Source organism: Pleurodeles waltl, chromosome 4_1 (genome assembly GCF_031143425.1).
Source record: "Pleurodeles waltl isolate 20211129_DDA chromosome 4_1, aPleWal1.hap1.20221129, whole genome shotgun sequence".
NCBI classification, from domain to species: Eukaryota; Metazoa; Chordata; class Amphibia; order Caudata; family Salamandridae; genus Pleurodeles; species Pleurodeles waltl.
Window position 1 is genome coordinate 960,051,832 of NC_090442.1, and position 72,089 is coordinate 960,123,920.

Below are 72,089 nucleotides of genomic sequence, written 5' to 3' on the forward strand. Positions count from 1 at the left end.
GTGAATTGTGAATGGAGCTGGGCATGTCGACATCCTGCTTCAGGGTAGACACATTTAAACATGATGCAATTGCTCTAGTGTACACCATTCTTTCTCCATGCAAATTTACAATCCTAAAGACTTTCCCAAAAAGTATAAGGGCTCTCTTACGGTTGAGGCACACATAATTTTTGTTTCAAGCAGAATTTTCATTTTCACTTATGGAGCAGGTTGGTATTACTGAAGTATATGCAATGAATCAGTATATTTAGGGCCATATTTAAGGTCAAGTAAGCAGTGCAGAGCAGCAAGTCATCTTGTTGCGCTGCCTGAGAGGGAACGGACAGAAATCCACTGTAGTTATCACAATAGGGTGCATTCCTGCCCTTTCTCGTGCTCTGCTTCCCTTATGACTGCCTAGCACCAACACAGACAACCTTGCACCATGGGGTAAGGGTGTCTGTGTTGCACGCAAGATTGTTTTATGAACGAAGGGGCACCTTTCTGCATAAAAACAATCCTGGAAGACATATTCTTCTATTTATGAGTGGTGCAGAATGCAGCACACATAGAAAGAGGAAGAAACGAGGAGAAATAGAGATATTTCTCCTCATTATCCCTCCCCTAGAAAGGTGTACAATTTGGAGCATCCCTGGATATATAAGTTCTTGTAAATCTGAGGGTGCGTCACCACCCATATCCACGCAACACCAATGTAACACTTTCCCATTGTAGAGTAGAGCAACACAGCAATTTGTGCTGCATTGAGTTATTTCAGATTTTTGAAGCCACTCAGAGCCCCAGAAAGTGGCTTTGTACGGCTTTACGAATCTGACGTAGAGGTCGGCATTGTGTATGTACCACATTACATGGTGCAAACATGACACTACTCTCTCTTAATTATGCACCTTAGTCAGTCCTTTATTTGTAAATAAAAACATGCTGGTGCCCAAAGCCCTTCTCTTAAACATGCGGCTGCTGCAATTAAATTTGTGAGAACGGAATACTGAGGCGGCATAATCCTGAAGCCATCTCGGGCCTCTTAAATCCATATAAAGCCACTCCCTACCCCTTCAGCTCATTCAAACAGCTTTCTACTTTCTCCCTTTGTGACGCTTTTTTGTTTTTCCCTTCCTCCGTCTTTCACATATGTGTCTTTTGCTCGCAGCAAATGCCTGAGGCAGAAAAATAAGCCTCGGCTCTAAAAAATAAGTGGCTGTGCTCAGCACCAGAAACAACGAGCACAAATTAAGCACTGCCCTTAGCTTACCAGCATAGTGTTGACATCTTATGTTGATCTTGAAACTCTGGTTCGGTTTTGACCTGTGCTGGACACCCATGTCCTAAATTATGTTATTCCTGTCACTAAGTAGTTCCCTGTCCTAGTGTGATACTGACACTGACACAATAGTCCATTTCATGTTTCCTGCCACAATGGTTCTCTGCCTTAGTGTAAAGCTTGCAACAGCAGAATATTGTTAATTCTTAGCAGTTTTAACATAATTAGAAAAGCGCTCCAGGGTCACAACCTGAACGATTGATGTTATATATCTGCGTCCATGCATGCTTTTGCTCACTCTTACATCTTTCTACCCATCCTGCTGCTCGTTATTCACCCATTCATTTTAGCACTGATCTGCCCATCCCACTACCCTGACACTCACATTCCAATTTAATAGCCATGTAAACCTGAACACTTCCATCTGTCAATTCGTGCACTCATTTATCCGATCGACCATTTACTCATTCTCACGTGCATCAACTCACTGAGCCACACACCCATATACATAAACCCCTTAATCAGTGAGGAAACAATTTATCTTTAAAAACCCATTGGTTTTGCCAGGGGTTGCTCTTCAGCTAAGGTGGAGGAGCGCTGCCGTACTGGATTGTGGGGAAAAGGAGAAGGGGTGGGTCTGGGTTGGAGGGAGGGGGCCGGAGGAGGACTATGTGCACCACAAAGTGCACATGTATGTTTGGCTGGCCATGTTGGGCAGGCCAAACAGACATGCGCACTTTGCATGTTCTCTACCCGGCTGCACTGCACAGCCGAGTGGAGAACATGCACAGGCTCCTACTTCAAGTCTCAGTGGTGAAGCAGGCCGCTCAGACCAATCACAACGCTGCTGTCATGCTGGTGACAGCAGCGTTGTGATTGGCTGAGAGCCTATGTGCAGCTGGGAAGAGGAAGAGGACGGAGGGAAGTCGAACACATCTCCCCCACAGGTAAGTGTATTTTTTATTTCTGTTTTTTTCACCACCACATCCCCTTTCAACCTGCCCCGTCACCCCCATTGAGTGGCAGCCACCACTGGGTTTTGCCTGTGTTTGTGATTGTATCTCTTGGCATAGAAAAAACCCGTCAATAAACTATAATTTCAGTCATTCAACTCTTTGTAATTGTTGCTTTCTAGATGAAGCACATGTAGGGTTACTTATACCTGTTCTAAAGTGCACTCCACGTAAGAGCAGGACTATGTTTTCAACGCATCTGAGTGTAAAATATTTTTTATCACTGAGCCTCAACCGGGTTTTGTGAAGCAGTGCATTTCTGAGACATATCACCAGGTGAAAAAATAGTATTTGTGTTCTTGACATTATTTAAAGCAACGTGCATGAAAGCTAAACAAAATGTGCATAAATCTAAAAAAAGCTATTCTTGTTATATAAACTTTACAAACGAGACAGGCATGTCTGTTACACTAAGTGCTTTCCCTCTGCAAGAAACAGGGCACTTATGAGCATTTTTTTTTTCATAACGTGTGCTTCTCTTCCAGTCAGTATGACAACCTTCAAATTCCCTAGTGCCCCTTCAAGACGAAGATCAGAAGGCAAGAGGCATTGTCAGTCTTCAGAGTTACAAGTTCTGTCAAATGTTTCACAGCGAATGTGAAATAAATAATATCAGGTAGTACCTGTTTGAGCTTCAAAGGCTTTTTTCAACAGCGGGCTGTCTTTAATGTTTCACCCTATATGTGCAAAGCATATATTATTCATTATGGAGTCATCTTTTATATAGGGCTATTACCAAGTGAATTAGCACTGTGATAAGCAAATGAGAATAAACATATAAATAAACTGATAAATACAAAGATCATTAGCTTGATTTCGGGCTGTTAAAGGCACAAGGTTAATCGGTCATAAGTGGTGTTTATTCTAGCTTGGAGATGCAAGGTTGTCGAATGTCACGTCTATCAATTGTAGGATTATTTATTTTAATAAATTAAACCATTTAAGGCGGTTTATAAACTTAGTGAAGTTTTAAAAACACTTGAGTAGTATTGAAAAACTTATACAATCATTTTTTGATTGTTAATACCCCTTTTGCAACATTTATTTTTTTATTTTTTGATGCACAAAACCACATGTAAGTACAATAGACATTTTTTTCAATATACTAAACAAACGATGATATTTCATGTATTGATAAGTGAATTGCGTGAAGTGTATTTCATGGACTCTTATTTAGGACCACACTATCAGGTAAGTGATTAGAAAAGTTTGGGCATGTAGAATTTGCCAGAGCATTGGGGTAGGGGAAAGGCTACAAGGTTTAAGGAAAGATATGTAGGGTACTGTGTCCGAAATCTCATGTAAAGAACTCTGTGTCAAAGGTAGCTTCTTGTAATGATGGAGTTTGTTAGAGTCTATGGCATTGCAACCCAAAGACTATGACCCTGTGGTAAGTATCAACAACTCATGATTCACACATGTGTTGGTCTGGACCGACGACGGCGAAGGGACTTAGGTGAAGACAATGGGGGAGAACCTGTCTAATATTAGCTTGCCTATCAGTTTTGAAAGGACCTCACTTTTCTTTTGTCCCCTTTTCATTTATGCATATCAGCATCCGGTGAGATAAGTCGGCTCTTGGAATGGCCAGTCATTCCTTCTTGTTCTTACAAATGACTCATACATGTCCGCCCCTTGTCACACTATCCATAGAGATGGTTGCCAATGCAACTTGTGCGTTTGCGCTATTTTATATGAGGTGAGTTCTAGAAGTAGAGTAGTTCTTTTTCAATGACAAACCTCTGCTGTGGTTCATTAAGTGGTGTCATGAAAACAGAGAGTTGTGATAGTTGGGGAGCCAAGTAGTAGGATGACATGCATGGTAGTCAGACATTCGTGCTTCCTTTTGCAATAATTAGGCTGCTTAAGCCAGTAATATTGCCTCTTTTTTATCCTTGTTCTCTTACCAAGTCTCGTTATCTTTTCTGTAAAGAAGGTATTGGTGGCCAATTTTGCAGTCTGTAGTTCATTTTAAAAACCTTGAGGATGGGATCCTTTTATACTGTGCACTCAGATCTGCCACTGTTTATTCTGTGGTGGTAAGTTTAACTTGACACTGTTTAGCAATGACCGAGTCTCCCATTGATTGGTCTCTCCGTGTTGCCTTGCCAGTGGCTCATTGTAATTATGTAAATGCTACTGAGCCCTCATTGTATTAGAGGCAAGGGCTAATGTAAGATCTAGGGGGCATATGTATGAGAAATGTGGCGTAGGAAGTGCAGCAATTTACTTTGCTGTGCTACCCTGGGTCACAGGGAAAGGGCAGGAATGTGCAATATTTAAGCAATACAGAACATTCCTGCCCTTTCCACCTGCAATGGCGCAGTTTTGGCAGCCTAGTGCCAAAGCAGACACCCTTGAACCATGGTGCAATGGTGGCTGTGTGGTAGGCAGGATTGCTTTTTGTGCAGGAAGGAGCGTCTCCCTGCACAAGAATAAACCATGAAGGCATTTTCCTCTTTCTATGTGTGCTGCAGAATGCAGGAAAAAACTAGGAAATATAAACATATTTCCCCTCAGTTTGCCTCTCCTGGGGAGGTGTAAGGTTTGGACGCATCCCCAGGTTTACAAGGTCACTGATGCAATAAAAACAACTTGTTCTTCCTTGCCTTATTCCATTTTATGAGGCCATTCAAAACCATGCACAGTGGCTTTGCATGACTCCATGAATATGATTTAATAGTTTGAGCTGCCAATGCGTCACAAAACGTAATGCAATGGCAGGACAACATCCTCATAAATATGGACCTAACAGTCTCCCTGTCCTGTGGCTATAGCTATGCCATGGCTCTCATACACCAAAGCAGGTGAGGATGGAAAACGTGTTCCATGACATGGCCTAGGTGTGTAGGTGAGTGATGTAATGCCACCAGTGAAGGTATGACAATGTATCATGTAACAGGACAGGGGTTGTTCATCAGAAAAAAAGGTGATATGGGAGAAGTACTTTGAGGGCAGGAAATGAAAGTCTAGTCTGTGAGGTGAAATAGCCACAAGTTGTCGCTTATGCCATAGGCTTCTATCAAATCAGTCAACACTACTCTGTCATTTCAACTGTGTTCATAAGGGAGACTGCTTCTGTCTAAGATGGGCTAGGACAAATTCCAGGCATCAATCCCATCAATACAGCGACAATTCAAAATTCTGACTACAAAAGTGATACAGAAAACAGAACAGACAGTTTAGACAAAGCCTAATACCAGTCGTCAGTCTAACACATTCACTTTTACAAAGGGATATCTGCCCTCTCATTCACATAAGGTTTTCAGGTCTTTGCAGAGTAGAGATTTATGTGTGAGTATTGCCACACTGCATTTTGAGTACTGTTACAGGTGTCTAAAGGAATGCCCTGTACTGTTACAGTGGTATTCCACCAAAATATTGACTTTAAAGTATCATAGGACAAGAAGATTGTTGCAATAATATTGTGAGGCCAAACACATCAATAACATTATTAAGATAAGAATATTGCTTTTTAAGTGTTTTTTAAATTGTTGTCGATACTATCTTTGTTTAAAATGTTGTTGTATTTCATAACATTGTTTTATGCCATATATTTTGTCCATATATACATTATATTCGTTTTTCATAAAAATACCTTACATTTTAAGGAGTGGGATTTGTGGTTCATATGTGAACAGGCTGGGGGATTTTCTATATTTATAGTATATGTTTATGATTCATTTTTTAATTTATACTTTACACTTTGTATATGTAATGTGATATTAAAATGTTCACCTATTCATTTTTGGTATATTGTTTTCAATAATTAAAATATTTTAGGAGCAGGATGGAGGGCTTGTGGGCAATGGGGATGGAGGTTTTTAAAATGTGTTTTTTCAATTGTCTTCATTTTTTTAAATGATAACATCCTAAAATATGTGATTTTATTTCAAAATTTATTGTCATTGTTTTAATATAAACAAAAAATTGGTTAAACTTTTATATTTTCTAATTATATTTATGTTTAAATTTCTGTAAAGTATTTGTATTTTTTATCGGCTGATTAGATGTGTTAGATTTGGCATCCTTTTATGGTTTCCCCTAACTGTTTTTGCCCTCTGACCTCCTGTTTTTCTGACTTAATTTTTGCTGGTGTTAGGATTCTGGGAACTTTACCATTCCTGACCAGTGCTAAAGTGCAGGTGCCCTGTACTCTATACAAGTTAACATTAGCCTATCCACAATTTGAATATTTAATTGACTTGTAATTCTCTAGTAAAGTGCACTGTAAATGCCCAGGGCTTGTATATTACAGGCTGCTAGTGGGCCTGCATCACTAATTGTGCCACCAACTACAGTAGCCCCTCAAACATGTCTCATGCCTGCCCCTGCAAAGGCTGTGTGTGAGGTTTTAAACAGCCAGTTTGACCTAGCAAGTGTAACCACTTGCCAGGCTCAAACCTTCCTTTACCTTACATAGAGGTCATCCCTCAGGTAAGCCCTAGTAGGCCCCATGTGGTGTATTTAAAAAGTTGCACTTGTACTTTTAAGTTTAAAATGTCCAAGTAGTGCAGAACTACTAAATACGTTTTTCACTACTGCAAGGCCCATCTCTCCTATAGGTTAACATTGGGGTTACCTTGCCATATCCTTTAAGTGTAACTTTCAATTGGGATAGAAATATGGAGCTCGGTGTCTCTGGACTCACAATTATAATCACAAATTATGGTGAAGTGGGATTTAAAGTGTATTTGTGAAAAATGCTACTTTTAGAACGTTGATATTTTCTTACTTTAACCATTCTGTGCCTCCCCCGTCTCTGAATACATATCTGGGGTGGATGATAGCTGGGTTTTGTGTATTCCCTCTAGATAGTCACACACGAAGGGTGTTTGAGTGTGGCATTTTAATCCTGATGGTCCAATGCCAGGCGGATGGGTCTTCCTGGGCTAGATGGGTGGGAGGAGCTGACACACCTGAATAGGGCTGTGCCTCTCCTCACACAAAGGGCTGCATACCCCCCTGTATTGTGCCGGGAGCCATGGAAGGAAGGGCAGCGACCTTGTGATCTTCAACGGCCTCTTTCAAGTCTACCCATCTTCAAAGACACATCTGGGTATAAGTACTGGACCCCAAACCTCACCAAATCAGAACCCTACTGGAACCAAGGACATTCTGCTTTGAAGAAGGACTGCTGGGCTGCCAGGAGGGACTGCCATTCTGCAACTGCATTGCTGTGTTGGCCTACTGCTTGCTGTGCTGTGTGAAGGACTGCCACTTTGCTACTTGCTTTGCTCTGTTAGCCTGCTGCCTGCTGGTTCTGGCCTGGAGTAAGGGGGACTATACTTGCTCTCTACTTCTTTGAAACTAAGATTCTCCAAGGGCTTGTTAGCTTGGCCCTTGTTCTCAAAGTCTCATGGCCATCAAAGAGTTTTCCTGCAATATTACGAAGGCCTGTTCTGCGAGAATCAGTGACCCACTTTGTGAGGACAAGATCTCCCAGATAGAGAAAGTCGGTGCTGCCCAATCCTCATCTGGGCTCAGCATGCCATGTACATCACATCAGATGGACCCACTCCTCAATTGTGAAGTCTTGAAAGGTTGCCAAACAAGTGAGGCTCAACACAGCCCCAACGAGGTCCAGAGGGAGGGGAGCGTGACAAAGAAGCATAACAAGGGCATCACCAGTGGCAGCTCGTGTTCACCCCACTCTGAGGAATGTAATGTAAAATTAGCGACTGTGCGGTCCTGGCAGCTGTACTGCACTCACTCATAGGCAGCTGAAATTGTTAGGTGAAATGGCCCTGGGGGGCCCTATAAAGGATTTATTCATATTAGCGCCTGCGGGGCCCCGGCTCTCAGACATGACATACCTGCACTGACTAGTGTTTCCCTGCAGGGATCTTACATAGTGAAACCCGGTCCCGGGGGATCGTAATTCATCAAACGCTCCTCTTGTCAAGAATTGTGTATTTTCTGCATATATTTTAATATATACTCATGACTTATGAAATACTCATTGGACCTTTGTAGTTTTAGTCTTCTTTTACTCAGATAAATAGTCACTATTTTTCTAAACTGCTGTGTAGTCCTTTTGTGGTGTCTTTTACTGTGCTACTTTAATTAAGTGGTGCACAAACTCTTTACACATTGCCTCTGAAGTTAATCTTGACTTCCCAGTGCCAAGATAACAATGGGAGAGCAGAGGTTAATTTATAGTATATCTGACTTACCCTGACTACAATTGGGGTCCATACAATTATTTTAATAAAACCTATTTAAATTAATGTATATTTTAATCCGAATATTACTTTATTTTATATATGTTTCTATTCTTAATTTGGTATACTTAAAATATGTATTGTACTTCTTATATAAAACATTTTGTAAAGTTTATATTTTCATTTTTATTTGTGATGTTATATGATTTTCTAATTTGAAGATAATTAATTTTTTAGTTCATTAATGCATTAAAGTCATTGTACATTTGTTTCAACATTTTATTTTGTATGATTAATTTGTGTTTACAAATGTTTCACCTTTTAATTTACATATTTTTGTTTACCTTATCCTATAAATGTTTATTTTTTACTGTGACTCTTTTTTATTGTTTTGGTTGTAGTCTATGAACTATTTTTTATTACTTTTTATGTTTTGTATCAGTAGGGAAATATTTTATTTATATTTTATAAAGCCTAGGTTTTTCACAAATATGCCTTGTATTGCAGTAGGGATAGTAAATCTACCCTAGTAAATTGGAGTCCAGTGCTCTGCACGGTTTCCACAGTGTTGCTTAAATGGGAATGAGAATAGTACATGTAGTCCCCCCTAAAAGTCAACTGACACTGAGAAGGTAACCACAACACAAGAAAAATTCCAAAACTAATTTAGAAACATAGAATACAAATTCATAAATAAAATTACCCCCAAAATTAAGTAAATTCAATCAAGAGGACCGCAGCTATGGTTGTACATTTTTTTTAGTGTAAAAGAGCACCAAAAAATGAAAAAGAGTCAACCACAGGTATCTGGCCAGGCAAGATCAGTTCACAGCAACAATTTAAGGGCAACTGCAAGGGTTTGCAGGTCAGCCTCAGGCACAAGGGTTTCCTAATTCTAAAAGTTTCTGTCATACTTTGAAAAATTCTTGAAGGTTTTGAGAGAAGGTAGAGTGTTTTGCAGAGCAAAACAGCAGGTTCTGACTGAGAGAGGTCATCGAGGAGCTATGGGATGAAGTTGTGGTGAAGATTTCTAACTTCAGACTTATAAGATTTTTAAGAGGTCAGATTTCATCAGTGGGATGAGGTGGCAGGCTGTAGCTGAAGTGGGCCATAAGGCCAGATAGGCAGTTAACTCTTGAAGTGACTTTAGCCGTCCTGGGTTTAAGAGAGAAAGCCCAGCCTTCCTCCCTCAGGCAGCAGGGCCGCAAGGAATCCTTTTAACAGCAGAGCAACAGGGCATTCCTTCTTCTGAGTATTTCAGTGGTACAGAAGTAATCTGATTTGGGATCTGAAAGTGTCACTTTTTATCCCCAATGCCAGTCTGTGGGTGAAGAATGCTCCCTTCGTCTCCTCTTCCTCCTTCCTGAGCCTGGACCCAAACTGTCTAGGGTGACCATAGGAAGGGCAGGCATGGTGTCAGGTTCGTTAGTGTGTGCTGGAGGCATAGCCCTTTGAGGTACAAACAGCCCCTCCCCAGCCATCCTGGTCAGATGGCCCATCCAATCAACACCTAGACTTCATTTGTCCTGCTGTCAACCCACAACTCAAACTGTTACTTTACCATTAAAGAGGGTTTTGAATTTTAATTGAAAAGAAACAAATATGTATTTCATTATCTGCTCCAAATCTCAAGTTAGAACTGAAGCATAAATGTAATAAGGTAACCCTATGTTACCCTATCAGAGAAATAGGCCTTACCACCATGAAAAACAACCTTAGGAGGTTTTCATTTCCTACTTTTTCGCTTTTTAAATACCATGCACCCTGCTTGCCTTAGAAGCTTTCAGGTAACTTATAAGTATTTGATAGGAAGGTTTAGTCCTGGCAAAAATGTTTATTTTGTCTGGGCAAAGTTGCATTTTATTACTGCACTTCAGAGTGCAGTGGCATAACTGAGACATGACATAAATTGCTAATTCAGTGGGTGGCACAATACGTACAGCAGGCTGACTGGTAACATTTAATTTACAGGACATAGGTACATTTACATGTACGAATATTTACTAGGGACTTACAAGTAAATTAAAGATGTCAATTAGGTGTATGCCTATTTCACCCTGTTTTACGGAGAGAGCACATGCACCTAAGCACTAGTTAGCAGTGGGAAAGTGCACAGAGTCTTAAGGCCAACACAAAGAAATGCAAAAATAATGTTTTTGAGGGTTCCTATATAAGTATATTTTACTATGATTTTTCTCAAAAATAATATGTTTTATACATACAATTTATTGTATACATTGTGTTCAGAAACCATTTTATTACAAATTACTGTAAGTTATTATTTGATATGTAGATGCTTTTAATAGATGTTTGCCTTTGTGGTAAATTTACATTTTGTAGCATGTTTTAATTTTCACAATATTTTCATTCAATAAGATATATACAAATAATATTGGTTTGTATTTTGCATTGCTCTCTATGGGGTATGAGTCTTATGTTTATTTAGTGAACGTTTTTTTACTTTATTCATTTTGTAGTCTGTCTTTTTTTATTTTGGGTATTCCTGGTTGCTTTCAGTTGCAGTTCCCCATTCCCCTTTTCCAGGTTTTGTAAGAATATTTGTTTGTACCTTTTGGGGCTTTAGTATTATAAGTGATGTTTAGTTGTTTTTAATTCATTTAGGTTAGTGTTTTTTTAGTATTTTGTTTGGTTACTGTTATAAATGTGTACTTGTAGTGCTCAAATGTGGTAGGCCTTATTATGTTGTATTTATAGGTTTATTGTTTTGGTTAATTATGTACAGATTGCATGTGTTTGTTATTTATATATTGTAGTGTTTGAGGTTTGTGTGTCGTGTGATTGGGTGTTTGCTGTTTATTTTACAGGTTTCCTGGGGTCATCAGAGACATGATTTTTTGTCTGTTTCCTAGGAGATGCATTTATTTCACCCAACCGATATTCAACCAGCTGTATATTTAATTATCTTGTTTGTTTTTGGTTTTACAGAAATTTTCCTGGATTTGTTTTGACCTGGATTGACTCCATGAATTATTAATACCTTTGAATTTTAGTTTTTGTTCTTGATATTATTCCATTGTAATTGTGGCTTATTTATGCACTTAGGTTGTATCAGAGGGTTATTCCTTCAACTAAAAAAATTCAATTCACTATTTTTTTAATTTTGGTAGTGAGGTATATATTATTGTATTGATTTCCATGGTATGTTATTTATTCTCACCAATGTTCTTATGCTCTGTATATTTTTATTGCATTTTGTATTATGTGCTGTGGTATTTTCAGAGTTGATGTTAATTGTATTCTTTATATTTTTTTGTGGATATTTTTTACAACCGAGTTTTAGCAATTATTGACTTATTCTCACTACTTTCCACTTTTTTCCACATTATTTGGTTTGCACTCTTCCTGTTTTCTGCTTGTTTCCACTGCTTTCACCTTGCTTTTCTTGTTGTATGCACTCACTTACACTACTTTCGCCTTGCTTTTTTTCAAATTATATAAGTACCTGCTCTGTTTTCCTCTCATAACATGGAATTGGAACATGTTAATGCATACACTTCCACATCCCGATGCACATGAATGCAGACACTGTCACACCCAGGCATATACTGATGAATGCACTAGCACACATAGGTACACACTGATACACACTGACACAGCCACACACACGCACTGATGTGTGCACTAACACACCCATGTGCACATTGATCATTACACTAATACACCCACACTGACACCCATGCATACCCTTACACAATCAGTCACACACTAATTCATACACTAACATACTGATACATACACTAACACACTTACGCATACACTCATACATACATGCACACACTTATGCATGCACTGCCACATACAGGCATACACTCATGCACAGACTGACATACCCAGGCACATACTATTGCATACGCGCCGGTCTTTTGCTACTCCAGGGGGCAGGACCAGAGGCCCCTTTAAATCTCAATGCGCGCCCGCTTCGCGGGACGTGCCAGACTTTTGCTGCTCCATGGGGCGGGACCAGAGTCCCCTTTAAACCTCAACACGTGCCCGCTTTGCGGGTCGCGCCGTATTCTTGCTGCTCCAGGGGGCGGGACCAAAGGCCCCTTTAAATTTAAACACGCGCCTGCTTCGCGGGTTGCGCCAGACTCTTGCTGCTCCAGGGGGCGGGACCAGAGGCCCCTTTAAATCTCAACACACGCCCGCTTTGCGGGTCGTGCCATATTCTTGCTGCTCCAGGGGGCGGGACCAGAGGCCCCTTTAAATCTCAACGCGCGCCTGCTTTGAGGGTTGCGCCAGATTCTTGCTGCTTCAGGGGGTGGGACCAAAGGCCCCTTTAAATTTCAATGCGTGCCAGCTTCGCGGGTCGCGCCAGAATTTTGCTTCTCCAGGGGGCGGGACCAGAGGCCCCTTTAAATCTCAATGCGCGCCCGCTTCGCAAGTCGCGCCGGATTCTTGCTGCTCCGGGGGCCGCACCAACGGCCCCTTTAAATTTAAACGCACGCCTGCTTCGTGGGTCGCACCAGACTTTTGCTGCTCCAGGGGGTGGGACCAGAGGCCCCTTTAAATCTCAACGCACGCCCGCTTCCAGGGTCGCGCCGGATTCTTGCTGCTCCAGGGGGCGAGACCATAGGCCCCTTTAAATCTCAACGCGCGCCCGATTTGCGGGTCGCGCCTGACTTTTGCTGCTCCAGGGGGCGGGACCAGAGGCCCCTTTAAATCTCAACGGGTGCCCGCTTCCCGGGTCGCGCCGGATTCCTTCTGCTCTAGGGGGCAGGACCAAAGGCTCCTTTGAATCTCAATGCGCACCCGCTTTGCGCCGGACTTTTGCTGCTCTAGGGGGTGGGACCAGAGGCGCCTGTAAAATTTCAACGTGCGCCCGCTTCGCGGGTCACGCCGGATTCTTGCTGCTTAAGGGGGCAAGACCAAAGACCCTTTAAATTTCAACGCCCGCCAGCTTCGCGGGTCGCGCCAGACTTTTGCTGCTCCAGGGGGCGGGACCAGAGGCCCCTTTAAATCTCAACGTGCGCCACTTTGAGGGTCGCGCCAGATTCTTGCTGCTCCAGGGGGCGGGACCAAAGGCCCCTTTAAATCTCAACGCGCCCGCTTTGCGGGTCGCGCTTGACTTTTGCTGCTCCAGGGGGTGGGACCCTTGTTTCGCTTTCTCTTTTATGTGCACACGGGGTCCGGCACTGGGCATGGACAGTATTTGCATATGAGGAGGGTTTGTTCTTGGAAAAAAGGAAACTTGCAGTCAGAGCTCCACTTGAAAATATCCTGTCTACCCAGATTCCACTGGGAAAGGAAGTGGTGTTATTGGGTCTAGTGGTGAGGCCAGCAGGGATAGCTGGAGACCGGGGAAGCATCAGCTGCTGAGTGGTAGTCTGGCAGCCCCTGCCAGATAGAGATGTGGGTGGGCAGAGAAAGTGCCTTAGGACCAAGTGGCAGGTAAGGGTAGGCACTTTGTGAAAATTCCACGCTGTGGTCGTGAGCTGGTTTACAGCTGCTAGTGCTTGAACTGCTGGGCTCTACAGAAAGGGCAGTCTGAGGCTGTGTGTAAGTGCAGAGGAAGCGATTGCAAGGCTGATCCAAGACAGGTGGTGTTAATGGCCTTCCATAGGATCTTTGTGAAGGAGGGCAGTTGGTGAAGGGAAGTGTGCAGGTGTGGTTGAGAGCAACAGGCTCCAGGATGGTGGGATGTGTCAGCACAAGAGGCTTGAAACAGCAATGTTCGCTGCCTACGGCATACCACCCTGGCCTGCCCTGAATGCACCCGATCTCTGAAGAACTAAGCAGGGTCGGGCCTCGTTAGCACTACTAACTAGGCCTGACCCTGATTAGAACTTCCACATTTGGGTACATTCAGGCCAGGGTGACAGTAGTGAAGGTGGCATTCTGCCACATGCAGTACTCCATGGTATTGCACTGAGGGGCATATTTATACTCTGCGCCGAATGAGCGTCAAAATTTTTGACGCACATTCGGCGCAAACCCTGCCCCATATTTATACTTTGACGTCCGATGCAGCGGGCGTCAAAGTTCCACCATGTGCGCCATTTTTTGGAAGGGGGAAACTGCCTTGCGTTAATTATATGCAAGGTAGGCGTTCCCTTCCAAAAAATGACTTTAAGGCCTGTGCCCCATATTTATACTGTGACGTCATTTTGACGCACAGGAGGGGGCAGGCCTTAAAAAACGGCGCCCAGCCTGATGGGTGCCGTTTTTTAACGCCTGGGTCAGGGCAGGCGTTAAGGGACCTGTGGGCTCAGAAGGAGCCCAGAGGTGAACTCCCATGCCCTCAGGGACACCCCCTGCCACCCTTGCCCACCCCAGGAGGACACCCAAGGATGGAGGGACCCATCCCAGGGAAGGAAAGGTAAGTTCAGGTAAGTATTTTTTTCGTATTTTTTTGTGGCATAGGGGGGCCTGATTTTTGCCCCCCTACATGCCACTATGCCCAATGACCATGCCCAGGGGACATAAGTCCCCTGGACATGGCCATTGGGCAAGGGGGCATGACTCCTGTCTTTGCTAAGACAGGAGTCATTTCAATGGAGGTTGGGGGTAAAAAAAAATGGCGTAAATCGGGTTGAGGCCAAAATTTTGCCTCAGCCTGACTTGCCCCATTTTTTGACACCCAAGCTCCATTTTCCCCAATGCCGGCGCTGCCTGGTGTGAGTCATTTTTTTTGACGCACACCAGTTCGCAGCGCCGGCTAACGTCATTCAATAAATAAGGCGCCTGCATGGCGCTTTGGAATGGCGTTAGCCGGCGTTAAAATTTTTGCCGCACAACTGCGTTGGCGCAGTTGTGCGTCAAAAAGTATAAATAAGGGGCAAGAGTTTTTAGCCAACTCCGTGGAATTACGTAGAGTAGAACTCTGTGAGCTCTGTCCTTCTTTAGAATGTACTTGCAAAAACCATATAAATGATGCAGTTAAAGTTAGGAGCACTAACTATAACTTACCACCTCTGCAGTGCACTGCTAATGACTTCATATGTTACATAACTGATGACATGGTCAGTGACATCACTGATGACATAACTGATGACATCTCAAATGACATCACTGATAATGGCATGGCCCTGAGGCCAACCACCTACAAACAGCCAACCTTGCATGACCTTTGCTTGTGCATGTCAGGTGTTGCCCGCAAGGCCAAGCCTGCAGCCAGACCCTGTGGCTAACCCCCTAACCACCCAAACCCACACTGCACATGGCCTTTGACCATGCCTGGTGGGATTTGACCGCAGCCTGTCTCTCTGGGTGTGAGAATAGGTGTAAGAGGGTATATCTTGGGATCTCAGTATCTGTGAGAGTCTCTGTCTGGGTGTGAGAGTGTGTGCATCAGTGTCTTAGTGGGTGAGTCAGTGTCTGTGCAGGTCTGTAAATGGCTGCAAGAGGGTGTCAGTGGGTCTGTGAATGAATGTGTGAGAATCTGAGTGGGTGTTGTGAGTAGATGCGTGAGTGTCTGAGTGGGTTTGTGAGTGGGTACGTGAGGTTTTGAGAGTGGGGCTGTGAGTGGGTGCATGAGGGTTTGAGTGGGTTTGTGAGTGGGTGTGTGAGTTTCTGAGTTAGTCTGTGAGGGACTGCATAAGGGTCTAAGTGAGAGAAAGAGAGGGAGAGATCAATAGTTTTTCAGGCTTTGATGTAGGCTGTACTTAGAATGAGATATTTCTGCTCAATTTGAAAAGAAGATTGTATTTGTCATTTAAAAAATAGTAAGATCACCTTTCAGTATGAGCCTTGAACATTTGCAGGTGAACAAAAATTAAGGGGAGGAAATTACTCCAGATACACGTGGAGTCGAATCTTGACCTGCCAATGTGAGGTCTGTTACCTTCACCATGAGGGTACATTTGTTTTTTTTATTATATTTATTTTGCCTTTACGGGCTATCCGGGACCAAGGGGCCTCAAGGCCTCCTCTGCTGTCCCACCCCATTATTTATTTTAATTTGTAGTGGCTCTTTTATGGCTATCTGGGACTGCATTTTTTTCTTATTAAGTTTGATCCTTTACGGGCTATCTGGGGCTTCGAAGTGAGCTTCAGGGCCTCCCCATGGTCCCATTGCTCCAGCAACCAAGGAGCTGCTTTAGGTAACAGCTCTGTTGTTGCTGGAGCAAAGCTTTCATCTCTGTTCCCTGCACGCAGATATGCATGCAGGGAACAGAGATGAAAACTTAGCTTTGAGACAGTTATTTCAGGTAACTATAACTCACGCCCTAAGGTAATTATAACTTGCGCCCTAGAAGTACACAGTTTTCTTATCAATTCTTTTACTGCAAATGTTGCAGTGATAATATCAAAGACCACCACAGCTGGGCTAGCGGTCCTCAGACTGCCATCCTGATAATGGGGAAATTAGTGTGTAAGATCAAGACAGGGATCCTGGGGTGCAGAGCTAAACTTGCAGAGGGACATAGAAAGCAAGAGAGATAGGTGCCTCTGGGTACTTAGGTGCTCATGTACGACTATGACTTCAACCACAGTATTAATACATACAAGGAGAAGGCCCAGAAGCAGTAGCTGCATAACTGCTCAGATCAGTATCCCCTTAACAAAACTAAATACCAGTATCCATTGTTAAAGGCAGAAACGGGGAATACAAAGGGAGACACTCAGCTGCAGGCAACCTTACATGTCCACTGCTGCCATGGAGCCCATCATGCATGTCCTGCCGCTGTTGATGATCTTCAAAGGTGCACAAAATAAACGCTCCTGTGGGTGCAGCTGACCATTAGTACACACACCTACCTGTGTTATTAACTGCACCTATAGACCATTGAGCTGTTGTCCACATGATATAGGGGTCACACTTCAGGCAACAAGTACACGTCTCATTGTGTCCTGGGTTGGAATTATACCCAAAGAAGGACACATGCACAGTCACACAACACCCTGTTTTGGCAGGTCACTCATAAAACACCACAACACTACAACACACAAAACAACATGTCTGAAAATGTCAGTCACAGGGACAGTGAAGTGTACACAACATTGTCTCACAACACCAACAACACACCAATATCACATCTACAAATACAACTCACACACTAGCATTCCTCACATGTCATGGACTGCCGTCACATTCAAAACACATACATATGGATGTGACATGGAACACAAACACCACTACCAGTAATTAGCCCTACAATGACAGACACATCACACACACATTGAAATACAATGGAAGGACAATTCGATGCACAATAGTTAGAAAGAGAAATATACAGACCTCACCATGCAAACCATACCTGCACAATAGGGATGGGGTCAGCAGAAATACCCAGGGAAGGAGGCTTTACTGGGACACATATCATCGTGCAATTGCCCATAAAATAACTATTGCACAGGAACTGGCCCTTCAGGTATCTCTGAGACATACAATACTAGACCCAAATGACTTGCCTATCTGCATAATGGGGAAGTGCAAGTCAACAATGCACAAACAACTCTAACTACATGGGACATACCTCTACATGAAGTAGCTGAAAGGTATACACAGCTAAATAGACACCTACTCAGGCAAATGCAAACAAATGCAGCACAATTGAGCACATTCAGGGCCTCATTATGAGTTTGGCGGGCGGCGGAGGCCACCTGCCAATCTCTTTGTGTTGGAAAACCACCACTCTGGTTTTCCACCCCCTGGCCCTATTATGAGTTTCCCGCTGGGCAGCGGGTGGAAACTCACCACAACATTGACGCTGGCTCGCAATGTTGCAGTGCATCGAGTGCGACATCACCCGTCGCGCTTTTCATTGCCTGTAAATCAGGCAGTGAAAAGAGTGACATGGCTTGCAGTGCTGCACTGGAGGATTAAGACTTCCGGCACTACCAGGCTGTCGTCCAGCCTATAAGTGGTGGTGCCGACAGTCTGACCATGGTGCTTTTGACATGGTCGTAATGTAGAGGTCGGACCACCACTTTGGCGGCAGTCCGGCTGCCACCACAAGCGTGGCGATGTTAAGACCGCCACATTTGTAGTGAGTGCATCAATGTCTGCACAAGCAAAACTTAAGCTGACAACAAATCAGATGAATACATAATCCACATCAGGGACAAGTCTAACACCATACATGCTGACACTGAAAATCACAACATGAAATACTTACCATAATAAACAGTGCACAGTGCCATGGCACCACCAATGCATTTACACTCACATATCCATACAGTAAACATACCCTTGTCTTGGGGGACACTAACTCTGCCCACAAAGTGAGATACTACAAACAACAGCAAATGGATCAGCAAGCAGGCTGAAACACTCACAACTGTAGGCACATAACACAAGTTACTCAGGAACAACAAAAAGTTAGAAAAGGAATTACAGGAAAAAAGTATACCCACAAAACCCAACTATTTTTTTTTTTTTTTTTTAAACTATAAATGTGAAAAGTCCAAGGCAATTAGCCAGTCCATGCATGTTGGCACAGGCACATCATGATGTCATCACTTGACTCCTAACTGCCAGGAAACCTCAACAGGAAGGGGCATCCTGTTGGCTGGCAGGCACCTCAGGGATCATCCTAGGGGTGTGTCGGATTGGGGAAGAGGGGGTTTAGTCTTGGGTTAGGGAGGGTTAGTCTGCTTTTTGGGAGAAAAGAGATTCTTCTCTGGGGAAAGGTATTGTGCATGCAGGGGGACAGGGTATGCCTTGCAGGTGGAAGAGAGGGGCTGGGAGGTGGGTGGGTGCCTCTTGGGTTTGGCACAGGGGTGAAGAGACAGGGTGAAGGTTAAGGTCAAACAAAAAAAACATTCTTAGGGACACTGTGATAAGCAGGGGATTTGGAGGTCAAGGGAGTGGTTGTCTGCTGTGTTGGTGTGGATGTGGTGGGTGCATGCTTGTGTGAGATATGCTTGTGTTTGATTGATGTCTGTTGGGTAGGTGAGTGAGTATGTTTGTGTGCCCTGTGGGTTTCGGAGGGGGAGGTGATGGGTGATGTAGTGGTGGATGTATGTGTGTCTTTTGGGGTGATGACTGTGGTATACTGGATGTGGTGGATGTCTGTGTGTCTGTCTGGCTGGTGTATGTAGGTATAGTGCTTGTGGTAGATGTCTGGGTGTCTGTTGGTGTTATGTCTGCAGGTATGCTATGTGTGGTGGGTGTGTCACTGAGTGTTGTGGTGGTACCTGTGGTTATGCTAGATGTGTGTGTAATGCTGAGGGTGGTGGAGTTGTCTGGAGAAGTGGTGACTGTTGTGTCTATGGGTGTCTATTGTTTGCTTGCATTCCGGTGTGTTTTGTGGTACTTTTGTGTGTTGAGGTGGATGCGTGCAGATCTGTCAGTGTGCTTTGGGTAGGGAGGGGAAGGGGTTATTTGGATTGGGATGAGTGAGGTGGAGGGGGGATGGAAGGTGGGGGGGTGACTGGCTGCCATCAGTCAGAAGCCCAGAGACTGAAAGGATCTCTGTAGGCAGGCCATTGCACCATGAATGCCTTCTAGGAATGCATTTGTTTGCTGGAATTGGGTTGCCAATCCATGGATGGCATTCACAGTGACTGACCGACCAGCAGGGATACTTCTCAAGAGGTCAAAAGCCTCCTCACTGAGGGCAGCAGGGGTAACAGGGGCTTGGGCAGAGGTGCTGCGGCAAAGGAGATTCCCATCCTCTTGGGGAGCTGGCACAGCCAACTGGGTTGTGAGCAACAGGAAGGGTGTGTTACAATGGGCGATGGCGGACAATTATGGTGCAGGGGATGTCCTGATGGGTCCTCCACCACCAGGGACTGTCCACTGGAGGAAGAATCTGATGATGAAGAGGATGTCACAGTATCCCCAATGGCACTCCCCTAGCCCTCCAGGCCAGAGGGTCCCTCTGTGTCTGTGGGGTGTTGACCTGAGTTCAAGATGCTTTCCCACTCAGCTGTGCCCCATCTCCTTCACTTGTCAGTGCTTATGCTGCAAATACAAAGAGAAATAGGGTCCTCACATGTCCATGATCACACTTGAACAACAGCTCAGATTAGCAAACATCACCATGATATGGAGTAGGCCCCAGTAGCAAACCCCACCTAAGTGTCCCATACATTGCCATACCTTATGCATGCATGCCATCTGAATTGTCAACAGTTGCCCACAGGAAAATTAGGATCTCAGACAACTACAATAGCATTGCTGAAGTTGTGCAATCACAATAGCAATTCAACAAGTAGGAGGCCCCCTTCACCCTCAAAGCTTTTCTCCATGGAGCATATCTCTATTACCTGGTGTCATACAATAGTGGCCAATGCCAAATGCATTCCCACAGATCCCACACAAGGTCATGCACACTTCTGTTTGTCACATACATAAGGATCTCAACAATAAGAAATAATACTCCAAATCCCTGCCATGTTGCTGGCAAATGTACACTAGCCTAGAGAAGATGACATGAGAATACTCATGTCACACTGGAAGCAGTTCCCCTACGCACAATTCACCAAGTGATATTTGTCCCAATAGAGTCATGGAGTTAGTGTTAGTGTTGCTCAGATAGGCTACACATGTGGCATGGAAATGGACGCTTTAGACATCATGTGCAATATGTCAGGCAGAGAGGTTCCCAAAATCTACAACACTATGAATCAGCAAGCCCCAGGCTAATCACCACTAATGTCTGGCATCCCTTACAATGACATACTCTGAGTGCATCAGTAGATGTCAGTAATCCCTTGGATGTTGGCGAGGCCCAGAGATGTGCAAGTGCTCCTAGAAGGCAATCAGCATGTTGCCCAATAGGAAGCTACATCATTGTCTCCGTTGTGGTCATGCAGACCCAGATGTTCTTCTGTGGGTGAATACTCCATGATGCTGGTCAGGTTGCAAACTTTACCCATTGCACATGTGCAGTGCCTTTTTCCACATGATACTACATCAAGAGCATACATTTTCACATTGTGACTCAAAACTCCAGGTCTACCTGTCATGTCCCTCATTGGTGCTGCAGTTGCACATGCCAAATTACATGCTAAGAAGAATGAGGGAATGTGTCAGCCAAAAAACAATGGTGACACACTGCTGTCTGTGGCACAACATGAAATCTACCCCCATTGTAAATGTCTCATTCCACACACTGTTTGCCATGTACATATTTGTGTGGGAATACAGACATCATTCCATCAACATAGGTAGACCATGAATGAAACAGCAGCTTACAAATGTTTCTCAAAAGAGAAAGGGACACATGCTGACACGGAGGCACAAGGAATGTTGGAAACAGTGAAGGCACATACATCATGTCAATGGACATCCCCCACTTACCAAGGGAAAGTATTGATCTAGAGCTGACCCAAGGAACAATGTAAGCTATGTCACATGTATGTTGGCCATCTTCACATTACAGACTGCAAATGAGACTCCGACACCTGTCATACGTCGAAGACAAGTGGCCCCTGGGTGGCAGATGCCTATATACTCATTCACCCAGACACATGGTTGCAGACAGTAATCCATCACTTACCTGCCTTTGGCCTGTAACATTGAGGAGTAGTTGTCTGTTACATAGAAATTATACACACTACAGTAACAAACACTAGTTGATTGATCAATATACCCAACCATATGTTGTCCCTGGAGAGCAAGTGGTTTGTGGAGTCTACCCAGTTGTCTTTTAGGTTCCTAGGCCAAAAGGCAAGGCACAGCAGTATGCACCACATGACATGTCTACACAAACACTCATCTGCTGTGTGACACGTGGCTCATCCCTAGTTGTCGGGGGGAACTGTCAGAACCTAACTCATTCTCTTGGCAAGATGACAGGCAGGGATATGCCCTGTAATCACCCCCTTGTGGCTGCTGTGCTGCTCTCAAATGCCAATCAAGCTCTGGATATGCCACTGCCCAGAAGTGGGCCATTAGAGTGGTCACGGTCTGATGGGCACCCTGCCCACGTTGGGAGGACAACCCCAGCTGAAGCTCAGTGATCTTCCGACCCCAGCATCTCAGGTCCTCCTACCTTTTCCTGCAGTGGGCACTCCAACGGCTGTAGACCCCCAGGGTCTGCACCTTCCGGGTGATGGCTTTCCACAATCCCTTTTTTTGATGTCCCTTGACCTGCATGAATGCAAAAGACAAATCAAGAGATCGTCATCGCAAGTTTTATCACAAATGGTTGAGTCACATACATGTCAGTAATATTAAGCTAGGACTTTCCTATTTTTCAGTACTCCCCAAGTACACAGAAATGACTACAGACATAACTTTTTCCATCTGCAGACTAACCCACTAGCCTTCTACAATGACTAAGCAAGCTTACTGACATCAAGTGGCCCATGCTCTCTCAACCTGTATTGTGCTGTGAGCAACTATGAAACGCATCACACATATGTGGCTTCTGAAGGGTAAACTCCTTAAGCATGAATGGACCAACACTTTCACACTCTGTGAGAATGAATCACAGCATGCAGTCCCTACAGGCAACTGCCAGAGTACAAACTCAAGCATTACACATTAGTAACAATGATGGTACTGGCATGGTGAGTAAAATAAGTGTCTTCCCTGTCCATGTGTGGACATGTGCAATAACAAATGCAGACTCATGCGACTTCAGGGATTTGGGTTCTGTGACATGTACCTGTAGCACAGAAAACACCTTTGGACAAATGTGTCTATCCTAAAGAGATGGCACCCAGCAAAAAAGGCATGTGTTCTACAGTTTCTACTATGTGACCAAGCTACTGAGTCACATATCATGGCCTCCAAGAAAACAACACACTGTCCGCACTGTGGGGCTGTCAATTTTGCAATAGGCCTGTACAGGAAAATTATGCTAAGTGCACATATGGCCTAGATTAATGACTTATCTGTATACCCATTCCTAATCTACTACCGGAATGAGGCATTCTGGGTAAGATTTGCCACCAGAGCCTCATATTTGCCACATGACATGATCTGCTGGGGTACAGGGAATGGGCACAGTGCCACAATTGCATTAGCACAGTGACTCTATCCCAGCATAGACTAGGTCCCATACTGGGAGATACATGTGACAGGCCCTGGTCTCTGCAGGAGCTGACAGAACCTACATGACCCTCCATTTCCACCACTTCCATGCATGACAGTACATCGTGTACCCAAAAGCAATTTGGTGTGTCGTGTTTGTGGCAACCTGAAGGGCAGAATGAGTCATGATATGCCTTCACACAGCAGTTTAGCAAGGGCAAATGTGTTCAGAAATCTGTGGCACCATACACTCTGCTCACATAACTTTCAACTGACGCATATAACATGCATACTCATTTCATGCTGTCATGCACATATATGTTGTCAGAATTGACAACAATCATGAGGAAAGATATATCAGTGGATGGCAGTTATGTCTCCTCACATAGATATGAGCATCCAACACAAGGTGGATATAAGAGCCCAAAAACCTCACTCAAAGCAATGTGACTGAACTGAACATGTGGCACTGATATCCAATACCTGTTTATTGTCCCTCCCATTGATGCAACAACCGGCACATGAGTAGTCAAACTGACACACATGGCCACATTCTAGTCTGTGGGTACAGAAAGGATGGTTAAGAACAGAGACATTTGTGCACATGAGGTACTTAGCTGCTCCTCTGGTGAACCATAGAGTTGTCCATTAAGAAGTAGGGCCATATCAACTATCCTCTCCAGCTCCTCTGGAGAGAAGGCAAGGGCCCTATCACCTGCTGGATGGGGCATGATAGCTCCCAGAGGTGGTACACAGCAGCTCAGGTCGTGGAGGTCTTTCTGTCAGGAGTTAAATGAATCAATCTGCATAACATGGCGGTCACAACTGGCACATTCGCAGTTGTCACTGCCGGCAGACACAGCCATTGGCCAGCAAGCACCACTGGCAACAATGTTAGCCTATGGCTGAGTCCACTACAGTTGCAACTGCCTACCGCCATGATGACTTCCACCAGCAGTTGCAGGCGGTTCCTAATGTCCAGTGGAGTAAGTTAGGCAGCCTCCATTTTGATGGCCTGAAATGCTGTATTGGATTTTATAAACTGTATCACACCATATTACTGAACACACAGACATGGTTCTCCTGTCTTGTCATGTCGGTCCTACTACTCAAACACCATTGCATTATGTTACAAGGCACAAATGACATTAAACACATTTAATAATGGGGCACAGTCCTCCACCGCTGATGGTCATTTTGGCAGTCAAGATATCAAGTCACATTTTGAGGGGAAATTGTGTTGCACATCTTTGAGTTTGCTCCATATACATGTTGTGGGCACGTGTGGAAAACCACGGGGATGACATATGTTATTTACAGTTGTACTGTGCAGTGGTTGCCATGTCTATCCATTCATAAATGCCTTCTAACATGATTTAATTGACATGCATAATGTATGTTGATGTGGACATACTGACAAATGGTAGAAATCATGTCTTGTACATAGGCACCAAGTGAGTGGGAGGATGTGACAACCTCCTGTCTACCGCCGACTGCCAGACCTTCAGATCATGGAAGAATGCCACATTATCCTTCTTTACTGACTTAATAGACAAACAATAGTGGACTCATGTCGTCAGTGGAGGCAAGTGTTATTCCAGTTATTAGTTATCTGAACAGCATACAACCCATTGTACAAGTCATGTCAGCATTGCACTTCCTGGCCACAGGGTCTTTCCAACATACAGTGGCCATATCAGTTGGCATGTCCCAATCTATGTTCAATATAGTGTTGAAGGATTTCCTCTGAGCAATGTTGAAACACCTGGACAACAATATCCAGTTTTCCCAATGTGAGGATTTAGCTAATGTGAAGACTGACATTTACGGTTTTACATGCATTCCACATGTGGTGGGGGCCATTGATGGCACACATGTTGTATTGGCCACATTGCGGGCCAATGAACAAGTATACCTCAACAGAAAGAACTTCCATTCCATCAATCTGCAAGTTGTATGTTTGGCGGATCTCAACATTTCACAGGTCTGTGCCCGTTATCTGGGTTCAGCTCATGATTCCTTAATAATGCAGAACAGAACCACACCCAAGATGATGTCACAACTCTACCCAGAGAGTGCCTGGCTGCTTGGTAAGTTACATCTGTCATGTGTGTGTGTGTGCAAAGTCTGGTGCTACAATCATGAACTAAGTGGCTCATTGTTGCACATATGTCCCATGCCTTAACAGGAGACTCTGGATATCCAAACCATCCTTAGTTGTTGACTCCAATAAGGAATCCAACTACAGCAGGGGAAGTCAGCTTAAATGAGGCCCATGGAAGAACAAGGTGGGTAGCTGAGCAGGATTTAGGGCTCCTGAAGGTCAGATTCCGCTGTCTTGACCGGACTGGAAGAGCCCTCCTCTACTCATCCGGAAACGTGTGTCAGATCACTGTGGAATGCTGCACAACATCACCCTGCACAGGAATATCCAGTACATCCAAGAGGAAAGGCAGCCTGCAGTGCCAGTGGGTGGGAATACTGTAATACCAAGTGAGGATGACAGTAATGAAGAGGAAGGAGCTAACTTGTGGGACGATCTCACCAACAGCTACTTTTCATGAGTGTAAGTAAGTCATGTGATGTCATGACTGTGCAATGTACTGTAGGTCTGAGAATATGTGTAGTTGAGAGTTTTGGCAACAACTAGGGAACTGATACTCTGTAATATTCAACCAAAGGGTGCTTGATGAGTTAGCTTTTGATTTATCCTTACCTTGATGATGCAGCTTTGTTTGTGACAATCTCATTGAAATGTCATTCCATTTCCAGATGCTTGCTATGGGGTTTGTGTAATAGATATGTTTTCAAGACCATACTCCGGATTTTGTCTTTGTATAGGTACCTTCACCATGACATCCTCACAGGGGCATTTCAGAGTTGTGGCCTTGGAAGATATCTGATGCATTCTGACATAGGAAGTGGACATGGATTATCCCAGGTAATGTAGGCCACAGATTTGCGGTGTATGAGACCTGTGCCAGTACATTTTACTTGTTTAGTGTGCTGTGTTGAGCCAATTGCATCATGTGTGTCAACAAATCTGCAGTCCTCAATTGTGAACAATGCATTCACGCTTCACATTGTATAATATGTATGTAGTTGCAGAGTTGTTACATCATTGCAGGCCCCATTGCCTGTGCGACAATTCTGACATATGTTTTTGTCATACCACCAAATGCATGGTCATTGGCTAATGATAAGCCTGTGGTCAGAGAATGATGTACTGCTCTTTGTCTGTACCTTGGTTTATGTGATGGTGTATTACTCTGGTGTGATATGTGATAAGGCTAAAGCTGGTGACACCATTCATTTTTCTGGTTGCTTATTCTACAGGGCAATGTCTGACAGGGCCCTTCCTTCTGTGGTGTGGGGGGCTGTAACTTGGTATGTGTACCTTGAGTCAGTATGAGTCAGCCATTCTTGGCTATGACAGTCCAGACATTTCAACAGCCTGTACAGTGGAATAAAATGTTTGGTGTGACCAGACACTTGTTGCAATGTGTTTGTATGTGTTGGTAGGAATCTTTATCAGGACATTGTACCAATAACATATCCCTTCTTGTATTAGTATCTTGTGTCTTCTTCATTTGCTTCCCATGGTCTTACATCACTACATTGCAAAATGTGGAACAGAAGCAAGCAGACAATGACTTTGTAATAGGTGTATTTATTATACATTTGTGCAGAATATAAATTGAGGCATGTGGGAAAAGTGAAGGAGTCTGTCATGGTGGTTGAAATCATTGAAGTAGATGTCACATCATTGTAAGCCCAAAGTCAGGTGTACTCCTTCAATTGGAAATGGAAAGTGGTTTGAGAACAGTCAACTGAGTAAATATGTGGCACACAAAGGAGGTCATTTTGGAAGAGGTCCCTTGCTGGCAGTGGTAGATGTCTTGCCGCACTAGCTGAATGTCCCTGCATGTGGGGGTCGGGGGGATCTGCTGCTACAGAGATAGGGGTGTCTGGGTGTGTTCTTCCTCTAATAAGGCCTCCCTTCTAGTGCCTGGCACCGTGCCAAAGAAAGGGGTAGAGTGTTGTAGTCAATCCCTGCTCAGGGTGGTGTTAATGTCCATCAGCACTCCTGTTAGGGCGGCCACATTGGTATTGTTAGCCTCCCACTGGTCAAGTATTTCTTGATGGAAGTCCCTATGCAGCTGCTTCATTTCCCAGAGTTCTGAAATTTCCTTGCCCATCACGCCTTGGGACTCCTGATAAACTACCAAGAAGTGGCTGATGGTGTCCTGGCCAAAAGCAGTCCCAGGTGCCTCACCCTGCTGGCCCACAGCATCCCTCCCGAGCACCCTACCCCCACGGTCATGTCCTCTTGCCACAGGGTGCCCTCTCCCACTGGTCCCTGGACCATGACTGTCAAAGTTATTGTGTTGTGACTAAGGATCCTGGAATGAGGGGCACAAGATGGTTGCAACTGTGATAGGGACAAAAGTTGGGGGGTGCATGGTTGCCCGTGAAGTAGAGGCAACCAATTTGGGAGGTGATGATGTGGCCATAGTGAGGCTCACTGCTGGTGTCTGACCAGGTTGCCCAGATGACCCACAACTATCCTCCATGTCCAGATGTCCAGGAGTGTCTTCATCACTGAGGACTTCATCCATGGGGATAGTGGCAGTCTATTCAGTGGCCTCTGAGTCCCCAGAGGCAGCTCGACCTGTTGATGTGAAAGATACAATCTTACTGCTGGCATTGTGACATCTACCTCCAAAACTTTCATTGACATTTCTCAAAGACCATGTACATATTTGATTTGCGGGTAATCCTCTTGTGACACATGGTATTGGTTGTTTTGACATGAGATTTGTGGAGTATGCCAGATATCCCTGCATGAAACAGATGCTGAGATGAGCAACACGTTGTCATTTGGGGAGATAGCCTGAGAATGTCATCTTGCCACCAGTGCAGGGTAAACAGTGGCTAGGAAAGCTAGGTTTTGGCTCATTTAGAGACCTAGTCAAACGTGATGCATGCAGACATGTGGTTACTGCAGTCCTAATGTGTCTGCTGCCAATATAAATCTGGTGATACATCTTGAGGCCTTTGGGATCATTGTTTTGCACATTGGGTAAGGTGTCCTTCCTGTACCCGATAGATGCATCTTGGGTTACAAAGTCCAAATGGAGCTAGGTAGACAGAGACATCCCATAGTTGGACATGATCTGTATCCTGGTCACTCCCAGATGAGCAAACCTCAAATCGGACTTAGCAGGCAAAGATGTTTGATCAAGTGACCACTGGTGTGGTGTTTTGAGCTAGGGAAACAGTGCCTCCTGGAAGTTACAGTCATGTCCCTGTTTCTACTGCATACACTTGACAATTTTCATCCTCCCAGGTTTGTGGAGTTCATGTGGGAGTTCTCTACTAGATGGATTTGGGCAAGTGAAGCAGGTTTTGTTGTTGGAGTTAGGTAAACAGGGCAAATTGTGATTTGCATTCTGATCACCCCTTCTACTTCCCACCGTTTTCCCTATGGTACCCTACCAGTGGAGTGAACTCTAATTGGGATTTCACAGACTTGGCTAATTGGGCATATGGGCCCTGGGCTTGTCTCTGGAGTGAGGGATACAGAGCCTCCTGGCCTTAGCAGTCAGGTCACTACCTCTGCTACACACACTATACATATGTCATTCCCCAGGTGAGTAAACTTAATTTGTGAGTTGTGAAACAGGGGTATTTGGAAAAGGGAACACTATGCTGGTGGTTGGGGTTATGGAAACAGTGCCTCCTGGATTTGCAGTCATGTCACTTCTTCTAGTACACACACCATCCATATGTTGTCTCCCTAAGTGAGTACACTTTATTTGTGAGCTCACAAACAAGGGTATATGGGCACGTGAACACTGTGCAGGTGTTTGGGATTATAGAAACACTGCCTTCTGGAATTTGCAGTCATATAACTCCCTCTATTACTCACGCTATACATATGTCGTTCCCCCACCAGGTGAGTAAACTTCATTTGTGAGTTGAGAAACAGTGGTATTTGGACAAGGGAACACTATGCTGGTGGTTGTTTTTTGGGAAACAGGGGCTATTGGGCTTTACAGTCATGTCACTCACTCTCCTTCTAAACAGTTAGCCCATGGACTCTTCCCATGTTAGTACACTTCAATTGTGAGTTCACAAACAGGAGTGTTTGGAGAAGAGGACACTGTGCTGGTGGTTGGAGTCATTCTGACAGTGGCTCATGGGCATTGTAGTCATGTCAGTCCCTGTACTACACACACTTGACAAATGTTTTCCTCCCAGGTGAGTACACTTCAATTGGGAGTTAACAAACAAGGGTATTTGGTGAAGGAAACACTGGGCTGGTGGTTTGGGTAACAGTAACAGTGCCTCCTGGGAGTTGTAGTGATGCAACTGTTTGTACCACACACACTATACAAATGTTATCCCCCCAGATGAGTACATGTCAATTGGGAGTTGCCAAACAGCCAGGTGAGCACTGGTTTGGTGAGTGGAGTGACAGTAAAAATGGCAAGAGGTGAGCTATGGGCATGCATGACATATCATTTTGGTAAAATTTTTAGTATTGTGACCAGACTCCACTCCCCAGGTATTCCTGTCAAGCCCTCAGGATGCAGGATGTCCAAGACCTTCTCCTCCCTGGGAAAGAGATGTAATTGTACAGTGAGAGGGCCACTGACAGGTTTCTTGGTCTGCAGCTGGTACATGGAGACCAGGGAACCTGCCTTTCCCCCGAGGTCATTCCACCTCTTCCTAATGTCCTCCTTTGTGCGCAGGGGGGTACCTACAGCATTGACTCTGTTGACTATCCTGTCCCACTGTTCCATTTTCCTACTGAGAGGAGTGTGCTGGACTGGTGCTCCAAGAAATTGTGGCTCTACTCTTATGATTTAATCCACCATGGCTCTCAACTGATCCTCAAAATAATGTGGATTTCTAGAATGTGACATGGTTGAAAAGATAATGACTTACTAAAGAGGGGAGGTACAAAACTGTGTGACTGGAAAAAGTGTGTGCTGGGTGTGAAAGCCTAGTATTTGTGCTGTGTGGTAAATAATGTGCTCTGGTTTCAGTGTTTTGCAATGTAAATGCAAAGATTTGTGGTTTATGAAGGGGTGTGTTTTACACTGTCCTTTGAAGGTGTTTCCAGTATGGCAATGTCTGCCAGCTGTGTTGCATAGCTCATAAAGAAATGTAAAAATAAGCATACACTACACTTGCTCACTAAAGCACAAAAATGTCATTTGCAACTTTGTTTGCCACCAAGCTCCGTATTAGCAGGACACCATGCCTTACATTCCTGGATTTCATTTGACAACCTGGTGTATTGTGGAAGTTGCTGTCTTCATTTGATTCCATGAATCCAACTATACTAATACACCTAAAATCAATGACTTGCAGTAGAAAAGACATGATTGGAAACATTGGAACGCAGCATTCTGATCACATGGACTGAGCCACAAACTCTATTCTGTTAATTTTATTTTGGGGAACTTATTATGTGCAACATATAACCTGAGCTGCAGATTCCAACATATGCAACTGGCTTTTGAAGGACAAACATATTGGATGCAACACAATTCACCGACATAATTAATATTACAAGCTTATTTGGTTGACATGCAAGGCACTACTAGGAAAATGGCAACTTGATGAATATCTAAAAATATTTTTTTCAAGTACCAAAAAAGAAAAATAATGAAAGTGATTTATGAATTTGTTCTAAACTATGCTACGAAACAGACGATGGAGTGCTCCACAACTTAATACGAACATGGTAAAAATTATTATATGATTAGAATGGAACACACAATGGGGCCTATACACAAACTGTATAATCATAAGAGGGACAGGGAGATTATATGGTCCAGTGTACGACCTCCCCAATAATAACACAAATCAAAAATATATACTGTTCCAAAAGAAAAAATAGTCCACGGGGCACTTCTAAAAATAGAAGCAAGAGCCCTCCACATCCGTTGAATGTCATGCTTCATTATAAGGCTTGCTCCTTGTCAGACTGGCACTGCACTGCGATGTTTGACGGGCCTGTAGTGCTTTCCTCTTATTTAGTTTCTAAGCACTAACATAACACAACAGAAATGCACTTCTGAGGTCAAAGAAGACTTTTATTGTTGTTAATTCTTAATATTTATGAATGACGAATTAGTAGCTTTCAAGTCCGCGTTAATCAAACTAAATATATCAGTTTGCAATATACACAGCAGGTTATATTTATAAGATATTGAATGCAAAGCAAAACAAATACTTCACCGTGTAGGAACTATTTACAGCTACATCTTTCTAAGGTCTGCAAGCTGATGACCCCTGTCAGCCGCGAGAAAGAGTTTCATCTACCCACACGGGATGCTGGCAGCTGGCGCCAAGCTCCAGCACGAGGTCCGGCAGATTCGAATCTCCCTCTCTGCAGCCTGTTACATTCGTTACAAAGGTGTGCCCCCTCCTCTCAGACCTGGGAAACTGAGCAAGCCTTTTGGAGACTGGCCAGGTCTCCAAGACTACTCCTGTTCCCAAGCTCAAGCGAGGAAAAACAACGCCCATGTACCCTCTCTTATCAGGTCTAGTCTACTGTGAGAGCAAAACATCTTGGTTCATCTGGTGCAAAAACACAGCTTGGAAAAATACAGCTTGGATTCTCAACTGCAATGTCTAACTCCACGTTAAAGGCAATGGGCAGCTAACCTAAATATCAAATGCAATGTCATGTTAAAGGCAATAGGCAGCTAACCTAAATATCAAATGCAATGTCTAGTGTCCTGTCAAAGCCAATAGGCATCTAAGCTGAATACAAAATGCAATGTCTTATATCATGTCAAAGCCCATAGGCAGCTGAGCTGAATACAAAATGCAATGTATAATATCATGTCAAAGCCAATAGGCAGCTGAGCTGAATACAAAATGCAATGTATAATATCATGTCAAAGCCAATAGGCAGCGGAGCTGAATATCATGTCAAAGCCAATAGGCAGTTAAGCTGAATACAAAAAGTAATGGCTAATGCCATGTCAAAGCCCATAGGCGGCTCAACTGAACAAAACATACCATGTGCTACTGGTGAACATTGAGCAACTAATATGCGCAGTGGTGAAACACAAAGTCATTGGTCAAAACAAAACTTATCAAATGGCAGGACATTCCGCCCTTTGACCAATGAATTTTTGTTTCACATATCATATTTCAAACAAAAACAAAAAAAAACATCAGATCAAAGCAATCCCTTTAAAGCAATAGAAGTGAATTAACACATAGATTTCATAACCTTTCACATCAGATACATCTACATAGAAAAGACTGGGCAATTTTTATACTCTGAATGAGTCTCTAATTCAACAGTGTTAGCAATTTGATGTGGCATGAGTTCTGCTCATGTAAAGGTGCACGGTCCACTTGAAAGGGTTGCTGGAAGGTAAGCAAAAGTCAGAGTTCCATACGAGAGGGAAAAAAAAAAAAAACACAGCAAACAAGTTGAACTTGAACTGAAGGCGCAGTTTGCGCAAAATGGATCCATGGTGCTGGCACTTTACTCAGCCAGGTTCAGGTTGGGGATTCGGTCCCTTCCCCGACCCCACACGCACACACCGGAAGGGGGACCACACAGCGCACTCAGGGACAGTGGCGAAACGTGGTAGGATCTGCAAAAGAAACAAGTATGACTTTTCTTGCAAATAACATTTTTCATTTAAACTGCACCCTTCCTCTTTCTTTCCCTGTTTTATAATCAGCAGGACGTTTTTGAGGCCCTTTGTTATATTTTCTGCAGGGTCTGGAGGATCACTTAGGGCTTCAGCCCACACATCAGCACTGAGGTTTTTATCTGCTGCGCCACAGCTTCCCTTTTCTTGCACTGTCAGAAGGGCTGGGGCAGACTCCTTCTTTAACAAACCTCCATTCACTGCACTTTTGCCAATTTGGGCCATTCTGTCTCCAATTTGTATGAATGAATCAGATTATTTTCTAGGTATCAGCATAATTTCGATTTTTCCTTGGTAATTTGCAGCAATCACTCTCCCTAAAACCTGATCAATTTGCCATTTCTGATCTGGTAACTTTCCTCTCCCCAACTGCTCTGTGACTGCTTGCATGACAGATTGCTTTTGTGCGTGCTGCACAGTTTTTATCAAATCTAGGGGAATGTGCATCTCTCTCATCTCTGCCCACCTGTAAGTGGCTTTTTCTCTCAGTTGTTCACATTTCTGGGGCACCCACTTAGCCATCCCCACTAAGGCAGAATTCTGGGTGAACACTTCTCTCTCTGAATTTTTCTCATTAACATCTGCAAGGTAATTGAACCAGTTAGGTGCTAAAACATTAGCAATGAACCAAAAATCAGCGTAAAAATGACACATCTCACGTAGCTCTTGCTTTAAAATCTGACACACATTATACAACGCTGTTCCTTCTCCTGTGCCAGAAAACAACATTTCAGTCAATGAATCATTAGTAAAACAAACATGCTTTTTATCTTCAGTAGACACAAATTCAAATGGTGCACACAATTTCATCAGTAATTCTTTTACCTGTGGTACTCTAGCCCTGTCTTGCAAGTACCAGATCCATTGTATGATTCTAGCTAGGGGCACTATTTTCTTTCCTTGTTCTTGATTTACATGTACATCAGTTTTTCCTTCTTGCACTGCGCAGAAACTTAAAGTCTGCATTATTTAATTTGCCAAATCACAAGCGCAGCTGCATATAATTTTTCACAGTGACCATATACAAAAGTGTTAGGATTTCTCTCAAATGAGGGCTATTCTTTTTCCAAAAATCAAACAAGCAAATGAAACTCGGGGTGTCTTGCTCTAAAATCCTTCGTTTTACTTGTGCATTTTGCAACGGTAACTCGTAAATCACATTCTGGTCTCTCTCCTCCGTGTTATCAGTTAAGGAATGCATTTTGGCTGCCAAAAACCCTGGCTCACACGGAAACTCAGTGCAGCTCGGAGCTGTCTTAACCCCCTCATTACTGGAATGGGACAAGAAAGATTCTTCAAAAACAGCCTTTTTATAACTTTCAGTCGGGCTAATTTGCTCACGTAAATTCCTATTTTCATGTTCCAACTGCCTACATTTCTCCTGCATTTCTCTGTAAGCAGATAAAGGTATCCAGACCTTTCTGTCATCATTACTTCCAAAACACACGTTTTCTACATATATACAACGGGAATTATTTCTCAAAACATTATCAGGCCTTTTAGCTACACATGCATTTTCTTCTGTAATTCCCCAAACAGAAAACAATTCACAGTTTTTCTTAGCACCATCAGGCAGTTCATCAACACATGTATTCTCAGACATGGTCTGCCGTGCTACTGTGATTCTCTAAACAGAAAACAATTTCAGTAATTCTCCAAACAACAAAAAAGAATTACACTTTTAAAGTGTGCACTTAGAAATCTACTAACTCGTCAAACCCTTTAATCACCTCTTAATGACCGACCCCACGACTCCAGGTACCAATTGTAGTGCTTTCCTCTTATTTAGTTTCTAAGCACTAACATAACACAACAGAAATGCACTTCTGAGGTCAAAGAAGACTTTTATTGTTGTTAATTCTTAATATTTATGAATGACGAATTAGTAGCTTTCAAGTCCGCGTTAATCAAACAAAATATATCAGTTTGCAATATACACAGCAGGTTATATTTATAAGATATTGAATGCAAAGCAAAACAAATACTTCACCGTGTAGGAACTATTTACAGCTACATCTTTCTAAGGTCTGCAAGCTGATGACCCCTGTCAGCCGCGAGAAAGAGTTTCATCTACCCACACGGGATGCTGGCAGCTGGCGCCAAGCTCCAGCACGAGGTCCGGCAGATTCGAATCTCCCTCTCTGCAGCCTGTTACATTCGTTACAAAGGTGTGCCCCCTCCTCTCAGACCTGGGAAACTGAGCAAGCCTTTTGGAGACTGGCCAGGTCTCCAAGACTACTCCTGTTCCCAAGCTCAAGCGAGGAAAAACAACGCCCATGTACCCTCTCTTATCAGGTCTAGTCTACTGTGAGAGCAAAACATCTTGGTTCATCTGGTGCAAAAACACAGCTTGGAAAAATACAGCTTGGATTCTCAACTGCAATGTCTAACTCCACGTTAAAGGCAATGGGCAGCTAACCTAAATATCAAATGCAATGTCATGTTAAAGGCAATAGGCAGCTAACCTAAATATCAAATGCAATGTCTAGTGTCCTGTCAAAGCCAATAGGCATCTAAGCTGAATACAAAATGCAATGTCTTATATCATGTCAAAGCCCATAGGCAGCTGAGCTGAATACAAAATGCAATGTATAATATCATGTCAAAGCCAATAGGCAGCTGAGCTGAATACAAAATGCAATGTATAATATCATGTCAAAGCCAATAGGCAGCGGAGCTGAATATCATGTCAAAGCTAATAGGCAGTTAAGCTGAATACAAAAAGTAATGGCTAATGCCATGTCAAAGCCCATAGGCGGCTCAACTGAACAAAACATACCATGTGCTACTGGTGAACATTGAGCAACTAATATGCGCAGTGGTGAAACACAAAGTCATTGGTCAAAACAAAACTTATCAAATGGCAGGACAGGGCCCCGCAAGGGGGCTCTTTGCCCGAGATCTTAATTGGTAGTGGGTGCTGTGTTTGGAGTATGTAGGGATGAATTTAAACCTACAGGCAAACAAGAGCTAGAAAGCAAAATGTTAAAATTGGCTCGAGAACCTCAAAAACCTATATTTTTTTGATCATGAAGGGACTTGCTCAAGGTTAAACACTAGGGAGTGGAATGGAGATGATGTTCCACCACTCTACCAAAACACAAGGAGGTAAATGAAAATTCTTCCTTCAACCACTAATAAAGGTCAACATCTTTTGCGCCTAAAAAGTCCCTGCGGATCTAATTGCGCTTCATCAGGACCAATTTAACCAACTTCTCCTATGCTACACTAAGTACCTCATTGTGTCATGGGTTATGTGAAAGAGATTCTGACTTGACTTACTCAAAAAGCTACACATCTAACAGTCTAGATAGGTGAGGACCCTCCTCTATTAAGGACGGGGCTCTATGGGAACATGCATACCAAGGACTATCGTCGCTTCATTATTGGAGAAGGTCCGTGTGCAGAGACCTACCCAGCGGCTGCGTTCCCAAAAGACTTTCCAATGGATGTGTGAGGGCTCTTGCTCCTATTTTCAGAAGTGCCCCCTGGACTATTTTCTCTTGTGGAACAGTGTATCTTTTTGATTTATGGCCTATACACAAACTACATTTTGTAGTATGTGGATTAGTAGATTAATAGAATTAATAAAGTATTATACTTCAGGACAGAGTCCGAATCTTTGCCAAAGGACATGGTGGTTTGTATCTTCCAGGCGTGGAAACTGACTGAAACCAACTATCACTCCCAGAATGCGTCAAGCACAACATTATTAGGCATATTTTAAAGTTTAATTAACTAGCAATTGCTTAATTGGGCAAGAAACTTGTAATGATTTTTCTTACTTTTTTCCTATTTCTTTGTTTAATTCTGCATTATTTTTACTATATGTAGCACCTTCGGGCTGAAGCAAAGAAGATAATTTAGATACTGCTCAAAGTACTACGAAATGCTATTCACTAACCTACGAGTTTGAATCTCCACCTCTGGTAACTCTTCTTTGAGGAGATTCTTGCATATGTATGTTTACTACTTATTAGTAAATGTATGAGGAACCTAGGAAGTGGATGGAAAAAGGGGTGTACTTACTAAATGGGAGTTGTTTAGGGAGGAGCAATGAGGGGTTAGGGACTGTTAGGAAGTAGTTTGTGGAGGGATATGCACTCCCCACAAAACAATAGGTCCATTGCAATTTATAAACTGCACTTCTACAGGTACTGTAGCAAAAATAGACCCAAAGCAGTAGTAAGTTACTTAACCTAAGGGCTATCATAAGTCCAGGACCACACAGAGTAAACCACTGATATTACAACACCCTCAAATAGCAGTTAAATGAGACAGGGACTTAAAATCCAACCTCATTGGAAATAATGTTAAATTAAATTAAACTAAATAATTAATATATGCGTCCTAAGGTAACTATAACTCGTGCTCCCGCTATGCACAGTTTTTCATAAAAAATTTAACTGGAAATATGATATTGATATTATCAATGATGTTATCAAAGATGTTATGAGTGTCACAATTTGTGGGGTCATCAGCATTGCCTGGAGATGACACAAGTTATAGATACTTTAGGGCATGAGATATAGTTACTTGAGATAACTTTAGCTATAAAATGGTTTCGTATAGTTACAATGTGAGCCAAAACTATAGCGTTTCTGTAACCTTTGGTTTTTTAACTGAATTTGTATGTTTTTTTAATTTCCTTTCCTAACTATAACATCCCTTTTTTTAACGTATAGTTATTTTCATTACTATGTGTTAATCCAACTACTGTCGTGCATGGCCTTGAGCCCAATCCCCTATACATACCCAACTTTGTACCAAGCACTGCCTTCAGCGGAGGTTGCCAGCAAGACCCTGTGGCCAAGACCCCTAACTACACAACCCCATGCTCTGCACAGCCCTTTGGCCATGTGCGGCAGAAGTTAGACTCAGGCTTTCTGGGTGTGAAAGGATGTATCTGGGGGCGAGAGCGGTTGTGAAAGAGTCTGTGTGGGTGAGAGAGTGCATACAGCAGTGTTTTAATGGGTGTGTCAGTGTGTGCGCAGGTCTGTGAGTGGGTGTATGAGGCTGTCACTGGGTCTGTGAATGGGTGTGTAAGAGTCTTAGTGGGTCTGTGAGTGGATGTGTAACTGAGTGGGTTTTTGAGTGGGTGCGTGAGAGTCTGACTGGAGCTGTGAGTGTGTGCTCGAGGCTCTGAGTGGGTCTGTGAGTGTGTGCATGAGTGAGTGGGGCTGTGAGTGGAAGAAATTGATTGAAAGAAAGACAGAGAGAGAGAAAGAGAGAGAGAGAGAAAGAGAAAGAAAGTGAGAGGGAGAGGAATAGAGAGTTTTTAGACTTTGATACATGTTATAATTAGAAAAAGATATTTCAGAACAATTTAAAAAAAAGTATGTCCAATTCTTAAAAATTAAATAATTTGTCCTTAAAAAAAAATAGGGAAGCGAGTCAAGCTAGAATTGAACCCTGAGTGCTCATTGGCTCATTGTGAAGGTCTGTGACCTTCACAATGTGCTATTGTTGGGTTTTAAAAAAAGAAAATCTTGTAGCCCTTTGTGGGCTATCCTGGACCGTGAGGGAGCCGTCAAGGGTTCCCCCGTGGTCCCTACATATTTGTTTATTTATTTTTATAATGTTTTCAATTATTGAAAATGCCCTTTATGGGCTGTCTGGCACCAGAGGGTAAGCCTTAGGCTTTCCTTGAGCCTTGCAGTGCCATTGCATTAGCAAGCACAGAGCTACTTTAACAGCAGGTCCCTGCTTGCTGAAGCATTTCATGTCTATTCCTTGAATGTGTGCAGGGGACAAATATGAAAGCTTTAGTTTTTGATAGTGGGACCTGCTTAACGGGTCCAGGCTTTCAAAAACTGAAGTGTTTTCTGTGGCTTGGCTACAGCTATAAAGCTGCAGACAAGCCTGAGCAAACAGCTGTGTCCAAAGGGTGGGCACCCCTGGACATAGCAGCAGCTGACCCTGGGGGTGGTGGTCCCCAGGGCCACCTGTGGCTCCTCGAGTGGGTTCACGATCCCCCCAATGTGGCATAGCCCCAGGGAGGTCTTGATCCCCACGGCTTGGGGGTCCCAAAGGGACTCCCTTTCTATTTTACCCATTTGCCCTGGGGAGGTGGTGATCCCTGGGGCAGCGGGGGGCTCTTACAGGAGGGTGATGGTCCCCAGGGCCATCTGTGGCTCCTCAAGGGGGTCTTTGGGACCCCCTCCAATGTGGCATAGCCCAGGTAGGTGTTGATCACCGAGGCTTGGGTGTCTCAAAGGGACTCCCTTTCTTTTTTCACCTATTTGCACCAGGGGGGTGGTGGTCCCTGGGGCAGCAGGTGGCGTGCGGCCCCCTCGCATAACAATTAACAGCGCCAAGGAGGTGGTGAGCCCCGTGGCAGTGGGGGGCATGCCCCTCATTATATTTATTGGTGGCCTTGGGCAGGTGGTGATCCCTGTGGCAGTAGGGGGGTGCAGCCCCACCACATTTTATATATTGATAGCTGAGGAGAGATGGTGTTCCCCAGGGTGGCATGGGTGCTTGCGACTCCCTGTATATTATTTATAAGCCCAGGGGAGGTGACGGTCCCTGGGCAGCTGTAGGGGGCCAGGAGGCCACCTGCATTTTGCAGAAAATGCCAAAGGGACTTCACCCACCCAGGGAATTTATAATGACAAAGCGATGGAGCCCGCGCTTTGTTTTTCTTTTTTCTTTTATGGCGGATCCACAGATCCACTGCGACTCCAGCTGTAAAACAAAAAATAAATGCTTTTAGTGACCACCAAATGTACAATCCCGTAGCAAAGATTGTTTCTCTGGCTCAGTGCTGCCCCAACTGTTTTCTGACGTACGTGGTAATTCATTACTTAATCATGTAAGGCTGAGTGCCCAGTGTAGATGTACATGTATTACAGAGCCAGGTATCATATGTGTCTACTCAGTGTGCACTTTGCTGCCTATTGCTATAATGATGCCATAATTGTGTCTTCAACATCTGTTCGGGATAAGTGCCCCTTTTGAAGCCCAAACACTGATTATTTTGTTGCATTGTTTGTAGGCATAATAAAACATTATTATCTATCTCCTTATGCCTTATTGTCCTCTGAATACCCTAATTAAGTCCTGACGAGTCCATTGTGCCTCCCTTCATTGCCCCATAACACCCATGAAATCTACATATATCTGAAATGAAATTTAGAATGCAGAAAGTTTGTTCATATCTTAAAATGCCTAGAAAGATGTCATTGGGTGGAACCACATGTTGCAATTTTTCAAAGTGTACCAGAAGCTGTTCATCTGTGTTAAGTCCCAGTTGTGACTTGGTATATAGCCTAATGATATACCTACTCTCTAGTCATCATAGTTTAAGACTTCTATCATCACCACGTTCATCTTTCTTGACCTGTGCTATGCCAAAAAAACTCATATTCCTCCAATCATTAGCATGTTCCTTGATGTAGTGTTTTGCGAACGCGTAGTTTTAGTCATGGTATTGTATAGCTCTTATATGTTTGAGTATTCTCTTCTTTAAAGAGCATGTTGTGCTCCCTATGTACTGTAAGCCACACTTGCATTATTTTAGGTAAACAACATATTGACTGGAGCATGTTGGCCTTTGCACAATACTGATTTCTCTACCGTTTCAATGCTTGAATTTTTTGACATTTTTTTTAACCTTGCATGCTTTGCAATTGTTGCATTTGTAAAGTTCTGTGTTGACTCTTGTCGGCCATTTCTGAGCTGTAGGTGACATGTAGTGGCTTCTGACAAGCATATCTCTTAGGGATAGTAATCTTCTTTATGTGAAGTGGGGTTCTGGGACCATAAGATGTGCAATATATGCATCATTACTTAGAATGTTCCAGTGTTTATTAAACATTCTTTCAATTTCTTTGCTCTCTTTGTTCTATATGAAGATGAAGCATGGACTGTTAGTCTCTTGTGCATATATACTGAAAATGTTATCATCCCAAAGTCTGTTGTCGAGTCATCGACCTTGCTCTTGAGGCACCCAGTTCGATATGGGGGTCTTGGATTGCCTCTATGGAGAAATCTTTGCTTCACATCTTCAAATTGTACTTGATGATCTGTGTATACTGAACAGGTGTGTCTCATACATAGAAATTCTCCATAAGGGATGTTTTTCAATAGGGGTTTTGGGTGGGAACTGATTCCATGTATGATACTATTTGTTGTTGTTGTTTTCCTGAACATAGTTGTCTGTACCTGATTGTTCTATATATACCCGGATGTCCAGGAAATCTATCTGTTTGCTGTTGCAATTGTAGGTGAATTGGAATAAACAATTGTTGGTACTCAGTAGATTGACATATCTGCTTAATACATCTTTAGTTCCGTCCCATGTGACAAATAAATTAGTCTATATATCTAAGCCACATAACAATTTTGGGGAGATGTTGTTTATAGTTCACATAACTGGGGGAAAATGAAACCCTCATTGCAGTCCCGCATACCTGTTGGTAGAATTGATGGTTGAATAAGAAGATGTTGTTACGTAAGCAAAGTTCAATCATTTCCAAGAGCATTTCTTAGTGCCTTGTTTCCCTGATGTTCTTTTGTCTAAGAAAACACTGCACTACGTTAAGGCCGATTTCATGGTGATTGGACGTACATAGTGACACCACATCAATAGGTACTAACAGGTAGTTTGGTATCAATGTGATATCATTAATAGTTCTCAGAAAGTCCCAGTGATCTTGATGTATGATGTTAAGGAAGTTACTATCGGTACAATGTAGGAGTCTACATTTTTCACAAAGTCTTCAAATAACGATCCACACACAGAGACAATCACCCTTCCCAGAGGATTAGTAAGCGTTTTGTGAATTTTGGGGAGGAAATAGAGGGTAGGTATTGTAGGGTGATCATTCTTCATTTATTTTTTATTTTTTTCATCAATGATCAACAAGTCCTGGTGCCATAATTGCAGCTTGGTGTTAAGAGTCTGGATGACCTTGTAATGGGGTTGTAATCCATTTGTTGTAATTGTTTCTATCTTGTAGTTGTCTCATAGCTTCTCTCAAGTAGTCCTGGCGATTCAGTATTACAATATTGACCCCCTTATATGCTGGATTGATGATTATCGTCTCATTGCTGATAAGTTGTTGTAGTGCTTTCCTTTACTGGGTGAGATTTTATTTCTTCTGTGGTTGATATGTATTTTTTAACTTATCCAGATCTGCTGTTACAAGATGATAAAATAAATCAATTTTGTTGCCCGGTGTTAGGTTAGGGCAAAATTTAGATTTAGGTTTGACAAGACTGTATGTGTGATTCTTGGTTGATATGCCCAATTGTTCCAGAACTTGTGTTGTAGTACATTCCTCATCATCAGGATTATGCATGAGCTCATAGCAGATTTTCACATCATGGATTTGTTCAGTAATCAATCTGTTGTATATTGATGATCTGGAGCAAGTATCAGACTTGGAAACTTGGTTCACAAAGTATTTGACCAACTTGATTTTTCTAATAAATTTGTCAGTATCTGTTGTAGTTTCCACATTGTCAAAATTCTGTTCTTAATAGAATGATGGACCCTTATTTAAAATTGTGTTTTCTTCCTTCATTAATTTATAGTCAGATAGAGTGACCACTAGATTGTCCTCTCTTACCTCTATTACAATCATTTTTATTGTCTGTTCCATAGAGGGTAATTTCTTCTTTCCACACCGTCTCCTAATCTTTCTCGGTTGAGTGTTGTTTGATTGGCCTCTGCCCTGGCTGCGTCCTTGGCCCCTGCCTTTTGAGGTTTGTTCATTTAAATATGTAAGTTCAATCTCCTGTTGTAGTGTTGTCTTTGTTTGAGGCTCATTAATATCTTCATTTTCTCTAAGATCAATGTCAGATTCCCTTATTGTCTCTGGTTTAACAAGGAGATTAATTTTTAAATCGGTGGAATAAAACATTTTTTTATTTAATTATAAAATATTTTAACATTCTTTTTTTGAAGCTAGAAATACAAGTACCATTAGATTTTATTAAACTAGGTGAATTTTAAATAATGTGGTTTAATTTAACATTATTTGCTATATATACTTGCTAAAAACATTATTATTGTGTCTGAAATAGAAATGCAGTTTTGTGCTGCAAAAATCTGCTTTCTCACATTTTTTAATATCTCGTAAACTTCCACTGCTGTAGTTTTACACTAATACATCCCCTCAGGTGACAAATCTTACATTAAAGGGTCTAAATTTTCGAACCAATAGGTTTATGAAGTAAGTTTCTGATAGAAAGCATTTGAGCTGCACTATTGGAAATAGGCAACTGTTGCAGATTTCCAGGAGAAACAACACGCATATATCTCACATGTGGAAATGAAGGGGCTTATTTATAAGTTCTGTGTGCAGCCAGTTGTTAGATCTGGCATTTCTTGACGTATTTTTCCATGTACTTGTTGCTTCTGACTCCCTGTTTTTAGACCCCGTGCTGTAATTCATTTTTGCTGGTTTTGGTACTCACGGCACTCTACCACTGCTAACCAGTGCTAAAGTGCACATGATTTGGGGTATATTTATACTCCGTTTGCGCCGAATGTGCGTCAAAAAATTTGACGCACAATCAGCGCAAACGTTGCCCCATATTTAAACCCTGACGCCCAAGCCCACGGACGACAAAAATCCGCAATCTGCGTCATTTTCTGGATGCGGCAACCCGCCCTGCGTTAATGATATTCAGGGTAGGAGTTACCATCCAAAAAATGACGCACACACCTGTGCGCCGTATTTATGCTTCCGGGCAAAAATGACTCTCGGCCGGGAGGCGGAGCTAAAAAATGACGCAAAGCCCGATGTGCGTCAACATTTAACGCCTGGGTCAGAACACACAGAACAAACAGCAGAGCAGCAGAGCAGCAACTGGGAGACATGGAGGTGATTTTTATTCAGTGTGCACGTAGACGCAGAGCCCTGCAGCAACAACAGCAGCTACATCAACAACAGCAGGGACCCCAAAGGTAGCGTAGAAGGCAGGAGAGGATATTCCGCCCAAGAACAACCCCGCATGGCCTCAGGGAACACAACATCATACAGAGGTACCGGTTGAACTGGCAGGCCATTCAGCAGCTGCTGAGAAATATTGAACAGCAGTTGGCCCCCACTTTGGTGACACCCCACACCATACCAACAGAAACAAAGCTGCTTGCTGTACTTCACCTGCTGGCAAGTGGCTCGTTTCAGACAACTGGTGCCCTGGTTGGTGGAATATCACAACCATCATTCTCCGCATTCCTGCCAAAAGTACTGGATGCCATCATTCGCCTGACACCCCGCCACATCTGCTTCCCTAACACACTGCAGAAGCAGCAGGAAACAAAACAGGGGTTCTACGCCATCAGTGGCTTCCCACACGTCCTTGGTGCAATCGACTGCACACACGTACGCCTTGTGCCACCCGCTGCAACAGAACACCTCTACCGCAACAGGAAGCACACACATTCAATCAACGTGCAAGCCATAGTCGATCACCAAGGATTGATCAGCAACATCGTGGCTAAATATCCTGGGAGTGTACATGACGCATTCATCTTCCGTCACTCTACCATCAACCAACACTTCTAGGATGGACGGTGTGGCAATGGACTACTTGTTGGTAAGTACAAAAATCCAACTTATATACACACTGCACAGCAACCCTCTAGGACACACAACACATACACCACAATAGCAACACCTAGCCAGGAACACACTGAGGTCCTCACATCACTAGCCATGTTTCTGAAGTCACCATTGAACCTGTCACACATTGGAATTTACTCTACAGCTTAATGTGAAGACATTAATGAGTGTGGTTGCCTAAATGTCACCTTGCAAAATGTAAATGTCACAATAACCTGCACATTAATACATTACATAAGTCTTAAGGTATGGGATGTCCAGGGTACTTTCATATGAACGTGTTAACTGCACTTTCATGTTTTAACTCTGCATGGAACTATCATCTCACCCCCAGTGAAGACACACGGACACATGTATCACAAGTCACAATGCTAGGGAGGGCACACTGTACTGAAAATCCAAATACATACTGCTGACAAACGGTTAGCTAACAAACACTTGCTCAGCCAAGGAAAAAAGTCAATGCAATACTCCTACAAGTATAGGTTGTCACATTAGTACGCAAAAGAGTCTCATACAACACAAGACAACTACTGCCATCAAAGGTCTGTAGAAGAGTGCCTCCTACATCTAATTGATCCCATTCTGTGTTTCTCTTTCAGCTGATCAGGGGTATGGCATCCAGCCTTGGCTAATGACACCATTTGGGAACCCGACTACTGCTGCAGAGCGGGCATACAACGACGTCCATAAGAGGACACGCAGCATTGTTGAGCGGACCTTTGGGATCCTAAAGTCAAGATTCCGCTGCCTTGACATCACTGGCGGGAGCCTACTATATTCCCCAGAGATGGTCTGTAGGATCATACTCACTTGTGCCATATTTCACAATATATGTGTAAAAAGGAACATTCCCCTCCTTGAACCAGACCCAGACATGCCTGAAGACGACGAACAGGAGGATGCTGGCCTGCAACAGGAGGGGGAACAACCAAACACGGCTGCTGGAGTGCGTAGGCGCCAACAGCTTGTAAATAATTTATTTTCATAATTTCTTATATCAATACTTATTGCACAATTGTAAATAAACACAGATAACAAACACCACATCATACTTTGGCCTATTCATTTCTGCCCACCTTTACTTTGAATTTGCTGAAGAAGAATGTCGTCTCATTGAGCAATAATGACATAACACTCATCACACAAAAAATATACACCACAAATGTCTGCACAGAGGCTATGATGTTTCATGATACATTACCATCCACAGAGGCCAACAGGAGTACAAATGTGGCAATGACACATGCCTGATCCAGACACCTGAGACATTCTCTCACTCAGCACAAAAATGTAGCTCATTTGAAAGTCTCATTACACGTGTTCAGTGACAGGGTGGGACCATCCATGTGTACGTGACCATGTCCTCAAAGGCTTCTCTCAATTTTAGCTACAAACAATTCCCAATTGGAGCAAGATTAGCTGCCACTAACTCATGAGGAGACCTTGAAGTTACAGTGACAACATACACCCAGGCAGTTGATAGTGGATCTACATTCTCCCACACATATAAACATATGTCATCCAATCAACCAAATATTTGCAAGCAGCCGATCCCAGTAGTGTCCCAGTTCGAACCTAGCAGGAAGAATGTAACATGCCACTAAACCAGGTAATGCATAATGGGCCACATACATCAACAACCTATTTGTCATCAGCACATGAGGAACGCCGAGATTTAGCAAAAAATTTCTGTGCAAAATGGTATGTCAGATTGCTCCAAATAATCAATAGGGCAAACGTCAAATGGGCAAATGGGATTATTGAATGGCTAACAGTGATTCATACCCTATGGCCTTCCATGAGCCTGCTGCTGCAGGTTTAGCATAACAGAATAAATGAAAGCCATGGATAAATTAGCAAATCTGGAAGGGAAAACCCTAGGGTGCTGGGGGCCTAAGTCCACCTCTACGGCCCCCCAAATATACAATAATTATGTACATGTGAAGTAAACACATGCATAAGGCGCATGTGTGGCCTACATGTCAAAAGTAAAACACATATAAGATACACAAAATCATTATTAGGACATGGTTAGCCCCATAAAAAGTGTAAGTGACAATTGCACTACCTGTTTGGACTATAGATAAATGCATTACCGTGATAAATGTGGACACATTTTTGAGAAGGAATACATCCTGGTATCCCATTCATCATTTCAAAATAGCCATCAGAAATTACCCAAAATATGTGTACAAATATGGTTAATAACCATTTTGAGCAATCATTAATATTACAGTGTGAATGCCTTCTATACATCCAATAAGGGACATGTGTCATGGCTAACCACAAATGTGTATCACATAGCACTGTTTGGTCATGACAAAGTTCCTTTCACAACTTGAAAAAATTAAGACATTTTTGTCAAAAAGCGTCATATTTCCACGCATACAGCAAGGGCGTCATAATTTTTTGACGTACAGGAGTGCACAGATTGCAGAGTTCAAAAATGTCCTATTAAAAATAATAGATTAATAAACTGCATTACATGTCCACCATATTTTCTATATTGCGTCATATTTCCAAGCATACAGCATGGGCGTCATAATTTTTTGACGTACAGGACTGCACAGAATGCAGAGTCAAAAAATTTCCTATTAAAAATAATAGATTAATAATCTGCATTACATGTCCACCATATTTTCTATGATGCGTCATATTTCCACGCATACAGCATGGGCGTCATCATTTTTGGACGTACAGGAGTGCACAGAATGCAGAGTCAAAAAATTTCCTATTAAAAATAATAGATTAATAAGCTGCATTACATGTCCACCATATTTTCTATGATGCGTCATATTTCCACGCATACAGCATGGGCTTCATAATTTTTTGACGTACAGGAGTGCACAGAATGCAGAGTCAAAAAATTTCCTATTAAAAATAATAGATTAATAATCTGCATTACATGTCCACCATATTTTCTATGATGCGTCATATTTCCACGCATACAGCATGGGCGTCATAATTATTGGACGTACAGGAGTGCACAGAATGCAGAGTCAAAAAATTTCCTATTAAAAATAATAGATTAATAAGCTGCATTACATGTCCACCATATTTTCTATGATGCGTCATATTTCCATGCATACAGCATGGGCGTCATAATTTTTTGACGTACAGGAGTGCACAGAATGCAGAGTCAAAAAATGTCCTATTAAAAATAATAGATTAATAAGCTGCATTAGATGTCCACCATATTTTCTTTGATGCGTCATATTTCCACACATACAGCATGGGTGTCATAATTTTATGACGTACAGGAGTGCACAGAATGCAGAGTCAAAACATTTCCTATTAAAAATAATAGATTAATAAGCTGCATAACATGTCCACAATTATTTTCTATGATGCGTCATATTTCCACGCATACAGCATGGGCGTCATAATTTTATGACGTACAGGAGTGCACAGAATGCAGAGTCAAATATAATTTTCATATTTGGTTCTCATATTTGCCAGCAAATTACATTTCTACTCTAGAACTGTAAACTCAGCCTCACACAAATGTAAGGGAACAATGAAGAAATTAGTTTTGACTCTGCATTATGTGCACTGTTATGCGTCAAAAAATATGACGCACAATCTGTATGCGTGAAAATATGACGCATAACGGAAAAATACAAACGGTGGCCATTTTATGCAGGAAGTGATGTAATAGGATATCCTGTTTACATAATCTGTACTGTGAGTTTACTTTCACTTTCACTTTGCAGTCTCAGATTATTCTAGACTGTGTGGCTGTGTGAGAAGTGTTGTCCTGTGTTTTACTGCTTTTGTGTCCTGTGTACCTTGTATATTGTGCTTTTGTGATCATAGTCTTGTTGTCTAATATTGTCTTTGTCTGTTTTGTATACTTTTGTCAAATCCAGTGTTTCTTTTTTTTGTCTGTGGGAGTCTGTTCTGGGTAGTTTAAATTTGGGGTTAGTTGGGCTATTTTTCTTAAGTTTTATTTTTCCTTCACTACTCTACCTTTCCCCATTTCCCCCTTTTACTTTTTTTTCAAATTTTGTCACCTTTCCACTAGTAAAAATGTCAGGTAGGCCTCCGCTTGCCAGGATGGGTGAGGAGGAATTGGGGGGATTCATTTGGCTTGTTTGCCATTTCCTCCCACTCTTGCTGGAGGCTGGGGGCCGTGTGATACAGGGGTATCACACGGAGGCACGTAAAGTCCGGTGGGGGAAGGTGCGCCATCACTTGGTCCGGGTCTACGGTAGCATGAGGAATGACCATCAACTCAAGCACCGATGGGCAGATCTGATATCCAGGGAGCAGGACCTGCTGGACCACGTGGGAATCAGGATTTGTGGACATGTTGGTGAGTACAAATCAATTACATGTGAATAATTGAAAGCTGTGTGGGGACATGTGATGATTGTTGGCCAATCTGCTAGATAAGCAGCTGACTGTGTGTAATGCTAGGGAAACCTACTGGGTAATTGTTGCACAATGTGTAGGAAGACCAATGCTAGCAGTCAGATGGCTCATGTTTTCAACACATACCGGATGCCTGTAGCTTTATGTAATGTAGTGTTGCCTTTGTGTCAGACAAGCGACACGTTAATGCCTCTATTTGAACTCTACAGGTCATAATTGCCACTGAAAAATGGATGTTGAAACATCATACCTACATATGTAGACGCCATAGCTAGACAGAAATTTGTAAAACCATGATGATGCTATAAATGAGTGGTGCCTTCACGTCACATGAAGATACCTATGTTGTCCACACATATGTCACATGTGTGTCTGGTTGGTGTGTGTTGAAAATGACCACATAGCCTGTATGAGTTTGAGGGGTCATGCAGTCCTCAAGTAACCAGCTTTTGGATGTCTCTCTGGGATGCACATGATGAGATGAATGCAACCCGATATTGTTGGGGCATACTAATGGAGGTGTATCTTTGACACCACATGACTGTCCTGGCCACTGCATGTGTGTAGTAGGGTGTGTAACTGTAGCAGGAGACTCATCCAATGTAAATGTTGATTAAGAATTCTTCCATGCAGTATGAGCATGTGTGAAAGTGTATCATTACGGATGTCATATTCACACAGTTTCATTATAACTGCAATTGTTTGTGAGTGCACGGAGTCTGAGTATATTCTTCCTTCCATGCTTTACAGGTGGACCTGCACCGTACACCGTGGGAGAGGTGGCTCATTTTGAGGACCCCGACACCTACAGTGAGTGTGGCCTGAGTGCTATTTTTATTGTTTGCTAGTGATGCATGATGGACTACTGTGTGTTCAACAGAATTCAAGGTTTGATGCGCTGCCCGTTCATTGGTATTGTTGCATTAGTGGGATTTCAAATATCACTTCAGTTTCTGTAGACCAATGCTTAGCCATCTCTCAGATTTAGGGGCTGTAGGTCATTCCAGTCGGCCCCGCTATGGGGAGTGGGATGAGTCATGTGGAATACATTGGTTAATGTAAGAGTTGCTCTGGGACTTGGCTTGGACTGAGTCTGCATATCAGACTGACATTCTCCCAGATAGCTTCTGCAAAAGGCTTCTATTAAATATGCAGCTTCCTAGTTGAGGATGGACTGAGTACACTGTAGGTTGGATCTTCCGGGGCCATGTACTTCCACAAGTTGAACTAGAAGTGTGTGGGACTAGAGTGCAATTGCCTAGGTGTTCATTCGACTCATGATCATGGGTGTTCTTGCTCCTCTGTGTGTGTGGTAAAATATGCCTCACTGGTAGTATGTGATGTTGGCCTGAGTCAGTGCATTTTGACATGTGTGGACCTTGGATAGGACAATGTTTGGCTGACTCCAAAGTGCTGCTAGCCCTTCCTTGGTGTTGTGTGTGGAGGCAAATACTTGTTGACCTTTCTATACACTCCTGGGTGTGCATTGAATCTGGGATTGTTGGTTGTTCTTCCCACCCCACCCTCAAAGACTGCCATGTGTTTGGGAATAGGGTACCAAGGACTGTAGTAACCAGTATGTTACACATACTTGTGACCTTTTGCATCTTAGTTTAGAACCTAGTGTACACATTCGGTTATGGCACATGGGTTCAATATTTGCAAACAACAATTTAAAAATGGCATTGAGTGAGGGTTGTGATAGTTATCACATAGAGTGACATATGTAGTGAAGTCAGTATGCGGAAGAGGTTCAGCCATAATGTCAGCTGCATTAGCCATTATTTGGATGAGAGGTTTAGGCTGATGTCACCCATCATGTAGAGACATGGATATGCTAGGTGTGAGATGGCCTTTTGTATGCAGGCTTCACATGTACTTCCTCTGAGACTTTCAATGAACTATGTTGTGACAATTGCTGTAACAAATACAGTACAAGTAATGTGCAAATGAACCATTGTGCAAATCCACCCAATGCATTTCCTATGGTAAATAGTTGCCATATCTCTTCACAGCTGGAAACATGAGTGCCGCAGAGAGACACCAGTTTGAAAGGCATGCCATGCGATACCGGCACATCCTGCAGGTGCAGTCGGGTACAGGAGGATGGGCCGCAAATGGCAAGCAGATCGGGCCTCCGGGGCATGGTGGGCCTCACCACAGGGTGGCCCTACATTGCCCACAACAGCCACCACCACCACATCCACCAGGTCTCCCCAAGTGGCCCCAGCAACGGCGGGGACAGTTGACCCTGCCTCGTCAGCAAGACCTGGACCCAGCCATTTTCAACACCCAGGACAGTCCAGTGGGCATACAACTACTGCCACACCGACCACCTCCGCCAGCACACAGACTGCAGCAGCCCCTCCTGTAGACCCAGCCGCATTCCTGGCATTAAGCCGTAAATTGGACAAAGTTTTTTCAAAGGTGGACAAGCTAAGCCAGGATGTGGCATATATTAAGAAAAGGGTTCGGTCCATCAGGCGGACGCTACGGAGGGCCAACCTCTAGGACTTTTGCCATGTTTTACTTTTACCCCTCCCCTCTCTCCTCTTTCCTATTTTGTACTGATAGTTGGGTTTTGGGGATCAGTGTTAGGTTAATGTAGGTTGTTAGCTTAGTTAGTGTTTTAGAGGAGGGTGGGGGGTCCTTATTCTTTCTATTTTTCTTTTTTGGGTGGGTGGGGGTCAATGTTGGGATTCATGTTTGTTAATAAAAAAAAAAATATATATATATATAAAAAAATCACCCAAAAAATATATGATTGTTTAGGATAGTATAGTATGTGTGTAGGGTAGAATGTGTTGTCCTGCATGTGTCCTGTCTCATAATGGTGGGTGGGGGGTTGATGTTTAGATCATTTCGTTATATGTGTAGGTAAGTTTAGCTTAGGTTAGTTAGGGACAGTTGTGGGTTAGTAGTAGTCAGGTTAGATTAGTGTAGGTATGACTTTTCCCTTAGTTGCCTTTAGTGTGAATAAATAGGAATAAACATATAGTTAACCCTTTGCATGATGCGTTAAGTGCTACTTTATCATGGCCTTGACATCAGTGTAGGTGAATGTTTTTCTATGACATTAGTGTCCTATGCTACCCACCACAGAAAATGGAGGTTTAACATGCCAGCTACCCGTGAGCTAACTTGGTAAGTATCAACCATTTGGGAGACCCACCATTGGTAGTTTACATCGATCACCAAGGATTTATGTTGATGAGTAGGTATTCTACATCACAAAGTGTGCTTCCAGACTCGTTATTGTGGGTAATTTAATAGGTCGGACTGCAGTGTGATGTTCAGGGAGATCTTTGTAGATGAGGTGTTGTTAACACTCTTGTCTTGTTGCCTTCATTGCTGACCAAGATCATGTGTGTAATAATTCAGCATGACTTTCCTTCATGGAAGCATACTTAGAAAGGGTGATTGATGCAGTCTTTTTTTTTTTTTTTTTGCTTAGATTTTGCTGCATAATTTCATGTTTTAGTATTGCATAGTGACTACATTTATCAGCCACCATTAGTTGACTTGAATTGCTATAGATGGAGCATTATTCTGTCCAACACAGCATGCTTGTGTGTGGTTTGTCCCTTCATCAGTTATTCTCCTCAGGATGGTAAGGCTATGATGCAATCCTGGCCACTGCACAGATGTATCAGACTACATGATGTCAGGACAGTTGTATTGACAAGCTACATGGTTGCCACACAGGCACTTTAGAGTTATCTACTGCCCAGTTGATGTGTCAAATAACACAGAGACATATTAGGTGTGCAAGTGCTATTTATTGATAGGTGCTGTAGTGCAAAATGTCCATTGTCCATGCTTGCTGAGTCCGTTCTGGTGCATTCTTACATGGTGATCCTACAGGAGGGGTGTGGATGATGCTCCTGACATGCTGGGGTGATGTCACAGACAGTGCTGAGGGACAGGATTTGGCAAATAGTAGGAGAGAGACATTCACTGGCAATGGTGACAAGTCATACAGTGGATAGCAGAACAGTCATTGAGTGTAGTTGTAGTGAGACTGGCATTTGACAAAACGTAGGACCTTGGTCAAAGTAGGCCATGGTGCAGGGACTAGTGCTTCCGGGTACTCTTCCGTGAAAATGTGATCTGTTCCATGTCTTCTTCTTCTGATGTGTGTGTTGCCTGGTTTGTCCTTGTTGTTGTTGGTTGTGAAGGGGCAACACACACCTCAGTGTTAGAAGACATGTAGTCAGACATCACAGGGGCTGTTCCCTGTGAAGTTCTTAAGGGCAGTACTGCTGCAAGGAGGGCCTGCTGGTTTTTGAGAATAGCAGCCACATCACGATGGTAGGCAGCCAGGTCGGCCCTGAGGGGTTCAATGTTGCATTCGTGCACGCGTTGACTGGATTGCAGTTGTAGGTGTTGGGTCAACTGGATTACAGCTGTGCTGATTTCCTTCTGTGATTTCGCAAGTTCCTTCAAGAGAGATGTTAGGGCTTGCATAGCAGCTGCCTGATCTGCAAATGACGTCATGCACGAACGCACCCCCTCAGGGCTGGCTGCCATGTTTTGCATCCCCACCCGCACCTTCTTGGCCAGCTCCCGCTGTACACCAACTACAGTTCTTTCAAAGCTGGTGCCAGTGTCGTCAGAGTCCTCAGCTGTGTTGGAGCTGGCAGGTCTTACAATTGGGGTGGTGGGTGGTTCTTCTGTGATGGCTGCTTGTTCTGTGCTCCTCCTTGTGACTGAAGGTGGGGTCTGGAGGGTTGGATGGTCTCCTGGGAAATGTTTATGGACTCGTCATCCATGTCATCAGGGAAATCAGGGACAGGCATATTGGCAGGAGATCCATGTTCCTCTGCAATGAAACAGGGTACAATTAGTGTGTCTGTGTTGTGACAATTTTGCCGTAACATGCAAGCCTTTTGATGACTTTACTTTGTGCTCTGGTTTGGTATTGGTATGTGCTGTCCTTCATATGGGCATTGTTATAGGCCTATGGCCCACCTGTGTGTCACATGTATGATATAGAGTTATCAGACTTGTCTGCCTAATCGCCACTAGGTGTTGCTTTGTACCAATTAGGGAATAGCCATCTTTTTGTCCTACTCGTCCCTCCGTGTATATCTATTCTTATAGAGAGACATTTTGTCGCGTGGGCTCTCATTATCCTAAATGAGACTACTGGATTTCTAGGCAGCAGGATAGCTAGCGGTGTGGGGGATTGAGTCTGACCCACTTGTAAAGAACTCTGTCACCCTAATTCTTTTTTTTTGCTCTGGCTAACTAGCAGTGCCTCATGTCTCCCACGGGAAAGAAATGATTAGGCAGCCGAGCGCATGACATCTTTGGAACTTCTGAGGGAAGTCGTGGTCACTCAGATCCAAACCAACTCTCTCATTTCCAGTATGATCTCATATACAAATGACAAAGACAGTATAAGTTTTATATGATGATTTCATAAAACAACTGAATTTAAGATAATACGGCGTGAGCCGCAATAACCCAAACAATACAACATGGTAGAATTGAAATAGTCACCAGGAGAGTAAAACATTAGAACAAAGCTATCATGGTGCCTAACTGTTTCTACTCTCCCTCTGCTTGTTCTATTTAGAGCACAGCATGTTAAGCTTCTAGATTGCCTTTCCGAATCACTGGGGAGACATCAGCCCTCATACCTGAACAAAGGCCTGTGATCTGGTTCAGCATCTGCAACAAGGCAGGCAGCGTCTAGTTGTGGTTCTCTGTTCGGAAACTCCCTCTTCGTGTATTGGGACAAGGAAGTGATTTTATAACTAACATGTCATCGTGATCACAAAATGTCCCTACGCAGGAATGCCAAATCTAAACTCCTACCACGTATATCGGCAATGTACCAGACTGTATCCTTGACTGAAGCACAGAGTGAATATGTTATGGAGAACTCCAGTGCTGAAGTAGGCAAAACAGTGTGAAATGAATAAAAAACAACACCTAGAACTGGCTATTTGAAAAATAACAGTACGAAGCCTAATAAAAGAGCATTTAGTGCAAAGTGCACAGAGGCTCTAAGCTGTCAGCAAATGAAGAAAATACATTCAGGACAAAGTGCACAAAGGCCTAAAGCCTGAAGCTAATGCACAAAGGATACCTAAAACTTACCACACTACACTTTCACTGGCTGTGGGTGTTGTGATTGCCCTGGCAGCACACTTGCCTCTCAGGACCTGCCCCAAAAACTTTTTATTCACATTGACCTAAATGTAATTGTTATGTGGCATATCCTATGCATGGCAATGTTAGGATGTGATATGGATGTAAACATTGTTGATTTTTCTAGATGATGTTGGGTAATGTGTGTTTAATTGGATTGCCCTGTTTATCGTATCAATGTCCTATTTGGTTCTCAGACTGTGCAGGTGTGTTTCAGTGACCAGTTGCATGTGTCCCCTCCTCAATGTTGCTGTCTGAGCAGTATGACATTAGTGATGTAGCCTTGTTAGCCAGGCACGTGAGGGACCCTGACGTATGCAGCAAGTGTGTGTCCTTAGTGCTGTGTGGCTCCTATTGCTGTTTACTTTGGCTGATGTATGTGTCAACTATGGGCATTGGCATTTGAGTGTACTGGTGCCTTTGTCTTATTTCTAGAAATAGTTGCAGATGTCATCCTCACCCCCTAATTTAGGTAGGTATGTTCCATGGGGAGGTTCCTGCCATTTGCTACTATAGCTGCACAGAGATCAGAGGTGTTAGTGTCAACTGTTGTCGCAGTTACATTTTAGTTGTTGTTTTGGCTACTGGATTACTGATAGGGACCTAGTTGATGTAGGATACATTTTGACTGACGAGTGCCTGGATGTAAGTTTGACGTAGTGGCCTTCCCACCTGTCACTGCTTTCCCTTAGCTCCATTGTTGTCATGACAGGATGGCCCCATGGGACTGTTGTTGGTGCTGTGTTATGTCGGGCCCCAGCTTCTGTCTGTGCTGGCCATGCCCCCCTGCCGTGCACCATTACCCATGCCACTTCATATATATGCTGACTTACATGCATTGTGTAGTAGGTATTCCCAACCCCGGTTGCAGTCATCATTATTGCATTTTAATTCCCCATGTGACTTACCCTGCATGTGCGTTGTCTTGTGGTAGTCTGCGCTGTCCTGTCCTTGAATCCCTGTGACGATCTCCTCAGGGATGACGGCTGCGACCATCTCCTCCATGTGGTCCAGGGCCTCCTGGTGTGCTTGACTCCCCCCTCCAGTCTGCAGTGCTGCCTTCCTGTTTCTGACCATTTTTTCCTTTGTCCTACGTTTGCAGTCATGCCAGCGTTTCTTACACTCGGTGACTGTCCTGCGTTCTTCAGCTACACTGTTGATCTTGTCCACAATTTGTTGCCATATGGCCTCTCTCATGCTGATTGGCAACTTAAAGGTGATGAACAGTTGGTGCTGGTGTTCCGTCACCTCTTTAACCAGGATTTCCTGCTCCTCTGCACTGAAGCGACACTTTCTTTTTTTTCTATAAATGTCCTGGTTCCTGTATGGATCATCCTGGCTGGTTCCTGGTCTGCTGTCATCTTCCTGGGGTCTGTTGTGGTATCTGGGATCCATTTTGGCTCTCCTCTGCTGAAAGGGCAGTGTTCGCGGGTGAATTTGACGCTATTGCGTCCAAAAAAACGGCGCTTTCCGGGTTGCGCTGTCGTAAATCGACCCACAGTCATTTGCGCCGCGTTAACGTTGGTTTCCTTTACGACTTGACGGCGCTGTGTGCGTCACGAAATAATGACTCCCACCTGTTGGTTGCGCCGCCGTGCGTCAAAGTATAAATTTGACGCACGCACGGCGCATTGAAATGGCGTTAGCCGGCGGTAAAAAAATTTGCTCAAAGCTGCGCCGGCGCAGCTTTGCGTCAAAAAGTATAAATATGGCCCTTTGTGTCTAAAGGATATTGGTAATTGGGTTCCCATGATTGGCACATTTGATTTACTGGTAACTCCCTAGTAAAGTGCACTAGGAGTGCCCAGGGTCTGTAAATCAAATGCTAATAGAAGGCCTGCAGCACTAATTGTGCCACCCTCATGAGTAGCCCTGTAAACATGTCTCAGATCTGCCACTGCATTGTCTGTGTGTGCAGTTTTGCACTGCCAATTCGACCTGCCAGGTATACCCACTTGTCAGGCCCAAACCTTCACTTTTATTACATGTAACTCACCCCTAAGATAGGGCCTAGGTAGCCCGATGTGCAGGGTGCTGTGTATTTAAAAGGGAGGACATGTGCTAGTGTGTTTTACATGTCCTACCAGTGAAATACTGCCAAATTCAGTTTTCACTATTGCAAGGCCTATCTCTCCCATAAGTTAACATGGGGACTGCCTTTAAATATCTTTTAAGTGCAGTTTTCCTTTGGGAGCAGATAAAGTTCTTGAGTTTGATCATTACATTGCCTGACAGAGTTGGTTTTTAGATTATCTGTTTAAAAATGCCACTGTTAGAAAGTGCACACTTTCTTGCTTAACCATTCTGTGTCTCTGCCTTCCTGTGGTATCTGCGTTTTGGTCAGACTGACAGCTTGTCTGTTTGTGAATTCCCTCTAGACAAAGGGGTCTGAGGGGTGTCCTGCATATCCTGAAGAGTCTCCTGGGTTAGAGGAGGAGGGAGGAGCTAACACTTACAACTGTAAGGGTTGTGCCTGTCCTAACACCATGCAGACTCCAACCCTTTGGAGGGTTGTCTGGGGCCAGGCCGGGACATGGCAGGATCTTGTGAACAACAGAGACTTTCCTCTGAAGTTTGACTACTTCAAAGGCAGAAGGGGGTATAAGTACTTCAGATTACTTTCGGATCAAGAGGAACCTCTGGTAAGGGGAAGAACCTGATGCTTGAGTAGGACATGCCACTCTGCCTGTTGCTTTGGGTGCTGGCCTGCTGCATCTATTTCAAGTGGGAAAGGACTGGATTTTGCTTTCTGAAATCTTGCTTGTGATATTTCTCCAAGGGTTTGGACTGAGCTTGCCTCCTGTTAAGAAGTCTCAGGGACATCAAAGGCTTCACCTGCCAACACCTGATTACTCCTGCTGAGGACCTGGACTTTCCAAGTGGTGCCAATTCAGTTCCTGGGCCCTTGGAAGTGAATTCTGGTGAGAAAACAAGAAGATCCAGGCACACTGACTCCGGATGACTGCAGAACTTGTGCTGCTGCGCGACTCATTTGCTGCTTGCAACATGAAGCAGTGGTCCCTGCTGGAGTGCAACAATCCTGACTGACATCGCAGGCCCTATGCCGCTGCAGCCCTGCTGACATCCTGTGACTTTGTGAGTCTCGAGTGCTGTGTCACTGACGTCTGTGACACCAGACTCTGCAGCAGTCCCTGTAGCCCTATGGCATGATCACAACCCCGTGAGGTCCCCCAAAGCATTCTGACTCACTGGATCATCAGGTACCTACACCCCACACCCACGCCACATCACCTCAACTGCTCCGCAGTAAGGAATCAACGCTGGACTGGATCCAGCAACGCCTCACCTCCCTGACTCCGTGCACCAGCTTGTTTCCTCGTTTATCAAAGGTACTGTATCTGGGGGTCCATGTGACTCTGTGACAGGCGCCGCCTTCCTTGGATTGTTGGGATCAACTCCGTCAATTACATTGCAGCAGCCCAAGTTGGAGCTATCATGTTTCTAAGTGCTATATTGAGGTTTAATCTTTGAAAAAGCATATCTTTGCTAGTGTAAGTTGGATTTTTGACATTTTAGTCTTGCTTTACTTAGATAAATATTGGCTATTTTTCTAAACAGGTGTTGAGTGCTGTTAGACTTGGCATCCCTGGCTTGGGCTCCCCTAACCTTTTGGCTCTGTTTCCCAGGTTGTTGATGTGAGCTGGACTCTGCTTTTTCTGTTTTTGTCACTCTGGACACTTTACCACTGCTATCCAGTGCTAAAATGCAGGTGCTCCAATGTAAAATATATATGTAAATTGGCTGTCCATGATAGGCATATTTGATTTACTAGTAAGTCCCTAGTAAAGTGCACTAGAGATGTCCAGGGCTTGTAAATCAAATGCTACTAGTGGGCCTGCAGCACTGGCTGTGCCACCCATATTAGTAGTCCTGTAAACATGGTTCACACCTGCCACTGCAGTGTCTGTGTGTGCAGATTTAAACTGCCAATTCCACTTGGCAAGTGTACCCACTTTCCAGGCTTAAACTTTCTCTTTTCTTACATGTAAGGCACCTGTAACGTAGACCCTAGGTAGCCCCTTGGGCAGGGTGCAGTGTATGTAAAAGGTGGGACATGAACTTATGTGTTTTACATGTCCCAAAAGGAAAATATTGCCAAATTTGTTTTTCAGTATTGCAAGGCTTATCTCTCTCATGGGTTAACATGGGGGCTGCCTTTAAATATTATTAAAATGCAGATTTGCTTAGAGAGCAGATAGAAAAATGGAGTTTAGGGTCTCTAAGCTCACAATTTAAAAATGCATCTTTCGTAGAGTTGGTTTTTAGATTGTGTGTTTTGAAGATGCCACTTTTAGAAAGTACGTATTCTTTTGCTTAAACCATTCTGTGAATCTGCCTGTTTGTGGATTCCCTGTCTGGGTCAGTTTGGCAGTTGGGCTGTTTGCACCTCTCTGTAGACAGTGACACAAAGGGAGCTGGGGTGTAGCCTGCATATCCTGATGAGCCATTTGAGCTGGGAGGGAGGGGGGGAGTGCTCACTCACACCTGAAAGGGCGGTGCCTGTCCTCACACAATGCAGCCTCCAACCCCCTGGTGTGTGTCTGGGGCCTGGCCTGAGGAAGGCAGGATCTTATAAACACGAGAGACTTTCCTTTGAAGTAGGTCTACTTCAAAGGCAGAAAGGGGTATAAGAAGAGCCCCCAAAACCCCTGAAAATTAGATCACGTCTGGAATCTAGAGGTAGCCCTGCCAAGGAGAAGAGCTGAAGAGCTGAGGAGAAGTGCTGCCCATGCCTGTGACTGTGCTTTGTTGGACTATCTTGCAGTTGTCACTTCTGCCTGTGAAAGGGGAAAAAGACTGGATTTTGTGTGTCCTGCTTGAGAAGAATCTCCAAGGGCTTGGACTGAGCTTGCTCCTGTTCTGAAGTCTCAGGGCCATCAAAGCCTTCCTCCACCAGCACCTGGACTCTCTGCAGAGACTTCTGCCCTGACAAGTGGTGCCCTATCCAGTCTCTGGGCCCTTGAAAGAAGAAGCTGCCAAATCCTGTGATGCCACCTGCACCCAACTCCGTGGTCCTCGCTGGAATGCAACTACCCTCACAGGCCCAACATTGTTACAGCCCTGCCGAAGTCCGTGACTCCATCGAAGTCGCTGAACCAAGTTGTGACCACTGGATATCGACTCAGCCTGAAGTGCACGGATTCAGCGCTTCGCACCGACGCCGCCTCATCTCCACCGTTCCACAGCAAGGACCGATGCCTCTTCGTAATGCCTCCGCTCCTTTGCCCCGCAGCACCGGAAGCAACACTGCTTCGGATCCAGTGACACTTCGATCCCCGAGTTCGCACACCAGCTTGTTTTCACATTTTACTAAGGTACTGTACCTGGGGGTCTGCGTGACTCCGTACCCGGCGCCGTTGGTATTGGATTGTTGGGAACGACCCCATCACAATGCTTTATCATCACCTCATCCAAGCATTTTCTGTTTCTAAGTGCTATTTTTGAGTTTAATCTTTAGAAATTCATAACCTGACTTTTGTATGCTGGATCTTTCTCGTTTTGGTCTTGTTTTGTTTAAATAAATATTGGCTATTTTTCTAAATCTGTGTTGAGTCATTTTGTGGTGTTTTTACTGTATTACTGTGTGTATTGGCACAAATACTTTACACATTGCTTCTGAAGTTAAGCCTACCTACTTGTGCCAAGCTGCCAATCTACCAAGGGGGTGAGCAGGGGTTAACTGAGTGTGATTCCCTCTTACCCTGACTAGAGTGAGGGTCCCTACTTGGACAGGCTTTAAGCGTACTGCCACCTAGAGTCCCCACTTTTTGTGATGAACGGATGGCACATAGTGCAGGCCCATATCTACAAGTATACACAAAGCCACTTTGTGTGGCTTTTTATGGCTTTGTAGATATGGTGTAAGGCAACATAGCCTATGTTACTGCGTTGCCTTGCACTGCATCAAGGTGTTCACAGGATTTGCAGTGGGTTTTCCCAAGCAATACCATCGGTTTTGATGCATTCCTAGATTTACAAGAATCTGTAAACCAGGAAATGCATCAAAATCTTATGCGTCCTCAGGAGATTGCAACAAAGAGAAATATCCTTATTTCTCCTTCTTTTTTCCTCTTTCTACGTGTACTTCAGAATACAGCACACATAGAAGGAGGAAAAAGCCTCCATGGATTGTTTTTGTACAGTAATGTGTTCCTTCCTGCTCAGAAACTATTCTGTCTGCGACAAAGTCATCCTGGCACCATGGTGCAAAGGTCCCTGCATAGGCACTAGGCAGCCCATTGTGTGCCAGCAGAGGGGGAGAGGACAGAAATGTGTTGTATCTTATAGATATGGCACATTTCTGCCCTTTTCCTGTGGCGCACGTCACCACAGCAGAGGCACTTGCTGCACTGCTCTGCGCCACAGAGCTTGTAAATACGCCCCGTAATAAATTCACTTTAAAACCTTTTTCATGCTCAACAGGAGATAGTTTTCTCCTGTTAAAAAACTTTTCTCCAGGTAAAAAACCCTTCAGATACACTTCATTAATTTTGGGAGGGGTCCTTTTCCACTCGTAACTAAAAATCCTTCAACTTCTCCCTTGTCAGCTGTTGGTAGGCTGCCTTTTCAGGGCAGCAAATTAGCTGCAAATCATTGAGAAAGGTCCGCAAACCTGTGATGTATTAGATGCTCAACTACTTTTGTTGACGGTCTAAATGCAGGACACTCACAAATTCCCCCCTGAGGGCAATTTGCTCACATGCAAATTCTGCAATTTTTTGCTGAATTTCACTGTGACCGAAACCTCTTTATAAGGGCAAAATCCCATCGGGTTTGGCACTTATAAATGCAATTACCTACTCACCTAAAATGAACCTGAGGTTTGCAAATAGCCATGTGAAGTGGGTCTCTAATTAATCACTCTTTAAATTAGATCTGTTTACTACTCTCTGTTTATGCCTGACTACGTTTTAATTTCCTTTCGATCCTTGTATAAGACAAACCGGTTGACTCATTTTTTTATCCTAGTTTATGGACTATTTCTAAGTAACAAATATTCTGTGAGCCTAACACACTCACGGCTTTAAAAACTCTTCTGAAAGGTGAGACCCCTCAATCATATTGTAATAATATAATATCCTTAAGTTTCTCTCCTTCTGTTCATCCACTTACCTGTGATTTATCAACCTTTAGTGATTTGAAATCAATCAACATTTGTTTATTTAACTTACGTTTTCATAGGGATAATATTTTATATACATATATTATAACATATTATATGCTAGCCATCTTAATGCACAGTTTACTTCAATCAAACTTCTTTGCTCTCCCACTTTAAAGACTAATATTACCTATCATTTGTTGCACGGTTACTTTCAAATGCTCAGAGAGTATTACTCGAGCCACTCGATGTGTTGTTTCCTACACTGATGTGCATTCTTACAAATGTATTGCATTAAGGAATACTTCTAGGTTAGTTGATCCTTTTGATAGTTTAGGTGCCCGCTCCCCTCCCTTCTTCAATTTACCAGATTTGTCACGTCTGTTACAGGATTTATGTTCTCGCCTGCTACTTTTAGCACTTTAATTGTTATTGTTTCTTCTTTCTACTTACACGTTGAGAATGTGTCATCGGATACATTTACTAGAAGTAAATGCTGAGTTTGAGAAAGCTGTAAGGTAATGGGATTCTTTTTTTTAAAAAAAATAACTTTAGCACAATGTATAATTATTACGAACTCTACTGTAATCGGTGACAATCAAGTCACAAGCTGGAATCTCTGTGAAAAAGCATGTTCTGTCTTCTGAATGCACTACTGTTAGGTCCTAATTCCTGACTTATTTTTTAAGTGGAAATCAATAGGCGAAGATAAATAAATGCACTGGAAGGCTTACATTTAATTGGTAAATGTAACACAAACTGCATCATGGCACAAAATTGAGATATGAAACACCTCAAACAATCACACCAATGTTCTCTCGCTTAAAACACGAACAGATTTTTGTTTAGAATGGTCAGTAAAACGTGCCAAGTCTTGAAATCTTGCCAATGAGAGAGTTATCAGTTAGATGAAGTACAGAATAACACCCTATTCTGGTCTCATTTGCAAATATGTGGGTTGCGTGTTACTAGCCTCATTTCGAAAGAAGTTGCAGTTTGGCCATGTGGAAAATGCGCAAACCAGTGGCGTTCACGAAACCTGAGGCGGGGCCTGCAAAGTACCTCGAGGGGGCCAGTACTGCAAAGGGTAACAACACAAGTTAGGTCTCTAGAAGTGTATGTGAAAACTACTGTGCAAACTGGCTATGTGTAAGATGCAAGTCAGTGTAATGAAGTGAGTACTGAAAAGAGTGGTACAGGAAAGTGGATTTTCATTTTCATGGTAAAAGTGAGTAAAAAAGTAAGGGAGCTGTTAGGGGGAGTTAAGGGGTGCAGACACCCCGAGGATTAGGTCAATGGAACGGAGTCGGAAGTGGGGCTAGAAAGAAAAAAAACATACAGGTGTTTAGTATTTGTTGACATTTCACTGACCAGTTGCAACTTAAAATAGTATTTAATTCAACCAGTGGCTATGCATTTGTTTGAGGTTTAATATTTGAGTTAGTGACATTAAAATACATTCACAAAGATTGATAAGTTTTCAATCAAGGAATGTCCCAAATACACTTATAAGTGGACACATGAGCCAACTGTTTCCTAGCCATGCAGTTTCTGCCATCAGTACATCTCCAGCCATTTTCCAACCATTTCTGAACATAAAATTCTGGTTTAAATTCTACGACTGGAGGCCCCCATAATGTTTATGAACATTGAAGAAAACAGACAGTTGTCTATTATTCTGCTCCACAGTGGCATGAGCACATCATTCCTTACACTAAATCCTCGTCCACATTCTGTAGTGGATGTACAAAAGGTGCCCAAAGTGTGCACTAATGGTTTCAGCCTTTCCGGGATGCGGTTTTCATTTTGTATGTACTCTCTGAAACTAATGATGTACTTCCTGATATCAAACACTTGCAAGTTCCCAAAAAAACTTTGTAATCCATTCTCACCATATAATATATCTACAGAACCTAGTCAATCAACATGTTTTAGGAATTTCATTCCATGTACCAACCTTTATTGTTCTGCATCAGCATTGGTTGTACTTATGCCCCTAGAAAGTCTTGTCATCATTGACATCCTTTTTCGCAGGTTACTTACTTCGATCCTAAATAACTGTGTCTTGTTAATGATAACACAGATTTTGTTCTCTTGAAATCCTGCACCACCAAGCTGCATTTGTTCAACAGCATTCAATGCAATTGTAGCAAATGACCCAGGTGAATCAGCTATTGTTTCAAACACTAAGGAGCTGATTTGAGAAAAGTGGAGCTGCAACTAGTGCAGCACCATTTTTCTTGCCCCCCTCTCCAACATTTTGGCACTACTCCTGCAGAGAACTTTGGTGGTGCATTGTATTCAGAGGGATGACCTCTTTTAACGCCTGCTCTGAGCAGGTGTTAAAAGTGCCCAAATAAATGACGCAAGGAAATCTCTTAAATTTTCTTGTGCCATTTCTTTGTTTTCGGCCCCCCTAACAGGGGAGCACCCCCTTTGCATACATTATGCCTGGCACACGCATAATGTAGCAGGAAAGCTTACGAAGTGGCACAATTCATGTATTGCGCCATTTTGTAAATATGGCACAGCATTTTGGGCCAACAGAAGTCACATTAGTGTAAAAAAATAAATAAAGCTAATGTGGCGTTAGGATGGTGCTAGGGGCTCTTAAACTTAAATTAACCCCTAAGATCAGTATTAATCTATTGCCCTCATATAAGGTCATATCATGTCACTGTAGCCTTTTAGATAGGTCACCCAATTCTGCGAAAGCATCGTATAATATGCCCACAATTTTGTCAATAACAGGAGGTTAATGAACAGTTTAAACCAGGAAATTGTTTCTGCTTAATATCACTCCTTGTACTATCTTTGGAAGATCCAATGAAACGATTACTAAGGTGGTCATTACAACCCTGGCGGACGGTGTTAAAGCGGCGGTAAGACTGCCAACAGGCCGGCGGTAAAAAATTTGCAATTACGACCGTGGCGGAAACCGCCAACAAAGACAGACACTTTAACACTCCGACCGCCACGGCGGTACAAACAAACAGCGCAGCGGTCACAGCCAACAGACAGACGGGAGACAATGTACCGCCCACACTATTATGACAGGCCAATCCGCCACTTTTACCGGGGCGGATTCACCACGGATAAAAACACGGCGGAAACAGGAATTTCAAAGGGAAAACGCTCCCCTCTACACACTCCACGAGGAACGAGGACACCATGGAACCGGAACTCCAAATTCTACCTGCGATAGTCTTCCTGCTCCTCTACCAGGAGCACGAACGCCTAGAGCGAAGACCACAGTGAGTACTGCACCTATGACACAGGTGAGGGGGGGAAAACAGGGACACACACACTCAACACTCCCACCCCCACCCTCACCCACTACAACACACACACTAATTCATCATGATACAATATAGTTACATCCCCCAACCCCCCCGGAAGAATGCAAAGACCAAAGAAAATGAGTGTAACCAACGGAATATATTAAAAACAAGTAGGCAGAAATATATATATATGTATATATACACAATGTACAAAATAAATACCAGGCATAGTATTCCAGATACTACACAAAGAAAGTCCGTGGAACACTGGGACCACACGGTATGGGTGAGGCCCACACAAGATCCCCGACCATGACGGAGAGAACACTGCAGGGGCATCATAGAGCAAGAAAACAGGCACCTCAGGGGGAGGGAAGGGGGGGCACCTCAGCCGCTTGAGTGCATGATGCCAAATCCACGAGGGGGCCACATGCCCACTGTTCAATCCTGGGGAGTGCAAAGCCACAGTCTCACAAGTCTATACAGTGGGTGGTCTGCCCACTGTTCAATCCTGGGGAGTGCAAAGCCACAGTCTCACAAGTCTGTACAGTGGGTGGTCTGCCCACTGTTCAATCCTGGGGAGTTCAAAGCCACAGTCTCACAAGTCTCTACAGTGGGTGGGTTGCCCACTGTTCAATCCTGGGAAGTGCAAAGCCACAGTTTCACAAGTCTATACAGTGGGTGGTCTGCCCACTGTTCAATCCTGGGGAGTGCAAAGCCACAGTCTCACAAGTCTCTACAGTGGGTGGGTTGCCCACTGTTCCATCGTGGGGAGTGCAAAGCCACAGTCTCACAAGTGGATGACAGTCTCCACTGGTTCTGGAGGAGGACTGGTGCCCAGAGTGCTTCATCCTGTTAAGGACAGAGGTAGTGGATGGATCTCTCCACTGGTTCTGGAGGGGGACTGGTCCCCACAGTGCTTCATCCTGTTAAGGACAGAGGTAGTGGATGACAGTTCCCACTGGTTCTGGAGGGGACATGGTGCCCAGAGTGCATCATTCACCCCGTGACAGACCCAGTTACGTCAGTGCCCCTGCCGCTAATGGGCTAGCGGTGCTTCAGATGGCGGTGCCCTGTTCAGCAGTGGTTCAGATGCTGGTGCCCTGTTCAGCGATGCTTCAGATGGCGGCGCCCTGTTCAGTGGTGCTTCAGATGGCGGTGCCCTGTTCAGCGGTGCTTCAGATGGCGGTCTACATTGCAGGGTCTCAGCTGCTGGTGGTCCTTAATGGCCCATCAGGCCTTATGCCGGCGGTCCTTCATGGCCCAACTGGGCTGGTGCTGGCGGTGGCCTCCTGGGCAGCTGGGCTGGTGCTGGTGGTGGCCTCCTGGGCAGCTGGGCTGGCGGTGGCCTCCTGGGCAGCTGGGCTGGGGCTGGCGGTGGCCTTCTGGGCAGCTGGGCTTGTGCTGGCGGTGGCCTCCTGGGCAGCGAGGCTGGGGCTGGCCTCCTGGGCAGCTGAGCTGGTGCTGGCGGTGGCCTCCTGGGCAGCTGGGCTGGGGCTGTTGGTGGCCTCCTGGGCAGCTGGGCTGGGGCTGGCGGTGGCCTCCTGGGTAGCTGGGCTGGGGCTCGCGGTGGCCTCCCGGGCAGCGGAGATGATGGCGGTCTTCTCTGCCGTGCTGCTCTTCCAAGACTTGCCGGGTTTCTTGTGGCCCTTCCCCACCTTGGAATGTGTCACAGCTGACTCCACACTCCCAACGGGACCCCTGGGAGCGGCTTTGGTGGCTGGAGTCTTCCCCCTCTCCCACCGGGCACTGGCCAACTTCTGATGCTTCACAGGTGGGGGACTGTCTGTGCTGTGGCTCTGTGCCACACTGGCTGCCCTGGTGGCCGGTGCACTCCAGATTCCGGTGACTACAGGCACCACTGGTCCCGGAGATGTTGTGGCCGAGGTGCTACTTCGGGACCTATGAGATGGACGGGGTTGGGGAGGTGTGGGAAAGAGGTCAAGGGTGGACAGGAACAGTTTTTTGGACACACTGCGACAGGTAGCTGGAGGGGGTTTGGGAGTGGAGGAAGAGGTGGTGGCTGTAGGAGGTGTACATTTGGTGACTTTGGGTGAAGGTGCATGCACTGGAGGCTGTCATGAGGTGGATGGCTGTTGGGTGGGTGTGTGCCTGCGTTTGTGTATCTTGGGAGGGGGCGTCACAGACACACTGGGAGACGACACAGGGGACATGTGAATGGTAGTGGGGGTGGTGACTGCACATGAGCGGGGTGTGGTGATGGGTGTGCTGGAGAGGGACGTACTGGCTGTACAGGTAGTGCATGCAGGTGTGAGTGTAGACGAGACTGGGAGGGAGTAGGGAGACGAGGGGGACACAGTGGAGGCAGTGGATGTTGGTGTGTCTGCATGTGTGTGTGATGCTTGCATGAGTGTGGGATGTGTGGTGCTTATGTTTGCTAGAGCTACCCTTGTGTGTTGACGTGTGTGCATGTTGGTCTGTAGGTGTGCTTGGGATAGGCAGAGGTACAGGGGATTGGGTCGGGGTGGATGAAGTTGGAGGGGGGAGGCTAGAGACATGGACAATGGCTGCCATCAGTGCTGAGGCCAGAGTCTGAAAAGCTTGGTGAAGGGCCGCCTGACCAGAATGAATGCCCTCCAGGAATGCATTTGTTTGTTGCAACTGCCTCTCTACACCCTGGATGGCATTCAAAATGGTAGACTGCCCAACAGTGAGGGACCTGAGGAGGTCAATGGCCTCCTCATTGAGGGCAGCAGGGGTGACTGGGGCAGGGGCTGAGGTGCCTGGGGCGAAGGTGATGCCCACCCTCCTGGGTGAGCGGGCACGGGGCAAAAGCTGAGGGGCTGCTGGGAGGGCGGTGCTGGTAGGGGGGTGGCGACTGTATCTGTAGATACGGGGGGCACAGATGTTGCCGCCACCACAAGGGAGCTCCCATCAGAGGGCGAGTCCGTGTAGCTGGTGTCAGCTCCTGTACCCGCCGTGGAGCTCCCCTCCCCCTCTGTCCCACTGGTGAATAATGACTTCGTAGTGTCGCCCTCCAGGGCCATGTGGGATGCAGCTCCCTCCTGCTCCAGTGCCACTGCTCCTCTGCCTGATGATGCTAATGCACACAAGAACAGGGAGACCACAAAAAGGGGGGAAGACAGAAAAAAGACACCTTGAGTGCATGCATTACCGCTACCGTTGGCGGACACGACAGACACAGAAGCCCCCTGCGCTACGCGGCAATCTTGCGCTCCACTGTTCAATTCCTGTGAAATGGCCTACAAGGCTATGGACGACATCTGCACACACAGATGACACAGGGGCATGAATAGCTGTACTTGGCACTCTACAGAGGTGGGGTGGGGTGCCACATGGCCTGCCTTACGGAGGGGCCTTGCCTACGGAACACGCCCTGGCCTAGGGAAACCCACAGCCCACCTCCCCCACCCAGACACCTCGTAATGCGCGCAAAGTCAGCTGAATGAGCGTGTACTCACCCCCTTGTGTCCGCTGTAATGCCCTCAAGCGCCCATCCAACTCCGGGTAGGCCACCGCCAGGATCCTGAACATCAGGGGGGTCATGGTGCGACGGGCACCCCTCCCACGTTGGGAGGCCATCCCCAGCTGAGCCTCCGCCGTCATCTTGCTCCAGCAGCGAATGTCCTCCCATCTTTTACGGCAGTGGGTGCTTCGTCTATGGTAGACCCCCAGGGTCCGGATGTCCTTGGCAATGGCACGCCAAATATCTTTCTTCTGGTGGGCGCTGACCTACATGAAATGTACAGGGGAAAAAGAGAAGTTATTACCAACTGCACCGTCAAACTGATTGGCCCCCATCCCTACCCTTGCCATGTGGCACATGCATTCACCGTCTTTCATGCACGCAGCACTCTGCCCCCTTCCTTCTTACATCCAGCCCTCTCCACACAGGCATAGCCCATACAACATACTCCCTTTGTACTTACCTGTTTGTCTTGAGGACCGTAGAGTAGCGTGTACTGGGGGAGGACCCCATCAACGAGTTTCTCCAACTCCTCCGATGTGAAGGCAGGGGCCCTTTCCCCAGACACTCGAGCCATTGTCTCTTCCAGACCGAGGTCACAGCAGCACTTGCAGTGTAGATCCTCTCCTGTTGAAGATCAGGTATCGAGTGATTGAAGTGATAGAAAATAGCGGTCACGTCCGCGGCGGTGCGTACCGTCCCCGCCGGCGTACATCGTTATTGGCTCCTGGGACCCATAGGGTCCAATGTTAACCAATGCAGGATTGCGCTGCGGTCTTTGACCGCCTACTGCGATGGTGTACAACGCCAGCACAGTTACCTCACATCCCATTGTCCCACTTTAGAGGTCAGGCAGCCGCCATTTCAGTGGCCCACATGTCTTCATTTTCAACTGCGTCACACAGACCTAGGCCTAGACTCAACACACATACAGGCCTCCTTTTGTGTATGAATGGTGTTCTGTGTAAACTGTGGGTACGTACCTCTGAGTTGTTTGACTCTGTGCTCGCTGTTGTCCTTCATAGGCACCATCTGCTGGGACATGTGAGGAGATGGCGGCATCCTCCGGTGTACCGACCGTTGGTGGACCTATTGACAATGGAGGAGCGACATTTGATTATCACATACAGTCTTCACCGTGCCACAATCCAGGAACTGTGTGCGTCAACATTTTTAACGCCGGCTAACGCCATTCCAAAGCGCCATGCGGGCGCCGTATTTATTGAATGACGTTAGTCGCCGTTAGCCGGCGCTGCGGAGTGGTGTGCGTAAAAAAAAATGACTCACACCAGGCAGTGCCGGCGTAGGGGAAAATGGAGCTTGGGGGTCAAAAAATGGGGCAAGTCAGGCTGAGGCAAAATTATTGCCTCAACCCGATTTGCGTAATTTTTTTTTGACGCCCAGATGCCTTTGACATGACTCCTGTCTTAGCAAAGACAGGAGTCATGCCCCCTTGCCCAATGGCCATGCCCAGGGGGCTTATGTCCCCTGGGCATGGTCATTGGGCATAGTGGCATGCAGGGGGGCACAAATCAGGCCCCCCTATGCCACAATTTTTTTTAAAAAAAAAATACTTACCTGAACTTACCTTAAGTTCCCTGGGATGGGTCCCTCCATCCTTGGGCGTCCTCCTGGGGTGGGCAAGGATGACAGGGGGTGTCCCTGGGGGCATGGGAGGGCATCTCTGGGCTCCTTCCGAGCCCACAGGTCCCTTAACGCCTGCCCTGAGCAGGCGTTAAAAAATGACGCAAACGCAGCTGGACGTCATTTTTTAAGGCCCGCCCACTCCCGTGCATCATTTTTGCGCGGGGGGTTAAATATGGCGCACAGGCCTGGGAGTCATTTTTTAGAAGGGAACGCCTACCTTGCATATCATTAACGCAAGGCTGGTTCCCCCTTCTAAAAAATGTCTCACATGCTGGAACTTTGACACCCGCTGCGCCGGACGTCAAAGTATAAATATGGGGCAGTGTTTGCACCGAATGTGCATAAAAAAAAAACGACGCAAATCCGGCTCAAACAGAGTATAAATATGCCCCTGTGTACCTAGTTGGAGCCAGACCTGATGTCAGCAATCCACCATCCCACAGGAATCCCCCTTAAGTGCAGGTGCTCTCAGTGCTCCATTTCCTTGCAAGTGGATCATTTCAAACAACTGTGGCCATGGCATCAGGGATGTCCCAGCCTATGTTTTCCAACGTATTGTCAAGAGTGTTGTCTGCCCTTCTGAAACACATGTGGAGCTACATCGTTTTCCCTCAGGTGGAGGATTTGCCTACAGTGAAAGGTGATTTCTATGCCCTGGGACATATCCCCAACATCATAGGTGCCATTGATGGGACCCATGTGGCTTTGGTCCCCCCCCCGACAGGAGTGAACAGGTGTACAGAAACCGGAAGAGTTATCATTTGATGAATGTACAGATGGTATGTTTGGCCGACCAGTACATCTCCCATGTGAATGCCATGTTCCCTTGCTCAGTGCATGACGCCTACATCCTGCGGAATAGCGGCATCCCTTATGTGATGGGGCAACTCCAGAGGCACCGTGTGTGGCTATTAGGTGAGCCCCTGGAAGCAAGTCAGTGGGAATGTTGTCTGGGTCTGGGGATATCCCTACAGGTTAGTGTGTGTCTGACAGTTGTCCTTCACCATTTGCAGGTGACTCTGGTTACCCCAACCTGTCATGGCCAATGACCTCAGTGAGGAATCCCAGGACAAGGGCAGAGGAACGCTACAGTGAGGCCCATGGGCGAACTAGGAGGGTGATCGAGCGGACCTTCGGGCTCCTGAAGGCCAGGTTCAGGTGCCTCCATATGACAGGTGGATCCCTATTCTACTCCCAAAAGAAGGTGTGCCAGATCATCATGGCCTGCTGAATGCTTCATAACTTGGCATTGTGACAACAGGTGCCTTTTCTGCAGGAGGATGGTCCAGATGGTGGTGTTGTGGCAGCTGTGGAGTCTGTGGACAGTGAAGACGAGGAAGCAGAGGAAGAAGACATGCACAACAGGGACTCAGTGATCCTGCAATATTTCCAGTGAGACACAGGTAAGAATACAAACCTGCATACTACATGTACTTTAACACTACTACCTCTCTA